General features: G+C 44.2%; 1 protein-coding gene and 2 long non-coding RNA genes across 3 annotated transcripts; all 3 read left to right on the top strand.

The window, feature by feature from the left end:
- The first annotated feature begins 13,589 nt into the window (after positions 1 to 13,589).
- Positions 13,590 to 14,517, top strand: LOC120991177. Its single transcript, XR_005776519.1, has 3 exons — positions 13,590 to 13,650; positions 14,027 to 14,151; positions 14,467 to 14,517. It is a non-coding gene; the product is annotated as an uncharacterized LOC120991177 (long non-coding RNA).
- Positions 14,518 to 19,139: 4,622 nt separating this feature from the next.
- On the top strand, positions 19,140 to 22,665 carry LOC120991160 (gastrula zinc finger protein XlCGF17.1-like). The gene is made up of 3 exons (XM_040420071.1): positions 19,140 to 19,192; positions 19,329 to 19,449; positions 21,072 to 22,665. The coding sequence occupies exons 2-3, from the start codon at positions 19,329 to 19,331 to the stop codon at positions 22,037 to 22,039; spliced, it is 1,089 nt and encodes a 362-aa protein (XP_040276005.1). The 5' UTR covers positions 19,140 to 19,192; the 3' UTR covers positions 22,040 to 22,665.
- A 13,704-nt stretch (positions 22,666 to 36,369) lies between these two features.
- Positions 36,370 to 45,742, top strand: LOC120991206. The gene is made up of 3 exons (XR_005776559.1): positions 36,370 to 36,505; positions 44,627 to 44,725; positions 45,630 to 45,742. It is a non-coding gene; the product is annotated as an uncharacterized LOC120991206 (long non-coding RNA).
- Positions 45,743 to 72,089: the final 26,347 nt, after the last annotated feature.

Genomic DNA, 72,089 nt, shown 5'->3' with positions numbered 1-72,089 from the left:
GCTACAGTGCAGTGATGATGTGTGAGAACGCGTCATCAGGGAAGCAGTTAAGTATTTGTGTTTATTTGTTCTTTCTTGTAGCTGGATAGAGCACTGGAGGCCACAAATCTGTGAGGGGGCACAAAAGTGGGCATAACTACAGTGAGGGGTACAAACTGGGCACACCTACTGTGAGGGGCACAAAGATGGGCATAACTACTGTGAGAAGCACAACGGTGGGCATAACTACTGTGAGGGGGCACAAAGATGGGCATAACTATAGTTAAAGGGCATAAAGGTGGGCATAACTACTGTGAAGGGGCACAAAGGTGGGCATAACTACTGTGAGGGGGCACAAAAGTTGGCATAACTACTGTGAAGGGTAACAAAGATGGGCATATCTACTTTGAAGTTGCATAACTATAGTGACTGGCACAAAGGTGGGAATAACTACTGTGAGGGGAGCACATTGTGGGCATTTATGCTGTAAAGGAGGCACAATGTGTGCATTAGTACTTTGAGGTAGCACTAAGGGGAAATGCCCTAGATGCAGGGGCGTACACAAAAATCATTGGGCCCCATAGCAAGAATCAGAATTGGGCCCGCTAACTCCACCCATTGCCCACCGCTGGCTCCTCCCCTGCCACATCCATTTGCTAATAAGTAAAGAAATACAATGTACGGTATAAATATCCTTTTGAAACCGTTACAGATAAATCTTTTTTTTATTTTTATTAGAGGGAACCGCATTTCACCGCCTTCACTCACAGGTGCCGCGATCAGCATTGATTGTGGCACCTGAGGGGTTAAATGATGGGGGCGGTGCACTATCCAGAGACAATACATCATATTTGACTGATATCAGCCGCTCCTCTTATAACGCTGCAGTGCTGATATAACCTCCGGAGACATTACATCACATGTGACTGATATCAGCAGCTCCTCTTATAACGCTCCAGTGCTGATATAACCTCCAGGGACATTACATCATACATAGGGGGATGAGGGCTTTGAAAATTTGAAATGCCACTGATGGGAGGGGGGGGGGGGGGCACTGGGAGACATAACTTCTTGCTCTGCATGAAGTATAGGTGAGATAGTCAGTGGTCAGAGGTCTGTGAGGGACACAAGATACAGTGCAGGGGCAGCAGCTTCATGACTCTAACTTCCCTCCCACAGTAACTTACCCCAGTGCTGCCGTGTAGGACCAGTGAGGGACGGAACTTTATACTGGAGGCACAGTGACACCGGAGGTCAGAGAGAGCAGAGTCTCCATATCTCCTGCTGCTGCCTCGGCTCCTCTCCCTCCTGCAAGGTACTGTGCTGTCCCTTTCACCAAAGTAAAACTAAATGCAGTCCAGCAGCAGAGAAGAGAGGGTGGTGGTAGATGGGAGCCGGCCCTTGCTTCCATGCACTCTGGGCCCCCTCCCTCCCACGGGCCCCATAGCAGCTGCATGGTCTGCCTATATGGAATCCTTCAAAAACTGAACTACTGATGTTTTCTCCATCTACTAACCTACCTAAAACTGATATCTCCATCTCAATGTGTGGCACTACCATAATGCCTGGGCAGCACGCCCTCTGTCTCGGTGTTATGTTTGACACTGATCTTTCCTTTACCATCTTTACTACTTTTTGCCAGCTTATACCACCAAAACATCTCTAGAATTCGCCCCTTTCTTAGTGTGGAAACAACAAAAACTCTCATTGTTGATCCATTCCCATCTCGATTACTGGATGCCTTTCCATAAAGCCTGAATTTGTGAAGTGTACAGCTTATAGTGGTCCAGATCCTTTCATCTCCTCTGTGGGGTGTACGGCTTATAGTGGTCCTGTGTACAGATCGTTCCATCTCCTCTGTGGAGTGTACGGCTTCAGGGGCGGACTGACCGGTCGGGCACTTCGGGCATGGTCCGAGGGCCCGGGCGGGATGGGGGCCCGCCGCAGAATAACATTATGTGTTAATGTTATCCCCCAGGGCTCCATTTGCGACTAGAGCCGCGCCGCAGCTCTGAATACAGCGGCGGGCACAGACAGAAGCTGAACTATCATGTTCGCTTCTTATCAGCAGCGCAGTGGAAGAGTCTCTCCCTCCCCCTGTGCTGCAGCCGCGGCCAATAAGAAGAGGGACAGGGGGAGGGGCTGTGGCCACTGCGCCACCAATGAAGATAACTGAGCTGTTAATACAAATACAGGAGGCGGGTGCCGGAATCAAATAGCGGCACCCGACCTCGATGACAGAGAGCTGCACCTGAGGGGTTAACTGCCGCTGATCGCAGCTCCCTGTCATAGAGGTCGGGTGCCGCTATTTGATTCCGGGACCCGCCTCCTGTATTTGTATTAACAGCTCAGTTATCTTCATTGGTGGCGCAGTGCGCCCCCCCCCAGTATAATAAACATTGAGTGCGCCCCCCCCAGTATAATAAACATTGAGTGCGGCGCCCCCCCCCAGTATAATAAACATTGAGTGCGGCGCCCCCCCCCCAGTATAATAAACATTGAGTGCGGCGCCCCCCCCCCAGTATAATAAACATTGAGTGCGGCCCCCCCCGTATAATAAACATTGGTGGCTCAGTTGGCAGTGCCAATGAGGGTTAAAATAAATAAATAAAAATTAACTCACCTCCTCCAATTGATCGCGCAGCTGCCGGTCTCCTGTTCTTTCTTCAGGACCTGTGGTGACGTCACTGAGCTCCATCACATGGTCCATTACCATGGTGATGGATCATGTGATGTATCATGTGATGAGCACAGTGAAGTCACCACAGGTCCTTTGACAGGCTGCTACGCGATCAATTGGAGGAGGTGAGTTAATTTTTATTTATTTATTTTAACCCTCATTGCCACTGCCCACCAATGTTTATTATAGGGGGGGGGGCTGCACTCAATGTTTATTATACTGGGGGGGGGGGCGCCGCACTCAATGTTTATTATACTGGGGGGGGGGGCGCCGCACTCAATGTTTTTATTTATTTTTTTAACCCTCATTGGCACTGCCCACCAATGTTTATATATTTATTATACTAGGGAGGGGGGCGCACTGCGCCACCAATGTTTATATGTTTATTATACTAGGGAGGGGGGGGCGCACTGCGCCACCAATGTTTATATGTTTATTATACTAGGGAGGGGGGGCGCACTGCGCCACCAATGTTTATATGTTTATTATACTAGGGAGTAGGGAGGGGGGGGCACACTGCGCCACCAATGTTTATTATGTTGGGGGGGGACGCACTGCGCCACCAATGTTTATATGTTTATTATACTAGGGAGGGGGGGGGCGCACTGCACCACCAATGTTTATATGTTTAATATACTAGGGAGGGGGGGCGCACTGCGCCACCAATGTTTATATGTTTATTATACTAGGGAGGGGGGGCGCACTGCGCCACCAATGTTTATATGTTTATTATACTAGGGAGGGGGGGCGCACTGCGCCACCAATGTTTATATGTTTATTATACTAGGGAGTAGGGAGGGGGGGCGCACTGCGCCACCAATGTTTATTATGTTGGGGGGGGACGCACTGCGCCACCAATGTTTATATGTTTATTATACTAGGGAGGGGGGCGCACTGCACCACCAATGTTTATATGTTTATTATACTAGGAAGGGGGCGCACTGCGCCACCAATGTTTATATGTTTATTATACTAGGGAGTAGGGAGGGGGGGCGCACTGCGCCACCAATGTTTATTATGTTGGGGGGGGACGCACTGCGCCACCAATGTTTATATGTTTATTATACTAGGGAGGGGGGGCGCACTGCGCCACCAATGTTTATATGTTTATTATACTAGGGAGGGGGGGCGCACTGCGCCACCAATGTTTATATGTTTATTATACTAGGGAGGGGGGGCGCACTGCGCCATCAATGTTTATTATGTTGGGGGGGGGACGCACTGCGCCACCAATGTTTATATGTTTATTATACTAGGGAGGGGGGGCGCACTGCGCCACCAATGTTTATATGTTTATTATACTAGGGAGGGGGGGCGCACTGCGCCACCAATGTTTATTATATTGACCTTCTACTACGCATTCTGCATTAAAGAATGCTATTATTTTCCCTTATAACCATGTTGTTATAAGGGAAAGTAATACAGTGAATAGACTTTCATCCTAGCAACCATGCGTGAAAATCGCACGGTTCAACCGGAAGGATGGATCCGGCATTCCGGTATTTTGAATGCCGGATACGGCACTAATACATTCCTATGGGGAAAAATGCTGAATCCGGCATTCAGGCAAATCTTCAGTTTTTTTCGCCGGAGATAAAACCGTAGAATGCTGCGGTTTTATCTTTTGCCTGATCAGTCAAAAAGACTGACCTGAAGACATCTTTTCCGGTATAGAGCCCCTGTGACGGAACTCTATGCCGGAAATGAAAAACGATAGTGTGAAAGTACCCTAAAATATTAAAGAGGACCTTTCACCTGTATAAACTATGGTAACTGAGTATGCTGCCATATAGAGCGGCGCCCGGGGATCTCACTGCACCTACTATTATCCCCGGGCGCCGCTCCGTTCTCCCGTTATAGGCTCTGGTACCTTTGCTTTTTAAGTTATAGTAGGCGGTGTCTTCCCTTGTCCTGTGGGCGTCTCCTTCTCCTAGGCTGCAGCGCTGGCCAATCTCAGCGCACAGCTCACAGCCTGAGAGGTTTTTTTCTCCCAGGCTCTGAGCTGTGCGCTGTGATTGGCCAGCGCTGCAGACTAGGAGAAGGAGACGCCCACAGGACAAGGGAAGACCCGCCTACTATAACTTAAGGAGCAAAGGTACCGGAGCCTATAACGGGAGAACGGAGCGGCGCCCGGGGATAATAGTAGGTGCAGTGAGATCCCCGGGCGCCGCTCTATATGGCAGCATACTCAGTTACCATAGTTTATACAGGTGAAAGGTCCTCTTTAAGTTTAAATCCCCCCTTTCCCAATTTTACATATAAAATATATAAACAATAAATAAACATATTACATAGCGCTGTGTCCGAAAAGTCCAAACTATTAAATTATTAAAAAATATCTCCTATGCGGTGAGCATTCGCCATTTTTAGTCACCTTGTCACCCCAAAAAATAGGATAGGACTGTTCTATTATGGGCCGAACGTTTCATAAAATGCAAAATGCACGAGGCTTTTTGTTGGTGTTTTTTTGCACGGTATTGAGTATCGCAATACTTTTTTATGGTGACGAAAGCGAATCAAAACTTTGGTATCGAAACAACCCTACGCCAATCTGATCGGCGTAGCGTTGTCACGATACCAAAATTGATTCAGTTTTGATTTGGCGACTAAAAATTTTATTTGGCTCCTAAATTTTTCAGTTCAGGAGCCAATGGCTACTAGGTATTTTTTTTAGTCTGGAGCACTGTGCCCAGCACCCCGATTCCGAATGTTATGCTGGCCTGGTAATGGCAGCGGGGCCCGGCGCAGTCACTGTATTCTATTACACCGGGCCCCGCTCACTGTAATACTAATTTTCATATGTGAACAACTTGAAATCCTCTGCGATCCTCTCCCTCTCTGTACTCACAAACTCAGTAGCAGGCCGGGCGGCAGCGCAACTCACTGACGTCACGCGCCTGCTCCTCCCACTTTATTCATAAAGTGGGAGGAGCAGGCGCGTGACGTCAGTGAGTTGCGCTGCCGCCCGGCCTGCTACTGAGTTTGTGAGTACAGAGAGCTCAGAGGGAGAGGATCGCAGAGGATTTCAATTGTTCACATATGAATATTAGTATTACAGTGAGCGGGGCCCGGTGTAATAGAATACAGTGACTGCACCGGGCCCTGCTGCCATTACAACACCAGATGCCGGCCCCCAGACCCTGTATTGGGGGTCATTCACTCACAGCGACACTGTTATGGGGGGATCTGTGGATGACACATATATAGAATAAGGTGCTATATATGTGTCACCCACAGATCCCCCCCACAACAGTGTCACCCACAGCGCCCCCACAACAGTGCCATCCACAGTGCCCCCACAACAGTGCCATCCACAGTGCCCCCACAACAGTTCCATCCGCAGAGCCCCCACAACAGTGCCATCCACAGAGCCCCCACAACAGTGCCATCCACAGAGCCCCCACAACAGTGCCATCCACAGAGCCCCCACAACAGTGCCATCCACAGTGCCCCCACAACAGTGCCATCCACAGAGCCCCCACAACAGTGCCATCCACAGAGCCCCCACAACAGTGCCATCCACAGTGCCCCCACAACAGTTCCATCCGCAGAGCCCCCACAACAGTGCCATCCGCAGAGCCCCCACAACAGTGCCATCCACAGAGCCCCCACAACAGTGCCATCCACAGAGCCCCCACAACAGTGCCATCCACAAAGCCCCCATAACAGTGCCATCCACAGAGCCCCCATAACAGTGCCATCCACAGAGCCCCCATAACACCTTTTGGTTCAAAATATTTTTTAATTTGGCTATTCCCCACCCCTCTTGTAATTGTTCCGCTACTTGTGGGCTGCGCGGTAATGAGTTCAGTCACTTCGGTGCGCAATCCCGTCCTGCAGCACGTGATCCCGCAAGACCCGCCGCTGTAGGTCACGGGTCTCGCGGGATCATGCGCCGCAGGATGGGATTGCGCACCGAAGTGACTAAACTCATGCCCATGTAGCCCGCAAGTAGCGGATCAGTGGAACAAGTACAAGGTGGGTGGGGGAATGATCTGTGGGGTTGCCCAGACGGCTAGGCTCTTCACAGTAGTTATTAACCCCTTTCAGCAGTCCCCCATTCACTGAAGGAGGGACTGCTGAAAGGGGTTAATAACTACTGTGAAGGGCCTCCCCCCCTTTCACAGTAGTTATGCCCAGATATGTGCCCCCTTCACAGTAGTTATGCCCACACTGCTTCTAACAGAGGCTCACTAATGGACGCTGAGATTAGATCACCCCATATGAGAGCATTGAATCAATGCTTTCCTATGGGGAAAAATCTGACCCTGGAGGTCATCATGCAGAGTGTGAGGACGTCCAGCGTCCGATACCAGACCAAAGGTCTGTTTTACTCCAGGAAGCCCTCAGGTGGCTGCCAGCGACTAGAGGCTGACTTATTGCTGGAACGTAAACAATGCAGTTTCTCTAGAACATTGCAGCTCGATTTGCAAAAGGGACACTGTACCCAGACCACTTCAATGAGCTGAAGTGGTCTGGGTGCCTTTTGTGTCGCTTTAACTTTGAAATCTTATTAAAGATTGTGTAGGGTGTGGCTGGAGGCGGGGCATGGAGGCGGGACAAGGGTGGGGCTTGCAGCAGAACATGGGTGGGGCCTGTAAGGGGGCCCTTGATTTATTTTGCCCGGGGGCCCTGAGGGTTCTCAGTCCGCCCCTGTACGGCTTATAGTGGTCCTATGGACAGATCCTTCTATCTCCTTGTGGAGATTACAGCTTATAGTGTCCTATGGGCAGATCCTTCCATCTCCTCTGTGGAGTGTACGGCTTATAGTGTCATATGGACAGATCCTTCCATCTCCTCTGTGGAGTGTACAGCTTATAGTTGTCCAGATCCCTCCATCTCCTTTGTAGGGTGTACAGCTTATAGTGTCCTATGCCCAGATCCCTCCATCTCCTTTGTGGAGTATACAGCTTATAGTTGTCCAGATCCCTCCATCTCCTTTGTGGAGTATACAGCTTATTGTGGTCCAGATCCCTCCATCTCCTTTGTAGGGTGTACAGCTTATAGTGTCCTATGGACAGATCCCTCCATCTCCTCTGTGGAGTGTACGGCTTATAGTGTCCTATATACAGATCCTTCCATCTTCTCTTCGGAGTGTACGGCTTATAGTGGTCCTAGGAACAGATCCTTTCATCTCCTCTGTGGAGTGTACGGCTTATAGTGTCCTATTGTAATGACCGGCGTCACGCACAGGGAGGAAAAAAGGGAAAGCCCTGCCCAAGGGAGAGGGAAAGGTGGTGACCCCTAACTCACCTTGCGGCTGGCACCTGACTGCCCTGACGTCCCTAGACGGGTTCCTCACCCGTGCGGCGATCACGTGCCTAAACCCTGGCTTTCCCTAAAATGAGCCCTAGATAGGGAACGGGCCGGTGGGATCGCTAGTCCGCACCACTATCGCTAAGAGGGAAACACCAGGGAGAGGACAGACAAAACAGACAAACACATACACCCAGGTGGGCGATCACAATAGACCACAAAGGTCCAACAGGGATCCGGAGGGTAGCGTACTGGACCAACTACCAGAGAATGCAGCAACACAGCTCCAGAAGGTCAGAATAGATGTCCAGGCAGGAAGTTCTATCTCTGGCAACCAGAGAAGTGTGAGAGGATTATAAGGAGGTTTGGGAGTGCTGGATAAGGAACAGCTGAGGAGAAGGAGCTACGGATCCCTGAGTGAGCCAAAAGGGTTTGCAAAGCAAACCCAGAAAGCTACCATAAGGAAAACAGCCCTATCTTAAATAGAGCGTGCAGCCAACCGCTGCGACTTCCTGACCCCGGGTATAACGGAGTCAGGCGTGGTTCTCGATACCCTCGTGACAGTACCCCCCTCTCTACGAGGGGCCTCCGGACACTCAGGACCAGGTCTCTCAGGATGAGAGGCATGAAAAACCCGAACTAGCCTGTCGGTGTTTACCTCAGACGCAGGAACCCACATTCTTTCCTTGGGACCGTAACCTCTCCAATGTACCAGATATTGAAGAGAGCGGCGAACCCGACGAGAATTAACAATTTTGGATATCTGAAATTCTAGATTACCATCCACGACAACAGGAGGGGGTGGCAGCGGTGACGGTTCTAGAGCTGGAACATATTTTTTGAGTAACGACTTATGAAAAACATTATGAATTTTAAAAGTCTGAGGTAACTCCAGGCGAAAAGCCACGGGGTTGATGATGGCCACAATTTTGTAAGGGCCAATAAACCCAGGACCCAGTTTCCTAGAGGGAACCTTCAATTTAATATTCTTAGTAGACAACTACACAGTCATTCACTCCTAGGTCCGGACCTGGCGACCGTCTCTTATCAGCCATGCATTTGTATTTACCTCCCATATTTTTCAAGTTAGCTTGCACCTTCTGCCATACCGATGAAAGAGATGACGAAAACCGTTCCTCTTCGGGAACCCCAGAAGACCCCCCCTCTTTGAAAGTACAGAATTGGGGATGAAAACCATATGCACCAAGAAATGGTGACTTGCCAGTGGATTCCTGACGATGATTATTTATGGCAAACTCAGCTAATGGTAAATATGATGACCACAACTCTTGGTTTTCAGACACAAAACATCTTAGATATGTCTCAAGGTTTTGGTTGGTACGCTCAGTCTGTCCATTCGACTGAGGATGGAAAGCTGAGGAAAAGGACAAGTGTACCCCCAAACGGGAACAAAAAGCTTTCCAAAATGTAGAAATAAACTGGGTACCCCGATCCGAAACAACATCGGAGGGGACCCTGTGAAGCTTCACGATTTCACTGACGAATACCTGAGCAAGAGTCTTAGCATTAGGTAGTGCGGGTAACGCAATGAAGTGTACCATTTTGCTAAACCTGTCCACTACTACCAAAATAACTGTTTTACCCGCAGACAAAGGTAAGTCAGTGATAAAATCCATTGACAGATGTGTCCACGGTCTATTGGGAATGACGGAGTGGTAATAGAGACCCTGCAGGACGTGTATGTGAAACTTTTGCGCGCGCACAGGTAGAACAAGAAGACACAAAATCCAATACATCCTGACGCAACCTTGGCCACCAAAAACGACGAGACAATAGCTCCAAGGTTGCTTTACTACCCGGGTGCCCAGCAAGTGCCGAACTATGATGTTCCTTTAATAATTCGAAACGTAGGTTCAACGGTACAAACAATTTCTCTGAGGGGCAAGAGACCGGGGCGTCCCCCTGGGCCTCTAACACCTTCCCCTCCAGAACAGAGTGTACCGCAGAAACAACCACTCCTCTTTGAAGAATGGGCACCGGATCACTCACATTCCCCCCTCCAGGGAAACAACGAGATAGTGCATCAGCCTTGGTGTTCTTTGCCCCAGGACGATAGGTAATCACAAAGTTAAACCTGGTAAAAAAAAGCGACCACCTAGCCTGTCTAGGGGTGAGACGCTTAGCTGATTCGAGGTACAGAAGATTTCGGTCATCCACTGACCGAAGAGCCTGGGAATCAGTAGGTAAAGAGAACGCCCAGGACTGTGGGTCCCCCTGCAGCAGGGAAATAACAACCCCCACCCGCTGATCTTCATTACCAGAGGAGTAAGGGCGCAGTTTAAAATATAACTTACAGGCCTCACGGAATGTCAAAAACTTGTCCCTTCCCCCAGAAAATCTGTCAGGGAGAGGGACCTTGGGTTCCACAACAACCTGGTTACCAGTAGCAAACGCTGGGCTTGCGGTCAGTTGCAATCGCTGCTGTTGCTGGAGGACCGACGCCTTCAATCCTGCCACCTCAGAAGACAGGCCATGAAATAGTTTGGACAGAGCAGCAATTTGATCCATACAGGATTCTAAGTAGGTAAATTTTTTTTTTTTTTTTTTTTACCTACACAAAATAAGGGCCAGAGATAATGTAATGACCGGCGTCACGCACAGGGAGGAAAAAAGGGAAAGCCCTGCCCAAGGGAGAGGGAAAGGTGGTGACCCCTAACTCACCTTGCGGCTGGCACCTGACTGCCCTGACGTCCCTAGACAGGTTCCTCACCCGTGCGGCGATCACGTGCCTAAACCCTGGCTTTCCCTAAAATGAGCCCTAGATAGGGAACGGGCCGGTGGGATCGCTAGTCCGCACCACTATCACTAAGAGGGAAACACCAGGGAGAGGACAGACAAAACAGACAAACACATACACCCAGGTGGGCGATCACAATAGACCACAAATGTCCAACAGGGATCCGGAGGGTAGCGTACTGGACCAACTACCAGAGAACGCAGCAACACAGCTCCAGAAGGTCAGAATAGATGTCCAGGCAGGAAATTCTATCTCTGGCAAACAGAGAAGTGTGAGAGAGGATTATAAGGAGGTTTGGGAGTGCTGGATAAGGAACAGCTGAGGAGAAGGAGCTACGGATCCCTGAGTGAGCCAAAAGGGTTTGCAAAGCAAACCCAGAAAGCTACCATAAGGAAAACAGCCCTATCTTAAATAGAGCGTGCAGCCAACCGCTGCGACTTCCTGACCCCGGGTATAACAGAGTCAGGCGTGGTTCTCGATACCCTCGTGACACCTATGGACAGATCCCCCCATCTCCTCTGTGGAGGGTACAGCTTGTAGTGTCCTATGGGCAGATCCTTCCATCTCCTCTGTGGAGTGTACGGCTTATAGTGGTCCTATGGACAGATCCTTCCATCTCCTCTGTGAAGTGTACGGCTTATAGTGTCCTATGGACAGATCCCTCCATCTCCTTTGTGAAGTGTACGGCTTATAGTGTCCTATGGACATATCCCTCCATCTCCTCTGTGGTGTGTACGGCTTATAGTGTCCTATGGACAGGTTCTTCCATCTCCTCTGTGGAGTGTGAGGCTTATAGTGTCCAATGGACGGATCCTTCCATCTCCTCTGTGGAGTGTGAGGCTTATAGTGTCCTATGGACGGATCCTTCCATCTCCTCTGTGGAGTATACAGCTTATAGTGTCCTATGGCAGATACTTCCATCTCCTCTTCGGAGGGTATGGCTTATAGTGGTCCAGATCCCTCCATCTCCTCTGTGGAGTGTACGGCTTATAGTGTCCTATGGACAGATCCTTCTATCTTCTCTGTGGAGGTTACAGCTTATAGTGTCCTATGGACAGATCCCTCCATCTCCTCTTCGGAGTGTACAGCTTATAGTGGTCCTATGGACAGATCCTTCCATCTCCTCTGTGTGGAGTGTATGGCTTATAGTGGTCCTATGGACAGATCCTTCCATCTGCTCTGTGAAGTGTACGGCTTATAGTGTCCTATGGACAGATCCTTCCATCTCCTCTGTGGAGTGTACAGCTTATAGTGTCCTATGGACAGATACTTCCATCTCCTCTTCGGAGGGTACGGCTTATAGTGGTCCTATGGACAGATCCTTCCATCTCCTTCTGCGGAGTATACAGCTATAGTGGTCCAGATCCCTCCATCTCCTCTGTGGAGTTTACGGCTTATAGTGTCCTATGGACGGATCCTTCCATCTCCTCTGTGGAGTATACAGCTTATAGTGTCCTATGGCAGATACTTCCATCTCCTCTTCAGAGGGTACGGCTTATAGTGGTCCAGATCCCTCCATCTCCTTTGTGGAGTGTACGGCTTATAGTGGTCCAGATCCTTCCATCTCCTCTGTGGAGTGTACAGCTTATAGTGTCCTATGGACAGATCCCTCCATCTCCTCTGTGGAGTGTACGGCTTATAGTGTCCTATGGACAGATCCTTTCATCTCCTCTGTGGGGTGTACGGCTTATAGTGGTCCTATGGACAGATCCTTCCATCTCCTCTGTGAAGTGTACGGCTTATAGTGGTCCTATGGGAAGATCCTTCCATCTCCTCTGTGGAGTGTACAGCTTATAGTGTCCTATGGACGGATCCTTCCATCTCCTCTGTGGAGTGTACGGCTTATAGTGTCCTATGGACAGATCCTTCCATCTCCTCTGTGGAGTGTACGGCTTATAGTGTCCTATGGACAGGTTCTTCCATCTCCTCTGTGGGGTGTACGGCTTATAGTGTCCTATGTACAGTTCCTTCCATCTCCTCTGTGGAGTGTACGGCTTATAGTGTCCTATGGACAGGTCCTTCCATCTCCTCTGTGGGGTGTACGGCTTATAGTGTCCTATGGACAGGTTCTTCCATCTCCTCTGTGGGGTGTACGGCTTATAGTGTCCTATGTACAGTTCCTTCCATCTCCTCTGTGGGGTGTACGGCTTATAGTGTCCTATGGACAGGTTCTTCCATCTCCTCTGTGGGGTGTACGGCTTATAGTGTCCTATGTACAGTTCCTTCCATCTCCTCTGTGGAGTGTACGGCTTATAGTGTCCTATGGACAGATCCCTCCATCTCCTCTGTGGAGTGTACGGCTTATAGTGTCCTATGGACAGGTCCTTCCATCTCCTCTGTGGGGTGTACAGCTTATAGTGGTCCTATGAGACTATTATTAAGGGCATTATTCTGGCGTTCCCCTGGAATTCACCTTTTATCTCCTATACAGGGATGTGGACTCTCCTTCTCCTCCGGATCTTACAGAACAGACACACATCCTACTAAATACAGAACCGAAACTGCAAAGAGAGGACAATGTAGTCAGAGAGCGAGCGAATCCTTATCTCTGACTATGAACCAGTGTATGAAGAAGCGCTGCAAATGGGAGACATTTCTATGAGAGGCCCATCCATCCCATCACTGAAGAGGAGCTCACACTATGAGACCTGCCCCCATAGAAGACACCGAGAAGATCCTTCTGGAAATAGTCACCGACTAGAGACCTGTCCTTCACTGCTCTACTGCCTTCTCCTCCTCACACAGGAGCTCCGCCCATCAGGTCACATGACCATCATCACAGCCCTGTCACCACCTCTTCTCCTCACCACTGCAGAGCCCCGCCCCGCCCGCCCCGCCCCGCCCCCTGCACGGATCACATGACGGTGACGTCACCGCAGGTCCTTCAGCTCTGGCAGTGCAGCAGATACTGGGCAGGTCCTGGTCGGTAGTCAGGGCTCTTGTTCTCTCTGGTATCAGCCATTCCTCCAGCCTGCAGGTAAGATGAGCTGTGAGGAGACAGTGTGGTGGAGAGCTCAGACATGTCACCTCTGGAGGTTCTCCTCCATTACACACAAGGGATCCTTCTCCGCTCCTCAGATTAGTATGATGGGGGAGGAGTAGTGGGGAGAGTGGGGGTTGTCATCCTTCAGTGCTGGATGAGAGAATCTGCTCCGTGTGTATGAGGTTTTCACCTCCAGGTGCTTAGATACACACTGCACTGACAGGAGCTTAGATACACCCGGAGCTCAGGGCTTTTCCTGTCAGTGCAGCTTTATGAGGGTCTGAGTTTTGCGGGATGAGTTGTACTTTTTCTCGGCCTCATTATCGGGGACATGGGACTCACTGATTAACCTTTATTCCTGTTTTTGGAGGCGTCATGAAGAAAACCAGCAATACGAGCCTTCTCCTGAATGAGCCACCAAGGATGGACAGGAAGGAGATCAGCAGAAGAATATTAGACCTCACCTTGGAGATCATCTCCCTGCTGAGCGGAGAGGTAAACTTTTCTAGATTTCTCTCCTCTTTATTGTATTCTGTAACAAGTCAGACATCGGGAAGGAGAATCCATCATAGGAAGTGATAGGAAGAGTCCAGGGTCCTGGAGAACGGCCTCCAGACCTTCCAAGTGATGGAGAACCTGAAGATCAGCCCCCAGTATGGTGAGTGATGTGTCATGTGACCAGTGACCAATAGTCATGTTGTAGGAGCCATGAGAAGGTAAGTAGGCACGTTGTACCCAGGAAGAAGAGGCCGGAGGAGAGCACATGGCCCCTGAAGGGTTTATTCCCTAAGTGTCTCTCTCCATCCACAGGAGTACACAATAGTGAAGAAGACATCGGGGGACTGTGTGACTCCCATCATCCATCTCCAGGAGTCAGGAGGGCGGAGCAGGACCCCTCACCCCATCACAGAGCCTCCCCCTCACCCCCTGATACATGAGCAGAAGATCCTAGAGCTCACCCACAAGATGATGGAGCTGCTGACTGGAGAGGTGACACTGCTGGGAATGCTGGGAAATTCTCCAGTAACAGCACTGGAGGGGTCTGGGTGATGACGGTGTCATTGTGTTGTCAGGTTCCTGTAAGGTGTCAGGACGTCACTGTCTATTTCTCCATGGAGGAGTGGGAGTATATAGAAGGGCACAAGGATCTGTACAAGGAGGCCATGATGGAGGAGCACCAGCCTCTTATATCACAAGGTAAGAGCCGTCATGTGCAGTGTATACACGTGTGTGCAGTGACATGTAATGGAGGAGCACCAGCCTCTTATATCACAAGGTAAGAGCCGTCATGTGCAGTGTATACACGTGTGTGCAGTGACATGTAATGGAGGAGCACCAGCCTCTTATATCACAGGGTAAGAGCCGTCATGTGCAGTGTATACACGTGTGTGCAGTGACATGTAATGGAGGAGCACCAGCCTCTTATATCACAAGGTAGGACCCGTCATGTGCAGTGTATACACGTGTGCGCAGTGACATGTAATGGAGGAGCACCAGCCTCTTCTATCACAAGGTAAGACCCGTCATGTGCAGTGTATACACGTGTGTGCAGTGACATGTAATGGAGGAGCACCAGCCTCTTATATCACAGGGTAAGAGCCGTCATGTGCAGTGTATACACGTGTGTGCAGTGACATGTAATGGAGGAGCACCACAAGTTAGACTCTTTACACATGACATTAGGTCCCTGCATTTGCCTTATTAGTCAGACATATTGTTGGGCTCCATTCACTTGAAGGATCTCAGGAGGCTTCCTGCTGAAGTAATTCTACTCCAGGAGCTGCTGGGGATGTCTGGGGGCAGATGCCCCTTTTTGATGCAGCAGATGATTGCTCTTCATCTCTTCCTTGGCCCAGTTACTAGGGAAGGAGGATCCATAGTCCGTCTCTCCTATTCCTAGATGACAGGTGGCTTCTTGTAATGTGCTAGGTCTTCACACATCTGTGGTTCATCCTCCATAGTGGATCAGGCTCTGAGGTAGTGAGTTGCCACAGTTTTGTGACTCCTTCATGGCGCTCACTCTCCGGCCTCAGACCTGCACTCACTCAGTGGCGCCACCTGTGTTTCCTTTGCACCAACACCTCCACGGCTTCACTCATTTAACAACATGTTGAGTAGAAAACTGGTGCACATTAGACCAGATATCTACTCCAGCTCCCTGGCATCCTCCGATTTCTTTGTCTGTCACACAGAACTCCTGAAGATGCTCCAGAATCATTACCTCTTGTGAGGAATATGTGGAGTTATGATTTAATTCCTGTCATTTGCTCAGGGTGAGGGTTAGTTGGGCAGAGGAAACCAGTCTCCACAGGTGGCCCTGCTTCAAAGCCTGACCACCTGTTTACATTTTTGTAATTCTGTAGACCCAATTCTGTGGACATCATGCATGGAACCAGGAGTTCATAAATTCTGAAATGACCGTACATCGCATAAATCCCCTGTTGACTTCTTTGCGACCCCGGGACCGAGACAGACGTTCTCCCGGTTCGTTTGCTTGTGGGACGCAGGGAAGGGGAGATACGGAGAACTCCTAGTAGGAACCAAATAACAGCACCATGTTTGGTCTCCAGCTGGTCCATTAGTGCCAGAACCATCTCCCTATGACCTTCCAGTGAGGGGCTATGATCCATAATCGGTTTGTGAATTTTTGGCTACCGGGACCAGGGAGGGGGAGTGGAATCCTCCCAGGGAAAGGGAGTGGCGTGACCGACTAAGGGTTAAAGTGCCCATTCAAGGCATAGGCCATTGTCTTTCTCTGAAGGGGGTCATGTTATGTAATGTGTTTGGAGGGACCTTTATACGGTAACAGACTTTCATTTGCTGATTGTACCACCATCTGTATTTGCACATCTGACCATTGTATATATCTGTGTGTATATAGTGTTGTGTCTAGTGCGCCCTTAAAGGCAATTAAATATATAAATTAACCTTGCGCTGTTCTGTATCTCGGTCATGAATCCCCACGTCCGTATTTTGGCATAACGTTATATGCTACCCGGGTTGGTTTCTGACCCAATATAATACCGTTAACAGACCGGGCTTATATCTAACAAGGAACTGGTGGCAGTCTACCGGGCGGGAAGGGCTCTGTGTCACTGGGGCAGTGGAAGGGCTCTCTCAGCCTGTCAGGGTTATTAGTGAGTAGTGGGCCAAGACGTGCGTTGCAGCATGGGCCACCCTCACTTACTCCCCATGTGGACAGGAGCTGTCTGTGTAAAGTGTGTGAAGCTGACCTTAACGCAATCACAGGGAGGGCGTAACCTCACGTAACCAGTTACAAAACCGTACCACGTGATCCTGACGTAGAGTGATGTGAGGCAGGGCTGCAAAGTACGGTATCGTCACACCTCTTAATAATATGGGCGCATCACACACCAGTGTGGTTCACTACTTAGACTGGTGTAAGATACACCCCCCCTACTCTGTCTATAACACACCTCAGCCAATGGCACCAACACAGCCTTCCAGGAATACTGTACAGTCGTGGCCAAAAGTTTTGAGAATGACACAAATATTAGTTTTCACAAAGTTTGCTGCTAAACTGCTTTTAGATCTTTGTTTCAGTTGTTTCTGTGATGTAGTGAAATATAATTACACGCACTTCATACGTTTCAAAGGCTTTTATCGACAATTACAGGACATTTATGCAAAGAGTCAGTATTTGCAGTGTTGGCCCTTCTTTTTCAGGACCTCTGCAATCCGACTGGGCATGCTCTCAATCAACTTCTGGGCCAATTCCTGACTGATAGCAACCCATTCTTTCATAATCACTTCTTGGAGTTTGTCAGAATTAGTGGGTTTTTGTTTGTCCACCCGCCTCTTGAGGATTGACCACAAGTTCTCAATGGGATTAAGATCTGGGGAGTTTCCAGGCCATGGACCCAAAATGTCAACGCTTTGGTCCCCGAGCCACTTAGTTATCACTTTTGCCTTATGGCACGGTGCTCCATCGTGCTGGAAAATGCATTGTTCTTCACCAAACTGTTGTTGGATTGTTGGAAGAAGTTGCTGTTGGAGGGTGTTTTGGTGCCATTCTTTATTCATGGCTGTGTTTTTGGGCAAAATTGTGAGTGAGTCCACTCCCTTGGATGAGAAGCAACCCCACACATGAATGGTCTCAGGATGCTTTACTGTTGGCATGACACAGGACTGATGGTAGCGCTCACCATTTCTTCTCCGGACAAGCCTTTTTCCAGATGCCCCAAACAATCGGAAAGAGGCTTCATCGGAGAATATGACTTTGCCACAGTCCTCAGCAGTCCATTCACCAAACTTTCTGCAGAAGATCAATCTGTCCCTGATGTTTTTTTTGGAGAGAAGTGGCTTCTTTGCTGCCCTTCTTGACACCAGGCGATCTTCCAAAAGTCTTTGCCTCACTGTGCGTGCAGATGCGCTCACACCTGCCTGCTGCCATTCCTGAGCAAGCTCTGCACTGGTGGCACTCCGATCCCGCAGCTGAATCCTCTTTAGGAGACGATTCTGGCGCTTGCTGGACTTTCTTTGACGCCCTGAAGCCTTCTTAACAAGAATTGAACCTCTTTCCTTGAAGTTCTTGATGATCCGATAAATTGTCGATTGAGGTGCAATCTTAGTAGCCACAATATCCTTACCTGTGAAGCCATTTTTATGCAACGCAATGATGGCTGCACGCGTTTCTTTGCAGGTCACCATGGTTAACAATGGAAGAACAATGATTTCAAGCATCACCCTCCTTTTAACATGTCAATTCTGCCATTTTAACCCAATCAGCCTGACATAATGATCTCCAGCCTTGTGCTCGTCAACATTCTCACCTGAGTTAACAAGACGATTACTGAAATGATCTCAGCAGGTCCTTAAATGACAGCAATGAAATGCAGTGGAAAGGTTTTTGGGGGATTTTCATGGCAAATAAGGACTATGCAATTCATCTCATCACTCTTCATAACATTCTGGAGTATATGCAAATTGCTATTATAAAAACTTAAGCAGCAACTTTTCCAATTTCCAATATTTATGTAATTCTCAAAACTTTTGGCCACGACTGTATGGTCAGTTATGTGCTGCTACGTTCCAAATGATGTGACTCCTTACCCTGCACAACCACCCACACAGTAAAGAAACATTATGGCGTACAGGATATAACAAAAGGTGTAATAGACAGAACAGAAGGTGGACTGATTCAAGCTGAGCAGACGACGGAGGGCAATGGGTAAAATGAATCCCATAGTAACAGTGTCTCTCATGGACTCTCAGAAAATATCCAGTAAATGTCATGAGAATTTTTTTCCCCATTCACCATAATAGCTCCTTAGGAGAAAAAAATTGTCTTTGCAGGAAAAGGAGACTTGGAGGGGGATATAGATGTATAGTTTTCTCCAACACCTCGGTGCTTGATGGAGACGAGTATAGACAGATCTACAGGAGGCCATGTATTCAGTCACTGTGTGCTTGTGTCTCCACAGATGGATCCAGGAGGAGAAATCCACCAGAGAGATGTCCCCGTCCTCTGTATTCCCAGGACTGTCCAGAGGAGAAGGTCCCAGAGAACCCTCAGGTAGATGTAGCTGAGCCCTATACACATCTATATAGGGGGGTCCTGCAGTCATAGAGGGGTCATAGATTGTGGGGGTCTCTTATGTGGATCTGTTAGATTTCCCACCTGTCTGCTGTATTGTACTGAATTGTTACAGATGACAAATCAGGGGGAAGATCTGACATATATTAAAGTGGAGGTTGAAGAAGAGAGGATGATGGACGATCCCCCGTGTAAGAGTGAGGTGGAGGAGGACATTTCCGGAGATGTCACCACAGGTATGGAATCATGAATGGAGAAAGTGACTTCAGATTCTGTCCTTGGTGCCTTCAGGGCAGGAGGAGAATCTGATCACCGGCTGCTGCTCTTTGATTGGAGATGTCCTCATCACATCATGAAGTGTTCCCCTCTCTGATCAGATTCTTCTCTGATCCCGGCTGTTCCTGCAGGACATGACGGTCAGTCACATCCACACACCCACTGGGGATTATGCAGGCAAGGCTTTTTTGTCTGTGCTGTCATGTACGCCATTGTGCAGGAATTACATGCCGCCAGTGACTTACATGTACCTCGTTGTGTAGGAATGGGTTAAACATCATTTTGAGATGTTAAAAGAGATATTAAACAATAATCTGTGATTTTTCTTCTTAATAGATAAAGGGGTTTTGCAGACTGAGACTTTGGGAGCAGGGGAGGAGGTACACTAAAAAGTGGTTGTAGGTGGGCATTATGGTATGGATTTTCTAGTGAATCCATCAGCTTCATCGGGTCTAAGAGATCTGTGTAATAATGAATGCAGGTTGGGTGGAGGAATGTTCAGTATATTGGGAAGACTAGATGGGCCAAATGGTTCTTATCTGCCGACACATTCTATGTTTCTATGTGGTGACGGATCTATAAATTATAGTTTATCCAGCAGTCCGTTATTAGTCCGTTAATCATCATAATAATGGTTACTTTGCTACTAGACAAGTATTTTTCTGTCTTTTCTTTGCTCTAGTGACCATTTTTTTGGTGACAGGTACTTTGATGTTGGTATGTCCCCTGAGGAGCCTGAAATCAACTAGGCGAAACGTGTAGGGACTGTGAAGGACATCTTTTAGGACACTTTTTCTATTTTTTTGTGTATCACTATTTTTTCTTTATTATACGGTATTGGGTGGTTCTTGTCACCCCATCTGGGGCACTATATCTGGTTATTATTTTTGGTACTTATATTAGTCCAGGTCCATATTTAGGGCCACCATTCCACATAGTTGGAATACTTCCCCGTGTAAGGGTTATCTTAGGGCCATTAGGAGGCACGAGACACAGGATCGCCCCTATCGGGGCGGCTATTCCGTTTGCAGGCAGGGCTGCAGAGATAGGGCCAGTATCAGGGACATCACCCTTATCCAATGTTCATGAGACGTCTGCCTACCCTCCTACAATTATAAGCCATTGGAATAGTCATTTTGCATTAGCTTTTGATTTTCTTTTTTATTTCTTTTCTTTTCATTGTTCTAAGGGTGTATTGGCTTTTATTATTGAATTATTAAAGGTTACGTTTTAGCATAGTGGTCTTCCTGTGGGGTCTATAAATTAGCCTGTATTAATGTCATGAGCACTTGGCATATTAAGGCCAGATGTGTTGGCAGAAGGCAGGCTTGATCGCCATACATGGTCAGGTCTTTAAAAATGTTAAGCCAAGTTTGTGTAAGATCAGTAGTTGCCTAATTTAGACCAGAATACTGAACTTTGTCAGAGTACTATACAAACCTTTTATAAGGCTGGATTCACACATTCATATGGCTTTTACTTCTCCTTCCTGCTGAATCAACTTTCAGCCTAATAGGAATGTTATAATTTTTCTCCTCTGTAGTTTGAAAAAGAAAAAAAAAATTTTTTTTTATCTTCACAGAAAATCCTGAGGAAAACTTCACGTTATCACTGAATTATAAAGTGGAAGATGAAGCTATCATACAGCACTCTTCTGGAGAAAATATTATTACCCTTAATGTACATCCAGGACTTCACAGTACAGATCTGTCATATAATCCTCCTAAACATGGGGAAACTTCTCCTGACCAATCACAGATTGTTACTGCAAATACAGGTCAGATATGGGGTAAAAGATTTCACTATGTTAAAGAGTTCACAAAGAGATCAATTCTTTCTACAAACAGAAGAATTCGCACAGTGAAGAAGGCATACTCTTGTTCAGTATGTGGGAAGTGCTTTACATGTAAATCACATCTCGTCATACATGAGAGGATCCACACAGGGGAGAAACCATATCCATGTCCAGAATGTGGGAAATGTTTTAAAAAAAAACAAGATCTCGTTACACATGAGAGAAGGCACACAGGCGAGAAGCCGTATTCATGTTCAGAATGTGGGAAATGTTATACACAAATGTCAAGTCTCATTATACATGAGAGAAGTCACACAGGAGAGAAGCCGTTTTCATGTTCAGAATGTGATAAATGTTTCAAACAAAAGGCACATCTCGTTGCACATCTGACAAGTCACACAGGAGAAAGGCCGTATTCATGTTCACAATGTGGGAAATGTTATAAAAAAAAATCACATCTTGTTACGCATGCGAGAATTCACACAGGAGAGAAACCGCATTCATGTTCAGAATGTGGGAAATGTTTTGTTGCTAAATCAAATCTTGTTAGACATAAGAGAACTCACACAGGAGAGAAACCATACTCCTGTTCAGAATGTGGGAAATGTTTTTTTGTTAAAGCAAGTCTTGTTGCACATGTGAAAAGTCACACAAAAGAGAAGCCATATTCATGTTCTGAATTTGAAAAATGTTTTGCACAGAATTCAGTGCTTTTTACACATCAGAGAAATCACACAGAAGAGAAGCCATATTAATGCTCAGAATTTTGGAAATGTTTTACAGAAAAATAACATTGTGTTAGGCATGAGATTCACAGAGAAGAGTAACCCTATTCATGTTTAGAATGTGGGAAGTGCTTTACAGATAAGTCTTGTTAAACTTGAGTAAAGTCACACAGGAGGGAAGCCAAATTCATGTTCAGAATGTGGAAAATCTGATCTTGTTACATATGAGAGATGTCACACATGAAGGAAGTGGAGATAAGTGAATTTCTTGAAATTTGTTTTACGTTCAATTCATATGAATTGGTCAGCAGATTTGTTTTGGATACCCAAATCTAAAATTGCTCTGACAAGTTGTAAATTACATTTTGGGTGTCTCTTAGGACTGTATGCAACTACTTTTGAAGCTTTTTAATGCCAAGACAACATTAGTTATCTTAAATTGACAGTGACACATATAGCTATGGGTAAACGGATGGTATCAGGTGGTAGTAGACATCCTGTTAAATAAAACAGCTTAGTTATGCTTTTTAAAATAAATTGTCCAAAAATGATCCCTTTTGGGGTAAGGTGTCTGACAGCGTCTATGCATGCACAGTGGTGTTAAAAGAAGCAATGGCTTGTTTTCAACATGCGTTCTAAAATTTCCCTTTTTTGGGAACAGCAGCAGTATAGTGTGGAACCTGATGGACAAGGCAGGAGATGTGCAGGTGTGTATGGGTAGTAGTAAAGGCACCAGTACCTTATTATTTTAGTCAAATCATCACGCAAACATACAAAGTACTGCAACGCAGTGCAGTCGTGAGGCAGTACTCAATAAATAACCCATTCCACATACATAGCATGGCAGCACAAGCTGGCCTACACTATACATCACAGTGCATACCACAACAAAGCAACAGACAGTGATACGGGGAGGGAGGGGAAATCACATGCCCGAAGCTTTATTGAAGGACAGAGGGAGGAAGAAGAGGGGTTTAATACTCTTCTTCATTGAGGAAATCCTGGCAGTCCAAAATGTTGTAGTCCCTGAGCAGGCTGTGTATGAGCCTGTGGCAGTCCAGGATGGACATGTTCTCCATCCTGAGAATAAGGCAATGCCTGACAAGCCATATAGAGTCCTAAAACAGTTTATAAGATGCCAGACCTCCTGGATAGCTCCAACAGTATGAATCCCAGGTAATAGTCCATACACTGAGGTGTGTTGCAGGCTGTTCCTGGATGCAGGCTTTGAGTTCATGTTCCAGTGCATCCAACAGGCCCTGTGCAAAGGGTCACTCCCAAAACAGGTGGTAAGTAGAGTTAAGCGAACAAATGTGGAAGGGAAATGACTTAAAATAACATAAAATACGTAAAAATAAAAAATAATAATCTTGATCTAGGAGGACCAGGTCCATATGGAGAAGGAGGTTGAGGAGGCGGTGGTTGTGGTGGTGTAGGTGGAAGTGGAGGAGGAGGAGGTAGCCTACACTGCTTTTTGGTTTTAATTTATATTTTTTAATTAGGGTACACCCCAAAACATTGGGAAATATAACCCTTCAGTCGTGATAAACACACGTTCAGACAATACAGCGGCTGCAGGGCAGGCCAGCACCTCCAAGGCGTAAAGGGCAAGCTCAGGCCATGTGCCCAATTTGGAGACCCAGAAGTTGCAGGGGTTGACCCCTGTCAGTTAGTTTGTGTAGGCGTGTGCACACTTACTGCCCCACCCACCATGTTGCACGTCCCCGTGATGTTCACGATCCAATTTAATATCTGCTCTATTAACTTTTGATGTTCTTTTATGCGCCTACCATGGTGATTACGGGTGGCGGGAAATCAGGGTTCCAGACCGGAGAGGGAGCTTGAGAAAAAGAGACCAAATTTAAGGGAGATAAATTAATTTAAAAAATTGGGGATCAAGAATAAATGTGGGAAAAGTTATTGAGGCGCAAATGTGGGACAAATTACAGAAGCCCAAATGTGGGCCAAAAGAGTCAAGCGGAATTGTGGGAAAAGCTATTGAGGCGCAAAAAGAGTTTAGCGGAAATGTGGGACAAAGTATTGAAGCTTAAATGTGGTACAACTTGTTTAAGTTTAAACATTGAATCAAAGGAGGTGGCGCGCATCAATTAAAGAAGCATTTCAGAAATTTTCTTCCCTGTCCCCTATGCAGAGCAGGGGTTTATTCATGTCTAAAATTGTATAATGTCAACCCAAGAATGTAACAGAAAAATTACAGAAATTAATTAACCTGTCTACTTGGTAGAGCATGGGTCTATGACCGAAAACAATTGTTTATTGTCACCCAAAAATGTAAAATATAAATTATTGAAATTTATTAAGCTGTCAACTAGGTAGAGGAGGGGTATATTACTCCCAAAAATTGGTGAATTTGATCATAAAATGTAACTGACAAATGTTATAATATTTTTTTTTACCGGTCTAATTTCACACCAAAAAATTGCTGAATTTCACCAGAAAATGTAACTTTTTTTTTTTTGTTTACCGGCCTACTAGGTATAGCAGTGGTACATCACACCCAAAAATTAGTGAATTTCCCCATAAAATGAAAGAGACCAATTTTTTTATTGTTTAACCTGTCTACTAGGTATAGCAGTGGTACTATACACCCAAAAATTTTTGAATTTCAACTGCAAATGTAACTCACAAATATATTTTTTCTGTTAACCGGCCTACTGGGTATAGCAGTGGTACTATACACCCAAAAATTGGTGAATTCCACCAGAAAATGTAAATGACAAAGTAGTGAAATGATATAAAATAAAACACGTACAAAAAAAAAAATGGATTTATGAGGTGGAGTTCCATATGGAGTAGGAGTTTGAGGAGGCGGTGGACGTAGCGGAGTAAATGGAAGCGGCAGTGGAGGAGGACGAGATAGCCAACACAGGTTTTTGGTTTTAATTTAATTTTGTAAAATTAAGGTACACTCCAAAAGAGTTTGAAATATCCAAAATACAAACATGAGCAATTGCGCTGCAGTATAACAATGGCTGCTTAGTGCCGATCTACATGTCTATTCTGCACAAGGTACGGACAAGTCCTGAGGGATCCATTCTTGGTTCATTTTAATAAACGTGAGCTTGTCCACATTGGCTGTGGACAGGCAGCTGTGCTTGTCTGTAATGACGCCCCCTGTCGTGCTAAACACACGTTCAGATAAATACACTGGCTGCCGGGCAGGCCAGCACCTCTAAGGCGTAAAGGGCAAGCTCAGGCCATGTGCCCAATTTGGAGACCCAGAAGTTGAAGGGGGCAGACCCGTCATTCAGTACGTGTAGGCGTGTGCACACATACTGCTCCACCATGTTGGTGAAATGCTGCTGCTAAGACGTTCCATATCAACTGGTGGTGCTGGTTGTTGTCGCGTGCTGACAAAGCTTTTCCACATGTCGGCCATGCTAACCCTGCTTTCTGAGGTGCTGGAGGTGCCCCATCTGCATTGGGGACCTCTGCCTTCGCCTTGTGCTTCCACTGTGCCCCCGCTGTCAGGTGGGAATGCCACCAGCAGCACGTCTACCAGCGTGCACTTGTACTCGCGCATCTTACGATCACGCTCCAGTGAGGGAATTAAGGACGGTACGTTGTCCTTGTAACGGGCATCCAGCAGCGTGGCCACCCAGTAATCAGCACAAGTTAGAATGTGGGCAACTCGGCGGTCGTTGCGGAGACACTGCAGCATGTAATCGCTCATGTGTGCCAGGCTGCCCAGAGGCGATGAAAAGCTGTCCTCTGTGGGAGGTGTATTGTCTGTGTCCTCTGTGTCCCCCCCATCCACGCAGCAGTGATGGCCATGAGCTGGTCTGGGTGCCACCCTGCTGTGAACATGGTTCCTCCATCTCCTCATCCTCCAGAACTGTAACCTGGCTGGACAATTGTGTACCTTGGGTTTGTGGGTGCAGGAACCCACCCTCGGAGCCACTTGGGAATGACTGGCCGGAAACCCTACGAAATGATCCCTCTTCCTCCTCCTGTGCCACATCCTCTTCCATCATCGCCAGGAGCGTTTTTTCAAGGAGGCATAGAAGTGGGATAGTAACGCTGAGAACGGCGTTATCAGCACTGGCCATGTTGGCTGAGTACTCGAAACGGCACAACAAGGAACACAGGTCTTGCATGGAGGCCCAGTCATTGGTGGTGAAGTGGAGCTGTTCCGCCGAGCGACTCACCCGTGCGTGCTGCAGCTGAAACTCCACTATCGCCTGCTGCTGCTCGCACAGTCTGGCCAGCATGTGCAAGGTGGAGTTCCAACTTGTGGGCATGTCGCATATAAGGCGGTGAGCAGGAAGGCCGAAGTTACGCTGCAGCGCTGACAGGCGAGCAGCAGCAAGGTGAGAACGCCTAAAGCGTGCAGAGACGTCCCGCACTTTATGCAGCAGCTCTGACATGTCGGGGTAATTTTTAAGGAATCTCTGCACCACCAAATTCAGCACATGCGCCAGGCAAGGGATGTGTGTCAAACCGGCTAGTCCCAGAGCTGCTACAAGATTTCGCCCATTATCGCACACCACCAGGCCGGGCTTGAGGCTGACTGGCACAAACCACTCATCGGTCTGTTGTTCAAGGCCCGTCCACAGCTCCTGCGCGGTGTGTGGTTTGTCCCCCAAACAGATAAGTTTTAAAACTGCCTGCTGTCGTTTACCCCTGGCTGTGCTGAAGTTGGTGGTGAAGGTGTTACGCTGACCGGATGAGGAGCTGGTAGAAGATGAGGAAGCAGAGTAGGAGGAGGAAGCAACAGGAGGCAAACTGAAGCGCCCTGCAATCCTCGGTGGTGGAAGGACATGCGCCAAACTGCTATCCGCCTCAGGCCCAGCCGCCACTGCATTTACCCAGTGTGCTGTTGTGGAGATATAACGGCCCTGACCATGCTTACTGGTCCACGTATCCGTAGTCAGGTGCACCTTGCCACAGATGCCGCTGCGCAGTGCACACCTGATTTTGTCCCCTACTTGGTTGTGCAGGGAAGGGATGGCACGACGTACTGTGGGACAGCCACCGCCATAAGGCCTTTAAAACTATCCGTCTCCACCAGACGGAATGACAGCATTTCAAATGCCAGTAATTTAGAAATGCTGGCATTCAGGGCTAGGGATCGCGGGTGGGTAGGGGGGTACTTCCTCTTCCTCTCCAGCGTTTGGGATATGGAGAGCTGAACGCTTGCGTGGGACATTGTGGAGATGCTTGGTGACCCAGGTGTTGGTGTTGCTGGCAGATCCTCTGTTTGTGGGGTGCCAGGTGGCACTGTCACTCAAGAGGTGGATGAAGAGGTCGCGGCTGCAGCAGAAGAGGAAGCAGGAGGAGCCATAGACCTTTCTTGGTTTTTGAGGTGTCTACTCCACTGCAGCTCGTGCTTTGCACTTAAATGCCTGGTCATGCAGGTTGTGCTCAGGTTGAAAACGTTTATGCCTCGCTTCAGGCTCTGATTGCACAGTGTGCAAACCACTCTTGTCTTGTCGTCAGCACATTTTCTGAAGAACTGCCACTGCCTATGTCCAGGGATGGTATTTAATCCTGTTGCTGGACTTGGGTGGGGCTCCCAGTCTGGGGAAGGAGACAGTCTTTGGGAAACACAGTCCTGCTGGAGGCTCTGGAAGAGTGGTCTCAGCTGGGCTGGCTGAGGGGCCACAGGGCTAGGTGCTAGCCGGATTGTTGGGGGATGCCGTGATGCTTGGGCGCAAGTGGTCACAAGGCCGGAGACGGGAGGACTACTGGGCCACACTCCCCCATAAAGGCACTGGACTTTAGCCCGTGTGTGAACAGTGCTCTGTTCAGCCAGGAGGCTGATGGACATTGGGCTGGGAAAGCCGCGTGTGTGACCGGTCCTTTAGGTGAGTCAGGTTATTATATGTTTAGTTAGAGCCCAGCCAAGCAGGCTGTTTATTTTGTATCATTTATTTTTGGTTTTCTGAGGTGCCAAATAAAGCGATGTTTGGACCTGAAACTTGGTGTCTGAAGAAGATACTTGTGTGAATGGAGAAGAGCTAACCCCCCACAATATACAGTACAGACCAAAAGTTTGGACACACCTTCTCATTCAAAGAGTTTTCTTTATTTTCATGACTTTGAAAATTGTAGATTCACACTGAAGGCATCAACACTATGAATTAACACATGTGGAATTATATACATAACAAACAAGTGTGAAACAACTGAAAATATGTCATATTCTAGGTTCTTCAAAGTAGCCACCTTTTGCTTTGATTACTGCTTTGCACTCTCTTGGCATTCTCTTGATGAGCTTCAAGAGGTAGACCCCTGAAATGGTTTTCACTTCACAGGTGTGCCCTGTCAGGTTTTAATAAGTGGGATTTCTTGCCTTATAAATGGGGTTGGGACCATCAGTGGCGTTGAGGGGAAGTCAGGTGGATACACAGCTGATAGTCCTACTGAATAGACTGTTAGAATTTGTATTATGGCAAGAAAAAAGCAGCTAAGTAAAGAAAAACGAGTGGCCATCATTACTTTAAGAAATTAATGTCAGTCAGTCAGCCGAAAAATTGGGAAAACTTTGAAAGTAAGGGCTATTTGACCATGAAGGAGAGTGATGGGGTGCTGCGCCAGATGACCTGGCCTCCACAGTCACCGGACCTGAACCCAATCGAGATGGTTTGGGGTGAGCTGGACTGCAGAGTGAAGGCAAAAGGGCCAACAAGTGCTAAGCATCTCTGGGAACTCCTTCAAGACTGTTAGAAGACCATTTCAGGGGACTACCTCTTGAAGCTCATCAAGAGAATGCCAAGAGTGTGCAAATCAGTAATCAAAGCAAAAGGTGGCTACTTTGAAGAACCTAGAATATGACATATTTTCAGTTGTTTCACACTTGTTTGTTATGTATATAATTCCACATGTGTTAATTCATAGTTTTGATGCCTTCATAGTCATGAAAATAAAGAAAACTCTTTGAATGAGAAGGTGTGTCCAGGGTTGTGATTTGGGGTGATTTTAAGATTGTGGATGTCCTCAGGTGTCCCCCAGTTTTGGGGGGGCTAGGGGAACCCCACTGTTCTGGAAGTGTTCTGCATGCTAAAAACTGCTCAGGTTTTGTCTGTGGGGGCTTAATGGTTTTTCTCATGGTCTCTGCATGTTTCAGTGTAAGTGAAGGTAGATTTTAGCCCTCAACCTCTGATGCAGCACAGGTGGGGTTCAATGCATGTCAATGGAAGGTTTAACCATGGACGTTTCTATGATGTTTCTATGTGTTACTATATGACTTTGGTAGTCATAGCTGATACAGTGCTGTTTCTCCCACACACATGCCAGAGGGTGGGGTGAAGTGTAGGTAAAGGGCGGGTTTAGCCCATAATAACCTGTGATGCACCACAAGTGAATGCAAGGTTTAACCCAGGCTGCTTCTAAGGTGCCCCCATGTGTTCCTTGATGACTTTAGAATTCAGAGCTGACACAGTGCTGTTTCTGGAACATAGCAGGGAGAGTTTGGCTGAGTTCACACGGGCGTTGCGGGAAAAGGTGCAGGTACGTTGCGGGAACATGTGTGATTTTTCCGCGCGAGCGCAAAACATTGTAATGCGTTTTGCACGCGCGTGAGAAAAATCGGCATGTTTGGTACCCAAACCCGAACTACTTCACAGAAGTTCGGGCTTGGGATCGGTGTTCTGTAGATTGTATTATTTTCCCTTATAACATGGTTATAAGGGATAATAATAGCATTCTGAATACAGAATGCATAGTACAATAGCGCTGGAGGGGTTAAAAAAATAAAAATAAAATTTAACTCGCCTTAATCCACTTGATCGCGCAGCCGGCTTCTCTTCTGTCTTCATCTTAGCTGTGTGCAGGAAAAGGACCTGTGGTGACGTCACTCCGGTCATCACATGGTCCGTCACATGATCTTTTACCATGGTGATGGATCATGTGATGACCGGAGTGACGTCACCACAGGTCCTTTCCTGCACACAGCAAAGATGAAGACAGAAGAGATGACGGCTGCGCGATCAAGTGGATTAAGGTGAGTTAAATTATTTTTATTTTTTTTAACCCCTCCAGCGCTGTTTTACTATGCATTCTGTATTCAGAATGCTATTATTTTCCCTTATAACCATGTTCGTCTCCTAGCAACCGTGCGTTAAAAAATCGCACCGCATCCGCACTTGCTTGTGATTTTCACGCAGCCCCATTCACTTCTATGGGGCCTGCGTTGCGTGGAAAACGCACAATATAGAGCATGCTGCGATTTTCACGCAACGCACAAGTGATGAGTGAAAATCACAGCTCGTGTGCCCAGCCCCATAGAAATGAATGGGTCAGGATTCAGTGCGGGTGCAATGCGTTCACCTCACGCATCGCACCCGCGCGGAATACTCGCCCGTGTGAACTCAGCCTTTATCCCATATCATCTGATGCAGCACAGGTAGGATTGAATGTTTTAGCCCAGGATGTTTCTATGGTGTCCACATGTGTTCCTGTATCACAGGGCTGCCCAAAAGTAGATCTCCGTCTGTTGCAAAACTACAAGTCCCAGCATCCCTTGCAAACAAGATTGCAAAAATCCTCAGACTGACCTTATATGCTCAGTCTAGCAGAGGATGCTGGGAATTGTGGTGGTGCAACAGCTGGAGATCTACTATTTGTGTACCCCTGCTGTATGAGGTAAAATCATTACAAGCCTTTATTGAGTAGTCTCAGGTGTGTAACCAAGAAAAGAGAGACTATTGGGATCAGAGTGGCTGAGTCTAACTGCATTAGAAAGGCATGAGACACTGGCCCACTAGCTACAATTTTATGAGGGAGGTGAAGTAATTTTTAGAGGCCACATAATGTTTACAGGGGGATCTGTGTCTTGTCTTTCACCTTGGTTCTCAAGGCTTCTCCTTTCCATTCGCCTGTGGAACGTTTGTCAGTAGTGATGAGCGGCAGGGGCAATATTCGAATTTGCGATATTTCGCCAATATTTGGGCAAATATTCGCCATACATTCGAGAATTCGTGAATTAGTGATCTCCAGGCATTGTTTTCTTGATTGTGAAAAATTCACAAAAATTCGCATAAACAATTTCTCAAATTTTTGGTATAAAAAAAAATGTAATATTCGCGATTACGAATATATTTTGCTATATTCTAATTATTCGCAAATTCTCGGATGTGCCGATATTCGCAATTAAAATTCTCAATTTGAATATTCGTGATCAACACTATTTGTCAGTTACCTAGAACAATAGGCCGTGCTGAGGAAGGTGGGAAACTTTGGGCGGTGGCTGTCGGAGCCCAACACACAAACTGCAGGGCAGCAAAGTTTTTGCCCAACACACATAAAATAACCATTAGCACATTTTAACACAGTACAGCAACATTTATTTTGTATTGATGGTAAACAAACAGGCCCTGATTTAACAAAGTCTTTTGTCTAAATTAGGCCAAAATAACTAGGTGATCCAGCAAACCTGAACAGGATCTCTAAAGTTCTGCCATTAATTAGCATAAAACCTGTCCAGGTTTGCAGGATCACCTAGTGATTTTGGAATGATTGTAGGCCAAAAATTTTGATAAATCAGGGCCAAAGTGTTTCTAATTGTTTACAATAGGCTTGTGCATCAAAGATGCGATGTAAGTAGTGGATCAGCACACATTAGCGCACCACTGGGCGACACAAGCTGAATTATTTTACTCACTAAGGATTGGGTATTTTTGCATCCTCTATTTGTGTCACGGTCATATTGGTGTTTGACCGTGACGCGGTTGCCGTGCAGATTGATTGCCAGGGGCAACGTGTAGTTTGTGGTTTGCACGTGCACTTCCCCCTTTAAGGTGTGCCTCACTGCTGTTTTGTCAGCAAGGGGTTAATCTTCTGGCTAGTGAGGATTAAGGTGTTTCCTGGGTGTGGCCGCAAGCCTGATATAAACCTGTGGCTTGCTGTCTGGGGGCAGTGGTTCTACTGCCTTTGTTGGACTAGGACCTTGCTCCTAGTTCTTTGTCATCCGAGGGCCATCCTAGTTGTCATCCCGGTGTCGCCTTCCCTTCCTTTCCTTTCCTTATTTGTTTGGCGTGGGTTATGTTCAGGGTGTTTGTATGTCTAGTTTGGTGTTACATGTCTGGTGGTGTTTGGTGTCCAGCATGTTTGCTAGACATTCCCCTGTCTTGCGTTGTATCCTCCGAAAGGGGGACCCATTGGTTTCCCGGAGGGGTGAACCAGAAGTCTAGGATGTGCAGTTGCTGGAGTGCTGGTCCCTGTGTGTCTGTATGAACTGCATCCTTATGGTGTTGGGTGGCAGTGCGTTTGTATGGGTTCCAGTTTTCTACGGTGTCTTCTTCTTTGGTTCCTTCCAGCAGCTGCGGCAGGTAAGTGACCAGGTTTACTGTTGTTCTTGGTTCAGTTGTCTCTGGCCACAGGTTACGTACCTGTCATTATACTTGGTGTCTTTTTTTTTTTTTTTTTTTTAAGCTTGGCCGGTGGAGACTCCTGTTTGTCCGTGTTTTGGAGGAACAGGTCATCTTTACCCTGCTCCTAGTCCAGGGATTTCTTGAGGGTTAGTAGGGCCCCCAGGTTCCCGAGTATGAGCCCTCCTACCATCTGGGTTGGCTCATACGGTTAGGAGTCAGGGCCAGAATTAGGGATATTGTAGGAGGTGACCTGCTCCCTTAATTCTCCTCCGGGCCTTGTTGCCTCCTCATTGTAAGGTGGGGAGTTTCCCCCACTCCCCACTGTGACAATTTGTACAGCACCTGACAATAGGCAGTGAAATGTTTGCTCTGCCAGCGTAAGTGTGACATTTTTCTAAGCAGGTGGGGGAGGGGTACATCCACCTGCCTTTATAAATACACACACCTGAAATACTACTTACATTGAGTAGTCCCCCAGAAAGAGCATAGGCCCTGATTTATCAAAGGTGAATGGCCTAAATTTTGTCCAAATGACTCGGTGATCCAGCAAACCTGAAAAGGATTTCTAAAGTTGTGCCATTAATTAGCACACAGCTCTTTACAAAACCTGTCCAGGTTTGCTGGATCACCTAGTCATTTCGACTAAATTTGGTCCTACCAGCTTTAGTAAATCTAGGCCTAATTTTAAAAAATAAATAAAATACATGTAGAAAAAAAAAGACAAGAACACAAACACTTGTGTTTGAACATTTAGCATTTTAAATAAAGCTACCACAAGATCGGACACATTCATGGTGGAGGAGGGTATTTTATGCACACTATCCCATTTTGGCAATCTTAATATCTATTTATCTTGAAAGTTTGTTTTAAATAACATTTTAGAAAAAATATATACAATTATTTTACACTATTAAAAAAAAAGCTAAGAAAATTGTCAAGTGCAACATGTATTTGAACACAGTCCATCTTAAAAATAAAGGGGGGGGGGGGGAAGAGTCATTCATCTATCCACAAGAGGTCTGCGTCTTCCCCTGTGAAAGATTTTCTCGTGACACCAGAGTCAAATAACCGTTCATGTCCCGCATGGATGTCTCTTAAAGCAGTAAAAAGTATGTAGGGGTTTGGGTCCCCCTCAAAGTATTTGATGATCGGCTTTACGTTCGGATTTTTTCTCGAGGTATGCTTTGTCAAAACACATCTGTAATTGTTTCTTCCTCTCTGTGTCTTCTATTACTAGCACGGTTACTGATTTTTAGAGTTGTGTTCTGTTTTTTCTTTTTCAGCAACACCAGTTCAGAAACTGCTATTGCTCAAGAGCCAAAACAATGCACTTGCCAGATTGTGGAAAAGAGGTAATATATTCCACAATAGAGCTATCATAGATTATCATCACCATTACTTAAAATGAATTTATATTTTGTTTTTCAGAAACCCTGTGCCAGCCCCAGTGGAGCAAGTAAACCAACAGCTTCAGAAGAAACAGTCTGAAGTCTGAAAATGCTTCTCTCTCAGAAATGGAGGACCAACCATTACAGAATAAGGATGAGTTGTGTTGGTATGTATATGTTACAGTATTTGTCTGATGGGAGCTGGATTGGATCTAATGGATTCACTGGTGGATAACTTTTCATGTGGCTTATCCCTCTACTAATGAACATGTGCATTGTACTGCCTTAGATGCAGTTTGTATGTATCACACATCACTGCTGCTGCTGCCGTCATCATCTTCAACATCGGATGAAGAAGAAATGACTACCAAATCAGTGGTAGATACTGATGTCGAGGAATGTCCACCTGCTCCAAAGAGACAGAAAACTTCTAAACACCTGAACTTGTAAGTGCATATATTTATTATCTGAGTGACCTCTTTTGACTATAATGTTAGATACCATTACTTAATTATTACATATTTTTGTCTTAGAAACAGCAAGAATGTCCTACTGCGGCATAAAAATGGATACCGCTGGGATGTACAGAAAATATTCAGCAGATACCCCTGTCCTTGCTGCATTTCAATATTACCTTCAAAAGAAGTCAGGAGGCAATTCTAAGCAGGAGGTAAGATTCACACGTGGTTGTTGCTGCTTTTGAAAAGCTAAATACTAATCTGTTCTTTTTCTAATTTTACATTGGGAATGTAAGAAGATTTCTCTTTTTCATGGACTCCACCAAACCTTCTTTGAATTTTGTTTTTAACATTGAGAAAGCCCACACATTTTTTTCAAACGCTACAGTCCCTGGGGAACAGCTAGGCCACAGTTTTTGACTATCTGAAGCATGTGAAGAGGTTTATAAAGTACAACGAGCAAGCCACCAATTTGGTTCATGAAAATAAAAAACTTTACAAGGCATGTGACATTTTTATAAAGATGACATGATTTGCAATCAAGAATCATCAAGGGCATTTCAAAAGAGACTATGGTGAAAAAGTAAGCGATCATAAATTTTACTGTCCTATTCTATAAGATATTGAGCAATCGTGTTCATTTTTTGTACCTTTTATTTCCAGGTTTGACTTTATGACAGCAGAACAGAAAGACAGAGACAAGTGCTGTGAATTGCTTGAAGTGGCAAGGCCAGCATTCCTGGAAGCACTAGAAAAGGTTAAGAAGATGAATTGCATCGATGAGAGAGATGGCGTCACTGTTTTATATTACCTGGAAAGCCTTGTGATCCTTAAACATGTACAGAGACCAGGGGTGGTTAAAAATTTTACAGTGAGTATCATTATTTTACTAGCTAATGTTTTTGCATTGTAATTGTTGCTTCTGTCTATGTTATAATACTATCCCTCTTATCTAATTTTCGTACAGGTGGAAGAGTGGTCTCGCAGAGTAAGTCATGTTCGGGATTACGACGGGGTGCCCGAGTGCTCCGTAGTCATTGGGATCATAAACCACAGAACGGCAGCCCAGCAGATAGCCTCATTGGTTTTGAGCAGTGAGGAAGAAAAGGTAAGTCTTAAAAGTGCAGCTGATACTGTACACCTTCCATATGTCAGCAATGAAGAAACGGTTGCTAACACTTGTTTGTTTTCTCTTTCAGTGGTTTGACATTTACTTTAGCAAAGTTAGGCCTGCTTTTCTTCAGGATAAGGAAGATCCAAAGTTTTTTTTCATCTCCTCTACAGGTGTGCCAATCTACAATGTTTCAAATGATGTCGCTCGCTTCCATCATAGGTAAGTGATGATTATATTATAGCCTGGGGGGAACAGGCTGTTGATGGGCTATATTGAAATAAGTTATTAGTTTGTTGTTAACTATACATTTTCTGACATTTTCAAACATTTTCCAAAAATATATTACTCCTTAGGTTTGGATTGCAACCTGTTACAAGCCAAGAAGCACAGCGTATAACAGAAACCTTTTGTGGCCCCTCAGCTTAAAAATGATGGAGAAAGAAGATTACTGGCTCATTCTAACCCTGTAGCTGAAAGGACCTATCGAGAGAAGACTGTTGGCCATATAGTGGAAGCGGCAGACATGTTACGACGTTTCACATGCAGCTCTCAGCCTTCCACTCAGGGGCGTAACTACCATAGCAGCAGACCATGCGACTGCTATGGGGCCCAGGGCAGGAGGGGGCCCAGTTGGGATTATCCTCTTTTCTACTGGGGGTGAAAACTTGGTCAGGACTTTTAGCAAATGAGGCAGTGGAAAAAGGGCCCAAGGGTCATTAAAAAAGGGTTTAGGCAGAAACTCTTTTGTCCTGTGTGAGGGGCCTGGTTTGATCCTTGCTATGGGGCCCTTACTTCTCTATGTACGCCACTGCTTCCACTTCTAGTTAAATTAGGCTTTAAATGCATTTCATGTTTCACAAATTGACATTAATGTAAATACATGTGCAACTCTTGGTAATATCTAACATTTAAATTCTTTCATTAACAGGCAAAAAGACATCACTCCAGAAGTTGAAAATAAAAATAAAAAAGTGCAGTCTTTTCAAAGTCACAAGGAAAAGAAGACACAAAAAAAAAGAAACTATTCCAAAAAAGACAATGAAGGATATGTTTAAAAAATTCATAGATGTCTTTTTCAGTTACCCTTTGGGCGGATGCTCCAAGCCAAGATCATTGCCAGGCCTATTTTCCTTTCGAAGGGCGATATATGTATGATCAGGGGAGGAAGGCACAGAATAAATTACGTGTGGATCATATTGTGGGTAAGAGTTTGGGGTTTTATTTATTACTGATCGTGTAATTTGTTTTCCATTTCATCACTATGACGGCCACACAGGAGGTTGACTTCTGTAGGGGCAGGAACAGAGAAGAGGTTAAATTGCCCCCTCCCACCTCCACTCCCCAGTGTTCCTGTCCATACTGAGGCCAGGGGCGGAGAATAGTCTCCCTGCGCGTCAGAGAGATGAAGAGGAAGGTATCCTTTTTTCTTTTTTTTTTTCTTTTTTACTTTAGCTCCAGGAGGTCCGAGGACTGTCTCCTGGTCTTTCTTACCTTAGCTCCAGCGGGAGCTCCCCAGTCCGCCGGCGGCCGCATGCTTATGCTGGGCTGGGGGTATTGGGAGGACTCGTTCTGGTTCATCCGGAGCCTGCTCCCGGGCCGCATGGTTCCTCCTCTCCCCCGGTGGGGCGGGCAGTGCAGCGGCCGGGGTGCGTGCACGCCGATGTCGATGAGTAATGACGTCACTTCCGGGTCCCGGTCACGTGACCAACCCGGAAGTCTTCATGGACGGGAGGCAGAGCAGTATAAGAAGCAGGCAAGCCACGGCAGATGCCGGTCTGAGTAAGTACCAGATATCCACTGGCACCCCCAGCATGTCGGGTCCTGAGCTGCAGGTTTCTATGGAGCCTGATGCCCTATACTGCCTCCCGTATGTTCCCCTGGTGGGACCCCTATTTACTTAACCACCTCAGCCCCCTTAGCTTAAACCCCCTAATGACCAGGCCACTTTTTACACTTCTGACCTACACTACTTTAACCGTTTATTGCTCGGTCATGCAACTTACCACCCAAATGAATTTTACCTCCTTTTCTTCTCACTAATAAAGCTTTCATTTGGTGGTATTTCATTGCTGCTGACATTTTTACTTTTTTTGTTATTAATCAAAATTTAACAATTTTTTTGCAAAAAAATGACATTTTTCACTTTCAGTTGTAAAATTTTGCAAAAAAAACGACATCCATATATAAATTTTTCTCTAAATTTATTGTTCTACATGTCTTTGATAAAAAAAAAATGGTTTGGGTAAAAGTTATAGCGTTTACAAACTATGGTACAAAAATGTGAATTTTCGCTTTTTGAAGCAGCTCTGACTTTCTGAGCACCTGTCATGTTTCCTGAGGTTCTACAATGGCCAGACAGTACAAACACCCCACAAATGACCCCATTTCGGAAAGTAGACACCCTAAGGTATTCGCTGATGGGCATAGTGAGTTCATCGAACTTTTTATTTTTTGTCACAAGTTAGCGGAAAATGATGATTTTTTTATTTTATTTTTTTTTTCCTTACAAAGTCTCATATTCCACTAACTTGTGACAAAAAATAAAAACTTCTATGAACTCACTATGCCCATCAGCGAATACCTTGGGGTGTCTTCTTTCCAAAATGGGGTCACTTGTGGGGTAGTTATACTGCCCTGGCATTCTAGGGGCCCTAATGTGTGGTAAGTAGTTTGAAATCTAAATCTGTAAAAAATGGCCGGTGAAATCCGAAAGGTGCTCTTTGGAATGTGGGCCCCTTTGCCCACCTAGGCTGCAAAAAAGTGTCACACATGTGGTATCGCCGTACTCAGGAGAAGTTGGGCAATGTGTTTTGGGGTGTCATTTTACATATACCCATGCTGGGTGAGAGAAATATCTTGGCAAAAGACAACTTTTCCCATTTTTTTATACAAAGTTGGCATCTGACCAAGATATTTATCTCACTTAGCATGGGTATATGTAAAATGACACTGCAAAACACATTGCCCAACTTCTCCTGAGTACGTAGATACCACATGTGTGACACTTTTTTGCAGCCTAGGTGGGCAAAGGGACCCACATTCCAAAGAGCACCTTTCGGATTTCACCGGCCATTTTTTACAGATTTTGATTTCAAACTACTTACCACACATTTGGGCCCCTAGAATGCCAGGGCAGTATAACTACCCCACAAGTGACCCCATTTTGGAAAGAAGACACCCCAAGGTATTCCGTGAGGGGCATGGCGAGTTCCTAGAATTTTTTATTTTTTGTCACAAGTTAGCTGAAAATGATGATTTTTTTTTTTTGTTTTTTTTTTTTACAAAGTCTCATATTCCACTAACTTGTGACAAAAAATTAAAACTTCCATGAACTTACTATGCCCATCAGCGAATACCTTGGGGTGTGTTCTTTCCAAAATGGGGTTACTTGAGGGGTAGTTATACTGCCCTGGGATTCTAGGGGCCCTAATGTGTGGTAAGTAGTTTAAAATCAATATCTGTAAAAAATGGCCGGTGAAATCCGAAAGGTGCTCTTTGGAATGTGGGCCCCTTTGCCCACCTAGGCTGCAAAAAAGTGTCACACATCTGGTATCCCCGTACTCAGGAGAAGTTGGGGATTGTGTTTTGGGGTGTCATTTTACATATACCCATGCTGGGTGAGATAAATATCTCGGTCAAATGCCAACTTTGTATAAAAAAAAATGGGAAAAGTTGTCTTTTGCCAAGATATTTCTCTCACCCAGCATGGGTATATGTAAAAAGACACCCCAAAACACATTGCCCAACTTCTCCTGAGTACGGGGATACCAGATGTGTGACACTTTTTTGCAGCCTAGGTGGGCAAAGGGGCCCACATTCCAAAGAGCACCTTTCGGATTTCACCGGCCATTTTTTTTACAGATTTTGATTTCAAACCACTTCTCACGCATTCGGCCCCTAAAATGCCAGGGCAGTATAACTACCCCACAAATGACACCATTTTGGAAAGAAACCACCCCAAGGTATTTCGTGATGGGCATAGTGAGTTCATGGAAGTTTTTATTTTTTGTCACAAGCTAGTGGAATATGAGACTTTGTAAGGAAAAAAAATAAATAAATAAAAATCATAATTTTCCGCTAACTTGTGACAAAAAATATAAAATTCTAGGAACTCGCCATGCCCCTCACTTAATACCTTGGGGTGTCTTCTTTCCAAAATGGGGTCACTTGTGGGGTAGTTATACTGCCCTGGCATTCTAGGGGCCCTAATGTGTGGTAAGTAGGCAAATGACCTGTGAAATCCGAAAAGGGCTCTTTGGAATGTGGGCCCCTTTGCCCACCTAGGCTGCAAAAAAGTGTCACACATGTGGTATCGTCTTTTTACATATACTCATGCTGGGTGAGAGAAATATCTCGGCAAAAGACAACTTTTCCCATTTTTTATACAAAGTTGGCATTTGACCAAGATATTTATCTCACCCAGCATGGGTATATGTAAAATGACACCCCAAAACACATTGCCCAACTTCTCCTGAGTACGGCGATACCAGATGTGTGACACTTTTTTGCAGCCTAGATGCGCAAAGGGGTCCACATTCCTTTTATGAGGGCATTTTTAGACATTTGGATCCCAGACTTCTTCTCACGCTTTAGGGCCCCTAGAATGCCAGGGAAGTATAAATACCCCACATGTGACCCCCATTTTGGAAAGAAGACACCCCAAGGTATTCAATGAGGGGCATGGCGAGTTCATAGAATTTTTTTTTTTTTGGCACAAGTTAGCGGAAATTGAAAGTCTCCCTTTCCGCTAACTTGGGACAAAAATTTCAATCTTTCATGGACTCAATATGCCCCTCACGGAATACCTTGGGGTGTCTTCTTTCCAAAATGGGGTCACATGTGGGGTATTTATACTGCCCTGGCATTCTAGGGGCCCTAAAGCGTGAGAAGAAGTCTGGAATATAAATGTCTAAAAATTTTTACGCATTTGGATTCCGTGAGGGGTATGGTGAGTTCATGTGAGATTTTATTTTTTGACACAAGTTAGTGGAATATGAGACTTTGTAAGAAAAAAAATAATAATTTCCGCTAACTTGGGCCAAAAAAATGTCTGAATGGAGCCTTACAGCGGGGTGATCAATGACAGGGGGCTGATCAGGGAGTCTATATGGGGTGATCACCCCCCTGTCATTGATCACCCCCCTATAAGGCTCCATTCAGATGTCCGTATGTGTTTTGCGGATCCGATCCATGTATCAGTGGATCCGTAAAAATCATACGGACATCTGAATGCAGCCTTACAGGGGGGTGATCAATGACAGGGGGTGATCAATGACAGGGGGTTGATCAGGGAGTCTATATGGGGTAATCACCCCCCTGTAAGGCTCCATTCAGATGTCCGTATGTGTTTTGCGGATCCGATCCATGTATCAGTGGATCCGTAAAAATCATACGGACATCTGAATGCAGCCTTACAGGGGGGTGATCAATGACAGGGGGGTGATCAGGGAGTCTATATGGGGTGATCACCCCCCTGTAAGGCTCCATTCAGATGTCCGTATGTGTTTTGCGGATCCAATCCATGTATCAGTGGATCCGTAAAAATCATACGGACATCTGAATGCAGCCTTACAGGGGGGTGATCAATGACAGGGGGGTGATCAGGGAGTCTATATGGGGTGATCAGGGGTTCATAAGGGGTTAATAAGTGACAGGGGGGGTGTAGTGTAGTGTAGTGTAGTGGTGTTTGGTGCTACTTTACTGAGCTACCTGTGTCCTCTGGTGGTCGATCCAAACAAAAGGGATTACCAGAGGACCAGGTAGCAGGTATATTAGACGCTGTTATCAAAACAGCGTCTAATATACCTGTTAGGGGTTAAAAAAAATCACATCTCCAGCCTGCCAGCGAATGATCGCCGCTGGCAGGCTGGAGATCCACTCGCTTACCTTCCGTTCCTGTGAGCGCGCGCGCCAGTGTGCGCGCGTTCACAGGAAATCTCGCGTCTCGCGAGATGACGCACGGATGCGTCCAGGAGGAATGAATCAACCACCTTCCGGACGCATCCGTGCGTTAGGCGGTCCGGAGGTGGTTAAACTGTTAAACTTCTTGGTAAATCCTCATGTCTTTCCCTGACGGCTCTACTCCATCTTTATTTTTCATATCCCCAGGTTAAGGAGGCACAGAAAAAGATTAAAAAGCCTTCCCGTTGTTTAACTTGCTCAAAAAAATTACCTGAGGGATATGCAAAAAAGTTATGCAAGGACTGTATTTCGGACGTAATCCACCAAAAACAGCCTTCGCTTATGGAAAGAATCCGTTCGGTGGTTCAGGAGGAGCTGAGAGCTGCCAGGTCCGGGGTACCCGATCCCGAACCTCAACCCCTTAAACGGCCAAGGATAAAAGATATTTCTTCTTCATGGAGGTTGAGGCTTCCTTCTCCAGACTGTGGGAAGAGGACGCCTCGCTTTCCGAAGGAGAAATTTCGGAGAGTGATAGGAAATTCTATTTCTCTGCTATGGAGATGCACAACCTATTAAAAGCGGTTCGTGCCACCATGGGGATTGAGGAGGCCCCTAAGACTCATTCCATCCAGGATGAAATGTTTGCGGGGCTGAGAGTGAAAAGGGCAATGGTATTTCCCATTAATAAGAACATCAGAGACATGGTGTTGGAGGAATGGTCTGAACCAGAGAAGATTGGGAATATCCAAAGAATTCAAAAACCGTTTCGTTTTTGACCCATCTCAGTCAAAACTGTTTGATGAAACTCCAAGTGGCAAAAGTAAATAAAAAGACCGCTTTGCCATTTGAGGATGTTCTTGTGGCTGAATGAACTGGAGAATCATTTAAGGAACAGAAATTCTAGGGAAGAAATCCGTCAGTCCTTACCACTACTGAAATCTGCTACAGGGTTTTTAGCTGACGCGTCGGCTGAATCCATTAGATTCAGCGCCAGGGATGCGAGCTTATCTAATGCTGCTCGTAGAGCGCTATGAATGAAGTCCTGATCAGGGGACAAAGCCTCCAAGATGAAGCTCTGCTCAATCCCCTTCTCAGGGGAATACGTGTTTGGCCCTGTCTTAGACAAAATCCTAGAGAAAGCTGCGGATAAAAAGAAGGGCTTCCCAGAAGATAGACCCTATAGAAGGAACCAGTCCTTTCGTCCTTATGCCAGCCAGAACAGGTCCTATAAGGGCAAGAGCAAATCAGGCCGCTGGGCCTACCCTAAAGGTTTCTTTTTCAAACCCCAGATTAAGTCTGACGACAAGCAATGATGCCATTGTTGGGGGGAGGCTGAGAAATTTCCTCGGCCCCTGGGAGAAGATAACAAAAAATCCCTGGGCTCTGGAAATCATTAGGTCAGGATACAAAATAGAGTTCACTTCCATCCCCCCAACAAAATTCGTCATCACAAATGTAGGCTCCAGAAATTCCAGGCAAAACATTCTGTCGGGTGTCTAGGAACTAGTGGAAAAAGAAGCGGTAGTTCCAGTCCCAGTTTCCCAATTAAAACAGGGATACTATTCGACTCTGTTTCTAGTAAGAAGGATCATTTCGCACTTAGTACCTTCTTTGACACCAGTCTCGCTGATCATAGGTGGATTAAGCGGTTTATCAGAGCAACAATCAGGCTAAGGCCCTCCTTAAGATCTCGTACGCCTACCTGGGACCTAAACCTAGTCCTTAACGTACTTATGCATCCTCCTTTTGAACCCTTGGAAGACTGCACAATAAAAATACTCTCCTTCAAGACCGCATTTCTCATAGCCATTACTTCAGCCAGGAGGCTGGGAGAGATACAAGCACTCTCCATAAGAGAACCTTATCTCACTATCTCTGATGACAAAATCATCTTAAAACTAGATCCAGGATTTATGCCTAAGGTAGTCTCCAACTATCACAGAATTCAGGAAATCATCCTCCCATCCTTTTGCGACAAAACAAAAAACCAGAGGGAAAGTGACTTCCATACTCTTGACGTCAGACGCACTGTACTGAGATACCTGGAAGCCACAAAAGACTTTAGAAAATCTGACAGTCTTTTCATCCAGTTTGCAGGAAAGAATAGGGGATTGAAGGTCTCTAGGTCCTCCATTGCCCGATGTATTAACGATACCATCTCTCTCTCCTACAAGCTTCAGAACCTGGATCCACCAGCAAACGTTCGGGCCCATTCCACTAGAGCAGTTTCCACCACCTTTGCAGAAAGAGCAGGAGCTTCGCTAGATGACATATGCAGGGCGGCCACCTGGTCAAGCATACACACTTTTGTCAGACATTACCGCTTAGACTTATCCTATGGACGCAAGGTCCTTCAAGCGGTTGCCCCCCCCCCAATGTATAATTTTATAATTCTCCTGTGTTTCCATGAAATCACCATGACGGCCCATATTTCCCTTCCCTTTTTTTTATTTTATTGGTATGAAGTAATACCTTGTGTCTCCCTTTCGGGGTATGATGTAATACCTTGAATTATTTTGCTTATGATTCTGGCACTCAGTAATCTTTGAAACACTGGGGAGTGGAGGTGGGAGGGGGCAATTTAACCTCTTCTCTGTCCCTGCCCCTACAGAGGTCATGGGTCAACCTCCTGTGTGGCCGTCATGGTGATTTCATGGAAACAAAATTACCGGTAAGTCTAATTCCTTTTTTTTTTTTTGTGAAGTCAATTTAAGAATTTTCTGTATGGATGTTTAAAGAAAGATAAATGACATGTTTCTCCCTTTTCTAACACTAGGATTATGTTTGAAATCTGGATGCAGCCAAGAAGACAGTGTAAATGCCTTCATTCGTTCGATGGGATGGAAGAATTAACAGGTACATTTTTGCTGTGTCACCAATAACACTGCCCCTAAAATGTTTGTTTTCTGGGGGAAGGGGGGGGGTGTTTGATAGGGGAAAATTATAATTTATGTTTATAAGTTAGGATCGGTTTAGCAGCTAGCTAAATAATTATTAACACTATTTTTATTTATAAAGTGCCATTGGTGCATGTTGCTATTAAATTTTTTAGCTGGCACTTAGGCTCAGTTCAGACCTGAGCGTTTTACAGCGCGTTCCTACGCGCTGTAAAACGCTCAACAAGGAGAAACCAATGCTTCCCTATGGGAATGGTTCTCACCTGGGCGTTTTACAGCGCGTACGATCGTGCTGTAAAACGCCCGACGCTCAAGCAAGTACAGGAGCGTTTTTTTGGGCGCTTGTCGCGCGTTCCCGTACATAGACTTTCGGGAACGCGCGACACTGTGTGTACGCTTGTCTCTGTATGCGCGATTGTAAACGCCCGTACAATCGTGCATACAGAGCGCTCCTTTCAGAACGCTCAGGTCTGAACTGAGCCTTACTAATTTTAGCTAGGCACTGATACTGGCTGTCTGGCATAGGTGTGAAACTGCTGAGCAGTGTCTCCGGGCAGGATTAGCATACCGGTTTCACACCTTCACCATCTGAGCCCAATAAACATCTTGACATCCAATCAGAATGTGAGACTGGAAATCTACTGGTCCAGGATAGAATAAAAAAGGCCCAAATAACTAATTTTGTCATAACCAACTCACTCACTGAACTTGCAAGCTGCTGAAGTTCCTTCTCTAGGAATCCTAGGACTTTGCCATATTTTGCTATTTCTATATATTTGATCCATTTTGTAGTTTGATATTTGCTACTTTTAGGTTATCATTTTGATATTTGCTATTTTTCATCATTTTGATATTTGCTGCTCTAAGTTTATCATTTTGGTAGTTTATTTTTGCAATATTTTGATTTTTCATTAAATTGAACCAATGGAGACATCCTGCCAAGTGTAAGTACAGTGTATGCTTTTGACATCATCTTGGGTGTCTTTTAGAATAACATTTGCCTTTTATTTAATTGGGGCACAAAGCTCTACCTTTTAGGTAATATATAATGGTTTGCATGTTTTCTTCTATGATTTCTTTTATAACTTTTTCTTCTTTAGGCAGAATCGGGTGGCTCTGGTTTGCCCAGTTTGTTTTAAAGTTGACAAAAATTTGTCTACACACCTGCGCAGAACATGCATGAAGTTGGAATCAGCTGCAGAGGTTAAGCAAGCTCTTAAGAACGCTCGAAGACGTCTGTGGAAGATTGCAGAGAAAGCCACAGTGTTTGATTATGACACCATTGAGAAACTCAATTCTCCTGAGGATTTTCGTACTTTCTTGGAAAGCAAAGGCTTCATAATCAAGAATAAACCTCGCATGGCAAGGTATACACATTGCATTTTCACAAGTCTTTTTTAATAATGTCTTTCAATGTTGTATTTAGATTCACATTGCATTAGGTCATTTCACAATAATTGTAACCTGTCTATCCAACTTTAATAATGCCACACTTGTAATATTTTAACTTATACGATTTTTTTTTCAGGACTTCTAGAATCCAACCAGAGGTTGCAGAAGATGCAGGAATATGCAAGACAGCATTCCATGACATTGCCGGACCTCTACAAGAACAGATGCCTATAACAGTAGAATTATCTGAAGCTGATGAATCTGATGGGATTGATGAGGAAGAGCCTACACAGATGGAGGAAGAGCAAGAGGAGTCAGAACTTATTGAGAAAGAAGAAGAATCTGAACATTTTGAAGAAGACAACATAGGTGAAGATCAACAATTGAACAGGTAATATATTTAATTACTTCTGATTTTTACAACTAACCTTTGATTTTTGCAACTGACCTTTGCTTTCTATATTATAACATATTTTCTTTTTCTTTTTCTTTTTACTAAATAGGACTCTGACAACATTTTTAAACAAAAATTTGTTTTTGCAAACAGTCGGTTGCTGCTGTGTATAGGGTTCCCACCCCGGGTAGTATATTTACAAAGATCACAGCAGATAAGTAGGATATTCTTTCTGTTTCTCTTTTTATTTTTTTGTTTCAAAAATAAAGTATAGTAACATACGGCATTACGTGTGTAAACGTTTTCGGCTATGCAAAGCCTTCCTCAGACACTGAAAGATTACAAAAAATGACAATCAAGCCCTATGTAGATACTATATTAGGTAACAGCATATAGTTCTAGCAAATAATATATAAATAATATAAATAAATAATATACGAAAATAGAATATGAAAATAATACAAATGATAGTAATAATGATATAATATAATACAAGATAGATACAGTGGCTGACTATACGATCTAGTAAAACAAGCTTGTCCGGATCTCGAGGTCATCTCTGGTCAGAAGTCACTTTTCTATATGAAGTGGACACTGCGTCGGCCTATACCATGTTGTTGAAACGTCATATCAACTTGAAAAAATGCATTTAAGGAAGAAAACAACATTGCTTACCGGTAATCGTTTTTCTCGATACCCATGACGGCACCCTGTGCGACTCAGGACCTCCCATCAGGACAGGAAACCTGAGAAGATAAAAAGGACACACCTCCACACAACACCAGTAGAAGAAATAAATTGTTCTCCGGAGAGAAGTGACAAAGGGTTAAAAACCCCCTTTTTTTTTTTTTTTTTTTTTAATCTATATTACGTCATATAGACCTGGCAAAAAGCCATCAACAAATATATATATATCTGCTTGGGAAGGGAAATATCGGGTGCCGTCATGGGTATCGAGAAAAACGATTACCGGTAAGCAATGTTGTTTTCCCCTCACCCATGACGGCACCCTGTGCGAGATAAACTATAAGTAGAACCTAGGGGGGGGCCACAGCCTGAAGGACTTTCTCTCCAAAGGAAGCATCAGAATGGAGCTGTAATCTGAAATGTTTAAGAAAAGTATGCGGGGAGCTCCAGGTAGCCGCCCTGCAAATCTGGGCTAACGATACATCAGCTTTCTCAGCCCACGAAGTAGACACCGCCCTCGTAGAATGGGCCCCAAAACCTGAAGGGGGAAGGAGACCCAGGGAAATATAAGCTCTAGCTATGGCCTTCTTCACCCATCTAGCAATAACCCCTCGGGATGCTTTTTTCCCCCTATTTCCTCCTAAAAACTGAATCAGGAGGTTCTCGTCCTTTCTCCAAGGAGCCGTAACATCTAAGTAGACTAACAAGCATCTCTTGACATCCAAGCAATGAAACTTTTCCTCCAAGCTATTGGAGGGGTTAGGAAAAAAGGAAGGCAACACAATGTCTTGGCTCCTATGAAAATCGGAGACAACCTTGGGAAGAAAAGAAGGCAAGGGCCTAATAACTATCTGGTCATCCTGGATGATCGTATAGGGCGGAAATGCCGAGAAGGCCTGGATCTCCGATATCCTCCTAGCCGAGGTAATAGCCAGGAGGAAAGCCATCTTAATGGATAAGATGTCAATGGGAACCTCTAGTAAGGGTTCAAAGGGTCTATCGGTTAGGGCCGTCAAGACCCTATTTAGGTCCCAAGGAGGGGAAAGAGGTCTAACGGAAGGACAGATTCTGGCAGCGGCAGAAAGGAAACGCTTGACCCACGGGTGGTTTGCTAATTGGAAGTCAAAAAAGTAGCTCAAGGCCGACACCTGAACTTTTAAGGTGGAGGCCTTGAGCCCTTTGTCTAACCCTGCTTGTAGAAAGTCCAAAACCTTAGGGATTTCAGGAGGACTAAATGGATCAGGGCTAGAACCCAAAAAGGAAGAAAAGACATTCCACACCCTATTATACTTCCTAGCTGTTGACGCTTTTTTGCTACCTAGAAGGGTGGAAACAACTTTGCTAGAAAGCCCTCTCTTCAACCAGATGTCCCTGTCAATCTCCATACTGCCAACTGAAGAATCCCCGGATTGGGATGCCATACAGGCCCCTGGGAGAGTAGATCCTCCCTCGGAGGGATCACCCAGGGAGGGCCCCTGGCTAGACTTAAGAGGGTGGGGTACCAGATTCTCTTGGGCCACTTTGGGGCTATCATGATTATGGTGGCTCCCTCCGTCCGTACTTTTTTCAGAACCTGCGGGATTAGGGAAATAGGTGGGAAGGCATAGCCGAGTTCCTGGCTCCAATCCTGAGCCAGACTGTCTACCGCTGTAGGATTCTCTGTGTAATCTAGGGAGAAGAACCTCTTTGTCTTCCTGTTCTTCCGGGTGGCAAAGAGATCTATAGTTGGGGTCCCAAACATTGTTACAATCTGGGAAAAAACTTCCTCGTTCAGACTCCACTCTGCCTGCCTGAGTTCTACTCGACTTAGAAAATCGGCCACCGTGTTCTCTTTCCCTTTCAAGTGTATTGCGGATAAGACCAGGTTCCTGTCTTCCGCTATTTTGAAAATTTCCTGGCAGAGGAAGATTAGGGATGGTACTTTTGTCCCGCCTTGATGATTTATATAGGCCACTGTTGTTGAATTGTCCGAGTAAAATACCAACTTTCTGTTGGAGACCTCTGGAACTGCCACCTTTAGTACTCTTTCTACCGCCTTGAGCTCCTTGTAATTTGACGTGCAGACCCGGGTTTTTAAATCCCATCTTCCCTGCCAGTATTTTCCTTCTGAATGAGCTCCCCAGCCCCACGGACTGGCGTCTGTCGTTATCAGCATGGGTTCTATGAAGGACCAAGGCATTCCTATCGAGAGGTTCTTCTCGGACGTCCACCACAGAAGGGAGTACCTTGCTCTGGAGGAAAGATGAAATTTTCTCTCTAGTGTTTGTGGAAGACCATTCCAAATCTTCAAGATATCTGACTGTAACGGTCTCGTGTGGATCTGAGCGAATGGTACGGCTGGAATTGTAGCCGTCAGGTGCCCCAGTACTGCCATCGCTTCCCTGATGGAACATTGGAAGGACCGGAAAAGGAACCAAACATGCTCTATTGTCGAGGACACTTTCTTCTGAGGGAGGAATGTCTTCTGAGCCGTAGAATCTAGCTGCATTCCTAAAAAGGTGCAAACTTGAGAAGGGGTTAGACAAGATTTTTCTTGATTCATTTTCCACCCCAGATCCTTCAACAGAGAGCACACCAGGGCGAGCTCTGCTTGTAACTGCTCCCTTGTTTGGGCTATGAACAAAAAGTCGTCCAGATATGGTACTACTACTATCCCAGATGATCGAAGGAATGCCACCATCTCCGACACGACCTTGGTGAAAATTCTCGGGGCTTGAGAGACCCCAAACGGCAGTGCCCTGTATTGTAGGTGCAGAAGTTGGCCCCGTACTTGGACAGCCGTCCTTAAATACTTTTGGGAGGAAGAGTGAATTGGGACGTGATAATAGGCATCCTCTAGGTCTATACTTGCCATCCAGCAACCCTGGTATAACAGGTCTAAAGTTGTCTTTATAGTTTCCATCCGGAATTTTTTGTATCTCAGGAATTTGTTTAGACGCTTTAGGTTCAGAATCATACGAAAGGAACCATTGGGTTTCTTTATTAAAAAGAGTGGGGAGTAAAACCCCCTGCCCTCCTCCCTCCCCGGGACCTGGCAAACCACTCCTTTGTCCAACAATAACTGAACCTCTCTCTCCAGAACTGTGGATTTTAGAGGATCCTTTGGAGTTGGAGTGTGGGTGAAAAAGACTTGGGGATAGGAGCGGAACTCCAACCTGAATCCCTCCGCTATCCCCCCCAAAACCCACTTGTTTTGGGTGACGTTCGCCCAAGCCGGGAGAAAGGCAGAGAGTCTCCCCCCAACCTGGAGTCTGGCGTCATTGCTTGTCTTTTGGTTTGTTATCCTGGGATTTAAACAGGAAACCGCTAGTTTTTCTTGGAAATCTATCCCTTTCCTTCCTATCATAGGGCTTACCCCTCTGTTTTCTAAAGCCCTGCTGGGGTTTACGAAAAAAGGGGGGTTTTTGAGGGACAGGAAACCCTTTTTTCTTGTCAGATGCCTTCTCCAAGATGTCATCCAGGGAGGATCCAAACAATCTATCACCCTCACACGGAAGGGCACACAGCCTGGCCTTAGACCCCTGGTCACCCTTCCATGACCTAAGCCAAATGGCTCTTCTAGCCGCATTTGTCATAGCTGAGGACTTGGCAGCAAAGCGCATAACATCCGTAGAAGCATCCGTTAAAAAATCTGCCGCTTTAGCAAAGGTGGGAAGAGAAGCTAAGATTTCCTCCCTGGGCTTTTTTTCCCTCAGATGTTTCTCTAGCTGTTCAATCCACAATCTTAAGGACCGGGATACCCAAGTGGCTGCCACTGCGGGTCTAAGACAAGTAGCGGAAGTTTCCCATGCCCGTTTAAGGTATATATCTGCTTTCTTATCTAATGGGTCCGACAGGCAACCCAGATCATCAAAGGGGAGGGCAGATCTCTTAGCTATCTTAGCGACTGGAGCATCTACCGTAGGAGCCCTATCCCAGCTGGAGGAAACTTTCTCTTCATAAGGATATTTCCTTTTCACCGAGGAGGGTAAGAAAAACTTTCTATCAGGATTCTTCCATTCTCTATTGATGATCGCTTGCATGTTATCATGAATAGGGAAGACCCGATGTTTTTTAGGGCCTAATGCCTGAAAGGCCTGGTCCGCAACTGATCTGGTCTGCTTAACTTCTTCTAATTGCATGGTTGCTCTGACCGCTTTTAATAACGGCTGCGTGTCCTCTGGGGAAAAGAAGGATCTCCCTGAATAATCTTCATCCGAGGAGTCCGAATCACTAGACAATAGTTGTCCGGATTCTCCGCCATCTTCGGAAGAGTCCAACTCAATACTGTCGTACTCTGTATCCTTTCCTGGTTTATCTGGGGACCTGGCACGGCTCTTACTGAATGCTTTAAAGGACGCCTTAATAATAGATTTCATGGATTTAGTAAGGGTCTGGGATTGCTCTGCTACCAGATTATCTATACACGCTGAGCATAACGCCTTCTGATAAGATGCAGATAGGGGCACTTTACACTCCGCACATTCCTTGTGTCTTGTCTTAGAAGATGATTTTTTAGGTGGTTTAGGGATCTAAAAACAATCATAAGAAACACCATATTAGAATAAAAAGGAACGCTCTCACCCTGAAGCTTTTCCTTTTTTCCCCATCCTCAGACCGGTACCGGACTTGCAGGCCTCAAGGGTTCCTGGGGTTCAGCGCGTCCTTCTGTAGGCTCCGACATGATTGCCCAGGATCGCTACGTGGCACATCCAAATTGTGCCCCAGCTGGCTGCCTGAACCTGCCGCCGTATTTGTATTTTAAAGGACGCGCTCCGGCCTCTACTTCCGGGTCCTGCACGGGCTAAGCCCCGCCCCCCCCGACGTCATCTCCAGGAGACGGCCCCGCGCATGCGCATAAGCGCACGGACGCGCGGGCGCCATCTTGGAACTGGGCAGAGCGAGGAAGAGCATGGGGAGCCGCCTGGACACGGCCACAGCGGCTCCCCGCAGGGCCGGAGAGAGGGCAAGCGCAGGCAGACTTATGGGGAGCGGCTTCCGGCACGGCCACAGAACTACCGCTCCCCAGGGATAGGACTTCCCACGGCACTCAGCCACAGACCTTCCCCAGCTCCGGTGTCTTGGAGGTACGTCTTCAGCAGTGCTGCTTCTCAGGATCTCCCATCCGGAGGACAGGAAACCTGAACTGGTGTTGTGTGGAGGTGTGTCCTTTTTATCTTCTCAGGTTTCCTGTCCTGATGGGAGGTCCTGAGTCGCACAGGGTGCCGTCATGGGTGAGGGGAAATGTCCAGTTCCAAATCCCAAAATTTAGCTCTAATACATATTTTGCTCCTAATGGAATATCGCTGTATTAACTGAGGTTACGTAACACCATAGTGACCCCTATAATCTGACTTCATTTCAACATAATGTATATAACACATATCTCTCTCTCCTAAGAATCTAAGAGACCTAACTGCATTGTTAGGGAGCATAAAAGAACGTCAAGACACATGAGAAAACATAGAAAAAAACATAGAAAGACATAGAAAACCAGGGCCTTCCATCCTTACCTGTGCCGCAGTGTGATGTGGATATGATGGTGAAGAGAGGGTAATGGTTGTGCCGATGGAAACGGAGCTATGCTCCAAATACACCAAAGCTGGGTGTCATAGGTGGTCACAATCTTGACTTTTTATATTAAGGCACAGAATCGCGCCCAAATCAGTGGGCGGAATCTATTCTAACCATGTGGAGCAGCGTGCGTTCCACCCGCCGGAAGTGTATCGGCCGGTGGAACGCATCCGGACCGGAAGTTGCGTTCCAAAGGCAGGAAGTGCCCGGCCATGGAATACAGTGCAAATAGGCGATACAGGGCTCTACTGAGGACAGAACAACACATTGGACTACAAATACAAGGGCTGAAATGAAGGCCGGACTGTACAAGCGCCAATCTTTAAATGCACCGCTACTGAAGGGGTTCACATCTTATCTTCAAGAGACCCTGGGTGTCATGAGGTACCAACAGGAGGTAATGCATTTTGAGTTCCTTCAATGAACAATGTTTTAGTGTTTGTTTATCAATTGTCACAATAGGTTAACCCATAGTTCTGGGCTCTCAATGTTGAAACTGTTATTTTGTACAATATAAAATGTGTGGCAAAAGTTGCTGTTACAGCCCTTATAATTCATCAATAAGATATCTGAACTTTTTTTATATATTTTTTTAGGTTGAAGATGTGGCCAGATTCTTGCATTTTATGAATCCAAGGCGTGTGAACATGTCATTTGTGAAGAACATCGAAAGGGTCAATCAGTTTTTTGCAAAGCTGAAGGGCATTCTCAAGAGCCAGATGATGTTCAACTATCTCAAGCACATCAGACGATTTGTGAATTTCCAGATGAAGTCCACCAACTTGCGTGTGAGAAAACCTTTTTAAAGCCTGCAGTTTCTTTTTGAAAGTGACGGAGGACGTACAAAAAAAGGTTGAGCAAAGGAATATCCTGTGAGGTTGTCAGGAAAAGGTATCATTGCATAACTTTTCAATTCTATTTAGTTTTAACACTCTGCTTTGCCGGAACTATAAGAGCTAATTCCTTTTTATCTTTTCTATTTGTAGGTACACATCACTGATAAAAAACTTTGACATCACCAGAAGACTGCCGCAGACTTTTACGTGAGGCATTCTTGTAAGCCATTCAAGAGGCAAGAACAAAACGTACAGTGGGTGAGGGAAAAAAGTTGCTCATCCTGTACTACCTGGAAGCATTGCTGGTTCTCAAACATCTGCGGAGACCAGGGGTAGTACAAAATATGACAGTAAGTAAAAATGTCCAAATAGACTGTTGTGATGTAGATGATTATTTATGTGTTCTAATTTTACCATATATCTGTTAGGTCTCTGAATGGACAGATCGCTTACATTACAACTACACCTGGGAGAACAACCGAGTCTAACCGTTGTTGCAGTAGAGACGCACAAAACTGCAACCCAGCAAGTTGCCACATTTGCATTAACAGCAGAAGAAGAACAGGTAAAATTATTTATATATGTATATTCATATGTAACCTTAAGGTATTTGAACTAACGCTAGTATTTTCTGCTTAGTGGTTCAAGGTTTATTATGAGAAGATCAGGCCAGCACTTCTCCAGAAGAAATCTTCTTCTTTCATCAACAGGGCAAAAAATTTACAATGTTTCTAATGATTTGAGGCGGCTACACAAGAGGTAAGTTGTCAATGGAAAACATGCACATGTTGAATGTTACTTATGAATCTTGCATTTTAAATGTACTAAAATTCTTACTTTCTACAATTTCAGGTTTGATCTTCCAAATGTTTCAAGCCAGGTGGCTCATCGGGTTTGTGAAACGTGGACTGTGGCTCAATATTCAGACTCTGAGAGGTACCTGTTTGCAAAGTACCTTGCTCATACCAGCACAACAGCAGACAGGGGCTACAGAGAGAAGACTCTAAACGACATCTGCCATGCCTCCATATTGGTTTCACAGATTGGAGCAAGAAAAGATATGGAAAATCAACCAAGTACCTCAAGGTAATACATAGTTTGGATCTAATTTATGTTTCTTTCATGCCTTTCAGTTATTCCTCTTAACCTTTCTCGCATTCTCTGTTTCTCTCCTTGCCACTGGCAAATAATCTAATAATAATATTAATATATATTTTTTTTTTACAAAGAAGTGCGACATCATCTCAAGTAGGACTGTCATCAAAATATGAACACAAGGCTGTGTAAGTTGCTAAATCTCTTACTTCTAGTCTTTTTTTTACACTATCCACTTTTTAGGAATTATCTCATCTATGTATCTTACCCATTAATGTTTTTTTACTAATTTCCCCTTCTCTGTTCCATTTTGTTTTTTTTTATAGTACCCAGTCAACAAACCCAAGAGAAGAAGCATTTCAGAAATTTACTGAGAAGTTCCCACTGGACTTAGACTCACTTGGGCCAGCCCCAAAAGCAGCCATGGCTGTGTCTAAAGCACACGGACAATACTTCAGTGACAGATGAAGAAAGACGCAGAACAAAATGCGAACAGACTATATAGCAGGGGAAAGATTTATGGATATTTAATTGTATATTTACCATGTGTATTTCTATTTTTACAGTTGCTTATTACATACTACTTAAGAAAAAAATACTTTTAACTATCATAATGGCTAATATATTTCCCTCTCCTTTCTAATACTAGGTCACTTCAAAAAAGGAAAACCAAAATAAGTGGAGGTTGAGTCCAAGAGAAAGTACTGGAACAATTACAGCACTCTTCTAAAACATAAGAACTTCATCAATATTGTATCGATTGGTACAAAAAAACTTTTTTAAAGTACAAGTATAAAAATGCATCAGTATTTATTACTTCCCCTTTCAAGAATGTCTACTGCTGAAGAGGTTGATCAAGTCCATAGATGGAAGCAAAAACTAATCATCAATGATCAGTCCATGATGTTTTTCAACTAAGCACGTTTTATTCTTTCCATGTATCAGGTTGTAGAAAACCATTGAACAGAGGAAAAGGCAATATTTAGGTCATAAAAAAAAAAATCTACAAATAGGTGAGGAAGAATATTTTAGCTAATAATAGACTAAAAATTTTGCTTCAGTTTGAGTGTTTTTCTTAAATAAATAAATTTGAATTTTTTTTATAAAAAAAGTTGTGTTCTCATTATTTTAGCATTATATATGTATGTAAACTTAGCTTCAACTCATAGAAGATAATGGTAATGTAAAATAGACCAAATTTGAGCCAGTATAGATTCATTTCCTAAGGTCCAATTGATATAAATTGACTTTCATGGAGGAGGGTCACTTTGTGAAAATCTACACCTGGAAAGTGGATTCAAAGCCGGGTAGCAAAGGCCAACTTTGACCCGCTGCCATTCCCGGAGGGAAGGTGCCTCAGACTAGCTCTAGGGCTCCTCTTGTAGCCCTCCTTTACAAGCCCTGAAAGTTTGGGCTTCCTAGCCTCAAAGGGGGCCGCTGGAGGTGACTTTCATGGAAGAGGATCACTTTGTTAAAATCTACACAGAGAAGGTGGATCCATTGACATCAATGTAAAAATAGCCCCGGTTCTGATGTAAATTACTCACGGTCCAAATAGACTAGAGAAACAATATTTCTCCAGCATGAAGGTCCAGGCATATCATACACTATAAGTTTTAGAACTTTTGGACCATTGGCTGGGGAGATATGAATGCTCAAGCAAGGCCTATCAGTCCATATCTTTTAAAAGGGAAGTAGTGAGAAGGTCTTAGTCTGTCCCATTTATGGAACGGCTACTACCTTCTCACTTTTAGCTAAAAATACAAGATTCTCACTGAAATATGGCAGGTAAAAATAGAGATATCTGCTCAATATTTTCACACAATGCAGAACCAACCTAGGTCTCTACCCAATTGTAGTTTCATAGCATTTGGACTTTGAGTTAAGAATATGTACTGGGTCAAAGTTGGGCTATTTTACATGGTCGTCTATGGGCTTCTTTTTCCATTGACATCAATGTAAAAATAGCCCCGGTTCTGATGTAAATTACTCACGGTCCAAATGGACTAAAGAAACAATATTTCTCCAGCATGAAGGTCCAGTCCAGCCTATCATACACCATAAGTTTTAGAACTCCTGAGGAGGTTGATCTTAGTTTCATGTGTCCAAAGAATGTAATTCAAGAAGTGTGCTGGTTTTTTAAGATTTTTTTTTTTTTTTTTTAGCAAAATCCAATCTTAGCCTTCTTATTCTTGAGGCTGATGCGTGGCTTGCACCGTGCAGTGAACCCTCTGTACTTACTTTCATGCAGTCTTCTCTTTATGGTAGATTTGGATATTGATACGCCTATATCCTGGAGAGTGTTGTTCACTTGGTTGGCTGTTGTGAAGGGGTTTCTCTTCACCATGGTAATTATTCTGCGATCATCCACCACTGTTGTCTTCCGTGGGCGTCCAGGTCTTTTTGCATTGTTGAGGTCACTCACCAGTCCTTTCTTTCTCAGGATGTACCAAACTGTAGATTTTGCCACTCCTAATAGTGTAGCAATTTCTCAGATGGGTTTTTTCTGTTTTTCGCAGATGAAGGATGGCTTGTTTCACCTGCATGCAGAGCTCCTTTGACTGCATGTTTACTTCTCAGCAAAATCTTCAAAGTGCAAGCACCACACCTCAAATCAACTCCAGGCCTTTTATGTGCTTAAAGAGGTTGTCCGGTCCCAAAATCAAAATTCTTTTGTGCACCTAACACCCCTCACCATACATGCATATGCCCCCAATACCTGTTTTTCATGTCTGAGCTTTCCTTCCCCTCTAGTAGACATCAGACTATCCTGGCAGATCTGTTTACTTTCTCCCCTTTCTTGTTTTGTTGAATACATAACTTTATTGATACACAGGCCTGGCTGCACTGCACAGTGATGAGTCACAGGCTGGACCCGCCCCCCACACTGCTCTGTCTGCAGCAGCCACACAATCTATAACTCCTGTGTCCATCTTTCTACACCTAGACATGAATCTACTTCTCACCCAATGTCTAAATCCCATCACTGACCGTCCACAGGCTCTTCCCTCACCATCTCCAGAGTGTAATAAACACATCATATCCAAACACATCTGTATCTAATCCTATCCTGTGTGATACAGCCTGCTGAGCTGTGTATCTAATCTCATCACTGACCGTCCACGGGCTCTTCCCTCACCATCTCCAGAGTGTAATAAACAGCTGGAATCGGCAAGCACATCCAAACACATCTGTATCTAATCCTAACATGTATGTGTGCCTGATACACAGCCTGTATCAGAACTTCCTGCTGAAGTATGTATCTAATCCCATCTTCAATGATACTTCCTGCTGAGCTGTGTATCTAATTCCATTTTGTAGGATACAGCCTGCTAAGCTGTGTATCTAATTCCTTATGCACACTACCGTATTCAATTTGCGGTCTGCGAGACGCAGATCCGCAAAATAAGTATACTGTCCGTGTGCAACCCGCATTTTTTATATTTTTTTGCAGTCCCATTGATTTCTATGGATTTCAGGTCTGCATTATGAGGACCAGAATAGGACATGTTCTTTTTTTCTTTTTTTTTCAGAACTGACATAAGGATGTGGAAAACACATAGACTTCATCAGTGTGCGTTCAACATCCGTATATCAGTACAGCAAAAGATAGAACATGTCTTATTCTGGTCCTCATAATGCAGATCTAAAACCCATAGAACTCAATGGCTCTAGAAAAAAAATGCACATCTCACACAGGCAGTATCCTTATTTAGCAGATCTGCTACTTGGAGAAAGCAAAACGGACACGGTCCTGGGCATGAGGCCAAAGCCTAGCTTTTTTGGTCCTGACTGCTGAAGGGTTCATCTTGGGCCATCATGTGTGATACACGTGAGCTAAGACCATGATCAGCCTGGGAAACACGGTCCGCGTGTCGCCACATCTCCTAGGTCGACCGCACTCTCCTGACCGAACTGACGATATGACAGTAATGTATGATACAGCCAGTCTCTTATCTGGTCGGGGAGCTGAGGTTGGCCTGGAAATTGTGGCTGAGACATGGATTCCTGGGCCGATCAAAGTAGTTTGCATGATCCCAATCACTCATACTGAGCTGCCATAACAGTTATATCCACAGTGCCCCCATAACAGTTATATCCACAGTGCCCCCATAACAGTTATATCCACAGTGCCCCCATAACAGTTATATCCACAGTGCCCCCATAACAGTTATATCCACAGTGCCCCCATAACAGTTATATCCACAGTGCCCCCATAACAGTTATATCCACAGTGCCCCCATAACAGTCACGTCCACAGATTCCACATAAGTGTCATCCACAGTGTCCCCATAACAGTGCCATCCACAGATCCACCATAACAGTGACATCCACAGATCCCCCCATAACAGTGACATCCACAGATCCCACATAACAGTGACATCCACAGTGATCCCATAATAGTGAAGTCCACAGTGCACCCGTAACAATGATATCTAGAGTGCCCTATAACAATGACATTCACAGTGCCCCATGTGCCATCCACAATGCCCCGAGTGACATCCACAGTGCCCCAGTGACATCCAGTGCCCCCATGTGCCATCCACAAGTGGGCAGACTAGATGAACCAAATGGTTCTTATCTGCCGACACATTCTATGTTTTTATGTGCCATCCACAGTGCCATCTACATTGCCCCAATGTGCCATCCACAGTGCCCCAGTAACATCCAGTGCCCCAAGTGCCATCTACATTGCCCCAATGTGCCATCCACAGTGCCCCAGTAACATCCAGTGCCCCAAGTGCCATCTACATTGCCCCAATGTGCCATCCACAGTGCCCCAGTAACATCCAGTGCCCCCATGTGCCATAAACAGTGCTCCCATTGCCATCCACAGTGCCCCCACGTGACATCCACAGTGCCCCAGTGACATCCAGTGCCTCCATGTGCCATCTACATTGCCCCAATGTGCCATCCACAGTGCCCCAGTAACATCCAGTGCCCCCATGTGCCATAAACAGTGCTCCCATTGCCATCCACAGTGCCCCCACGTGACATCCACAGTGCCCCAGTGACATCCAGTGCCTCCATGTGCCATAAACAGTGCTTCCATTGCCATCCACAGTGCCCCCCAATGTGCCAGTCAGTGCCCCCAGTGAGATCCACAATATAGCGATCAGCCACTGTGGATGAGTGCTATGCTGTCACTCCTGCACAGCGCTTACATCGCGCTGTGCAGGAGTCAGTACAGGCTTCATATAGAAGCCTGTACACTGCAGAGAGCAGCCGGCAATCCTGCGCATGCGCACTAGCATTCAGCTTAGTGCGCTTGCGTGTGAGTGAGGACGGCCGGCTGGAGCTTTCTTGAGCAGGAGGCGGTGACGTCATTCATGACGATCCGTCTCCTGCTCAAGAAAGGAAGAGAAGAAGACTGAGACTCATCTGAAGACCAGAAAGCCAGACAGGAGCAGTCACGTGACAGGGTGGTGGATCTTGGAACGGACTGCGCTGTAGAAGGTAAGTACTAGACCAACATTCTTCCCTCCACAGGTTAGTATTATGCCCAAATTTTAGGTTTAGCTCGGAGAAACCCTTTAATTGAGAATGAAATAATGAAGGAATTTGAGAATAATGATATATAAGGAGGGCACTCTGACATCTGGCAGGAAAAATGGTATTACGATGAATTTATGATCAAAGGATTTTATTCTCATCCACTAATTTAGTTATAGGGATATAAGCTGAGTACATCAAAAGAAAAACCCCTAAAAACACAAAAAACACTAATAAAAACCTAATAAAAATCCCAAGATAAATAAAACAAATTAAAATGAGTATATGTAATCAGCAATAATCTGTATAGATGTTACTATGCTGTTCCAAAAGCAAAAATACATCAAAATCCAATTGGAATAGATGTCCTTTATACTCTCTTTAGTTGCACCTGTATTGTGGCACCATAATCGCTGAATAGATCTCCACGTAGTTTGCAGAGGCTAGGCAATCATGAATGTAAGTAGCCTTAGGCTACTTTCACACTTGCGGCAGAGGATTCCAGCAGTCAAAACGGATGCAAACTGATGGCATTTGTCAGACGGATCAGGATCCCGATCCGTCTGACAAATGCATTGAAATGCCGGATCCGTCTCTCCGGTGTCATCCAGGAAAAAACGGATCCGGCATTTATTTTCTTTTCCATTTTTTGCGGTCTGAGCATGCGCAGTCCGCAAAAACTGATCCGTTTTGCCGGAACACTTGGGGCCGCATCTGGCATTAATGCATTTCAAAATTTCGAACTGAAGACATCCTGATGCATCCTGAACGGATTACTCTCCATTCAGAATGCATGGGGATATGCCTGATCAGTTGTTTTCCGGTATATTGTAGAGCCCCTAGGACGGAACTCAATGCCGGAAAAGAATAACTCAATAGCCTTATTCACAGAACTCTGTATTATAGTTGTAACAATATTGCAGTCACCACTGTAGATAGTACTGCTGTTTAAGTGAGTGGTTACATTACTAGTGTTGATCACGAATATTCGAATTTCGAATTTTTATCGCGAATATAGGCACTTCGAAAATTCGCAAATATTTTGAATATAGTTATATATATTCGTAATTTCGAATATTCGATTTTTTTTTTTTTTTTATCAGTACACATGATCCCTCCCTGCTTCTAGCTTGTGGGCCAATAAGAAGGCTGCAATATACTTGACTTTAGGAGTAGTAGTGTTTGCGAATTTTGCTCTATATTCATTTTTTTTGAATATTCGCTACATTGCTATATATTCTGGTTTTAGAATATTACGAATATTCGAAAAAACGAAGTTATAGCAATATAGAGAATATTCTAAAAAAATCGAATATAGAGCAATTTAGCTAATATAGTGCTATAATCTTCTTTGTCTAATAGTTGTAAGTTGAAAAATTCGCAATAAAAAATTCTAATTCCGAAAATTCGCATATTGCACAATGATTACCTTTCCGATTTTTCAAGTAAAAAAAGAATTGCGAATTTTCAAATTTTCGACGAATATTCTACAAAATATTCGCGAAATATCGCGAATTCGAATATGACCCCTGCCGCTCATCACTATACATTACCAGTCTATGCAGTCTCGGAGCGCATATGCGGGGTGGATGTTACCTTAGTGAAGAGCCTTGTAATACCTCCAATCGGCGTCCCATGTTTTATAGAGGTGAAGATTAGACCAGCGGTGAAGGTCTGGATATCGAGGAACGCTCCTCCTTACTGCAGGTGGATGAATGGCGTATATCCCAAACTTCTCAGCATATGGGTATCGCTTTTTCCATATGTACTGTTACTTGCTTAGAACACCAAACGCGTTTCGGAGATACATGCTCATTCATCAGTGGTAAACAGAACATGAAAAAATCCATCCTTTTAAAGTGACCTCAAATTGCCAGAGGAGTTGTTTATCGCAATGGTAGAAATAAATATATGGAGTGAGTTTGTCTCACTTATATTACCAAGGTGCCTCATATATTCATAATCAAGAAAAAATATATAATATATATATATATACACTATAACTATCCTTACATAACACACGTTAATAGATTCAATATCATCTTGTAGTTAATGTATTGTATAGAAAAAACGCATATGCGTTTTAGGTGCGCTTTTCCTATACGCTCTCAATACATTCTTCCTGTGTCCATGTATATAATCACTCTCAATTTATATAAGCTATATGTACTGATTACACCACATTTACCTTTACTATATTAGACATGAATATTGATTTGTATATGTTATTTTCCATCTATATTTGTGCATCACCCTAGCGTCATCGTTTTCATCTGTGTACATGATGAATAGAGGGACAGGGATATGGGGGATAATTGTAAATTAACCACTTCACATCCAGACCATTTACTCCATTCCTGACCGAGTTTAATTTTGCAAATCTGGTGTTTCACTTTATGCGGTAATAACTTTGGAACGCTTTTACTTATCCAAGCCATTATGAGATTGTTTTATCGTGACACATTGTACTTGATGACAGTGGTAAATTTGAGTCGATATATTTCACCTTTATTTATAAAATAATCCAACGTTTACAAAAAAAAATAAAAAATGTGCAATTTTCAAAATTTCTATTTTTATGCTTTTAAAACAGAAAATAATACCTTATAAAATATTTATTACTTAACGTTCCCCATATGTCTACTTTATGTTGGCATCATTTTGTAAATGTCATTTTTTTTTTTTTAGGACGTTAGAAGGCTTAGAATTTTAGAAGCAATTTTTAAAATTTTTAAGAAGATTTCCAAAACCCACTTTTTAAGGACCAGTTCAGGTCGGAAGTCACTTTGTGGAGCTCACATAGTGGAAACCCCCCATAAATGACCCCATTGTAGAAACTAGACCCCTCAAGTTACTCAAAACTGATTTTACAAACTTTGTTTTCCCTTTAGGTGTTCCACAAGAATTAAAGGAAAATGGAGATGACATTTCTAAATTTCACTTTTTTGGCAGATTTTCCATTTTAATAACATTTTTTCTTTAACACATCGAGGGTTAACCGCCAAACAAAACTCAATATTTATCACCTTGATTCTGCAGTTTACAGAAACACCCCACATGTGATTGAAAACTGATGTAAGGGCACACGGCAGGGCGCAGAAGAAAGGGAGTGCCGTATGGTTTTTGGAAGGCAGATTTTGCTGGACTGGTTTTTAGATGCCATGTCCCATTTAAAGCCTCCCTGATGGACCCCTACAGTAGAAACTCCCAAAAAGTGACCCCATTTTGGAAACTAGGGGATAAGGTTCCAGTTTTATTGGTACTATTTTGGGGTACATATGATTTTTAATTGCTCTATATTAAGTTTTTTGAGATGCAAGGTTCTCATTTATCCAGGTCATGGTATATCTGTAAAGAATAAATCAAGGCAACTGGACTTACTGTAGATTTCTTGAAAACGTTTCACTCGTTCTTCAAATGAGCTTTCTCAATTCTGAGTGACCGTACAAGGTATAATTACCAGATGTTGATTCAGTTACATATTTATTCCCAGAAAATTCTTGTACGGTCACTCAGAATTGAGAAATCTCGTTGGAAGAACGAGTGAAACATTTTCAAGAAATCTACAGTACGTCCAGTTGCCTTGATTCATTCTTTACAGATACAAAAAGATGGCTGTTTTGGCACTGTTTTTATTTTTTACAACATTTATCTGACAGGGTAGATCATGTGCTATTTTTATAGAGCAGGTTGTTACGGCACACGGTGTTATCAAATATGTCTACTTTCTTTGTTTCAGTTTTACACTGTTAGGGCAAAACCCCCACCTCTATGATTGTCGGGATTACAAATTTAAGTTTTATGAGCGCTCAGAGAGTTGACACAGACACTTGTTGAATCAACTACTCTACTTTATTCCATAAAAACATACATTTTATAACAGTAGACATAACAGATAAATCTGGCACACCACCAAATGGGGTGGAAAGTGAAACTAATGATTTGATTGGTTATTCATAAAAGGTAATACTTCCACATCATACTAATAAAATTATACTAATTAAAAAGATTCTGCTGAATCTCATCTCAAAGTTAGTATTCGTTAGCAAACTAACGAGGAGTATAACTCTCTCTTGTATGTCAGACTCTGATAAGGAAGCGAGGTGGCTACTACCTTGGCCTTGCAGCTAAGAATATTTGATTTATATACACAGAGACTTCCTACGTCCTGCCATCTGGTTCATAAATTTTTCCACATATGTACAAGATGGAGAACATGTTCATACAAGTCTTGGGTCTTCATTTTCTGAACGCCATTTTTTTTTCTTTCTGCCAATCGTCTTGTGCAGGGTCTAGTTTTTTGCAGAGTTGACGTTTTTATTGGCACCATGTTTGGATACATAGGATTTTTTGATCATTCATTATTACACTTTATGAGGCAAGGTGACCAAAAAGTTGGTTGTTTTAGCACAGGTTTTATTTATGTATTTTTACAGCATTCACCTGAGGGGTTAGGTCATGTGTCATTTTTATAGAGCAGATCGTTACGGACGTGGAAACACCTAATATGTATACTTTTTTATTTTTATTTAAGTTTTACACAATAATAGCATTTTTGAAACAAAAAAAATGATGTTTTAGTGTCTCCATAGTCTGAGAGCCATAGTTTTTTTATTTTTTGACCGATTGTCTTAGTTAGAATCTTATTTTTTGCAGGATGAGGTGATGGTTTGAATGACACTATTTTGGGGGGAATACGCCTTTTTAATCACTTGGTGTTGCACTTTATGTGATGTCAGGTGGCAAAAAATGGCTTTTTTGGCACTTTTTTTTTTACGGTGTTCACGTGAAGGGTTAGGTGATGTGATATTTTTATAGAGCTGGTTGTTACGGGCACGGCGATACCGAATATGTCTACTTTTGTTTTATTTATTCCACTTTAACATAATAATAGCATTTTTGAAACAAAAAATTATGTTTTAATGTCTTCATGTTCTGAGAGCTATAATGTTTTTTTACTTTTTGAGCGATTTTCTTATGTAGGGGCTCATTTTTTGCGGGATGAGGTGACTGTTTTATTGGGACCATTTTGTGGGACATACGCCTTTTTGATCACTTGGTGTTGCACTTTTTGTGATGTAAGGTGACAAAAATTGCTTTTTTGACACAGTTTTTATTTTTTATTTTTATGGTGTTTATCGGACGGTGTGGATCATGTGATATATTTATATAGCAGGTCTTTACAGACGCGGCAATACCAAATAGGTCTATTTTATTTTAAAAAATCTATTTAAAAAAAAAATAATTATTACTTAATTGGGGAATTTTTTATTACATGCTCCTTTTTTTTAAAACACTAATTTTAAAATTTTTTTTATTTTACACTTTGCATCGCCCATAAGGTCATACAAGACCTCTGGGGGATATTTAACTTCACATTTTTTTTTTTTTCGTTATTGATTTCTCCTGTAACAGGCTGACATAGTAGCCCCAGTTACAGGGGAAATACACCCCCCATAGAGGCTGTACAGCAGAATACAACGCTGTACAGTCTCAGTGCAGGGATGATCGAGGTCTGTAGAAGACCCGACAGCTCCTGCACTCTCCCGGCCCCCGCGGTCACATGATCACCGGCCAGGACAGGAAGCGCCTAGTGCTTCCTGATCTGTATACACAGTGCTCGTTGAGCACTGTGTATACAGTGATCTAGAAGGTAGGGACACTTGGGAACTGTCCCTGCCTTCCCTCTGGGTTGCCCCGCTGTCACTGACAGCGGGCCCCCCGCTCGGCAGCTGCATGATTAGCGTGCAGCTGCCATCTCTGAATGGACGTTCCAGAACGTAATGTAATGTTCTGCCGTGCCAACCATTTTTTCCAGTATCAGGAAACAGCTTGAAAAATGAGGCTATAGTGACCCACGTCTGTATTTCGCACACATAACTCGAATATTACATTGGTGATTTTTCACGATCAAGAAAATAATCTCAAATTCGTGAATTTATTACGAATATTCTACCAAATATTCGCAAAATATCGCAGATTCGAATATTGCCCACTGCTCATCCCTAGTGATTGCAATATTGTTACAACTATAATACAGAGTTCTGTGAATATCGCTACTTACATTCATGATTGCCTAGCCTCTGCAAACTATGTAGAGATTTATTCAGTGATTATGGTGCCAGAATACAGGTGCAACTAAAGAGAGTATAAAGGACATCTATTCCGATTGAATTTTGATGTATTTTTGCTTTTGGGACAGCACAATAACCTCTATACAGATTGTTGCTGATTATTTAACTGCACTTATATTATCACCTACACTATTTTACACTTTGCATCGCCCATAAGGTCATACAAGACCTCTGGGGGATATTTAACTTCACATTTTTTTTTTTTCGTTATTGATTTCTCCTGTAACAGGCTGACATAGTAGCCCCAGTTACAGGGGAAATACACCCCCCATAGAGGCTGTACAGCAGAATACAACGCTGTACAGTCTCAGTGCAGGGATGATTGTTGCTGATTATTTAACTGCACTTATATTATCACCTACACTGTGGATCCAATCAATTATATATGGACATGGTTTTATTAACAATGTGATATAATGTATTGAGTGGGATATGCATAGCCGCCTATCCAAATATACATCGCCACTGGGTGGGGCGGAAATACATATACTCATTTAAATTAATTTTATTTACCTTGGGATTTTTATTTGGTTTTTATTAGTGTTTTTAGGGGTTTTTCTTTTGATGTACTGAAGTGCCCTCCTTATATATCATTATTCTCAAATTCCTTCATTATTTTATTCTCAATTAAGCACATAAAAGGCCTGGAGTTTATTTGAGGTGTGGTGTTTGCATTTTGAAAATTTTGCTGAGAAGTAAACATGCGGTCAAAGGAGCTCTCCATGCAGGTGAAACAAGCCATCCTTCATCTGCGAAAACAGAAAAATAACATCTGAGAAATTGCTACACTATTAGGAGAGGCAAAATATATAGTTTGGTACATCCTGAGAAAGAAAGAAAGGACTGGTGACCTCAACAAAGTAAAAATACCTGGACGGCCACGGAAGACAACAGTGGTGGATGATCGCAGAATAATTACCATGGTGAAGAGAAACCCCTTCACAACAGCCGACCAAGTGAACAACACTCTCCAGGATAAAGACGTATCAATATCCAAGCCTACCATAAAGAGATGAAAGTAAATACAGAGGGTTCACTGCACGGTGCAAGCCACTCATCAGCCTCAGGAATAGGAAGACTAGATTGGACTTTGCTAAAAAACCATCTTAAAAACCATCACACTTCTGGAAGAACATATCTTTATCTCTTCCCTATCAAGCTGCACAGTTGTTTGCTGACAATGAAAATTAAGATCCCATATCTCGGAAAATACAGATGGATTATTCTTACATTTTGCTTTTTTTTTATTGGTCAGAATATTTGTGACCACATTTTTAAATATAATCACAAATGATTTTATTGAATTTATACAAAACTGATACAAAAGGGAAAAAATAATAACACATAAAACACAGCTACGTTTTTTCCATATTATACCCGATTTTACTATTATACTACATATTTCTGTTTAACAGAGAACAGAATGCCAGAATGCATATGCATTATTTGTATATTTCTTGTATTTTTTAAGTTATATGTGATATTTATATACACCTGGATTCTTACCATGGTTTAGCACATGCCTAATGAATACTCGGATTCCACCTGGACTCTAATGGATGTTTCTTTATAAAGCCAAGGTTTTTGTATATGAGTTACCACTGAGGAAGAAGACTGCGGTCTTCGAAACGCGTCTGGTGATCTACACAAAGCCTTGGCGATTTTAAGAAATTCTCTATCTTAATATCTCTTCAATTGTGGCAACCAATTTGAAAGACTGAGTTGCAAAGATCGAGCCGTACCATCTGAGCACTGCTGCATCTGACAAGGAGTAACACAACCTGCTTTAGGACCAGGAGATTGCCTCCTGATCACGTGGGACGCCACGAGGGACGCGCTCCCAACCTGACCGGCACAGACCGGCAAAGATTTAAGCAATGGATTCCTGCATTTAATGTACTATTATATCAGTTGCATCTAAGTCTATTGTAAATACGTATAAGTATTTTCTGGCTGGGATTGACCACTCTAGCCGTACAGCGATATCCCATATAGAATATAAGAGGTCTTTAAATATTGCATCCATTAACCATTTGTTTTTATAATTCAAGATATATGTGAGATTATAGGCATATGTCATTCTAACAAAAGTATTTGTATAAATTTTATTTTTAATTGTTTATAGGAGGATTTAAATAAACAGTTTTATATAGCAAATAGTCTTGTGTTTAATCCATGTACCAGCCCATTTATTTTTTATCCTTTAGCTATATTTTTCTTGACTCTGAGTTTGTCTAAAGGTGTGTGCACCCATCCCTTGCCTGGGTGAAGTTGAGCCACTAGACCTTTATTTTTCTGTATTCTTTGGACAGATGAAACCAAGATCAAACTCTACCAGAATGATGGAAAGAAAAAAGTATGGCGAAGGCACGGTACAGCTCATGATCCAAAGCATACCGCATCATCTGTAAAACACGGCGGAGGCAGTGTGATGGCCTGGGCATTCATGGCTGCCAGTGGCCCCGGGGCCCTAGTGTTTATTGATGATATGACACAGGACAGAAGCAGACGGATGAGTTCTGGGGTTTTCAGAGACATATTGTGTCCGCAAATCCAGCCAAACTGATTGGTCGGTGTTTCATAATACAGATGGACAATGACCCAAAACATAAAGCCAAAGCAACCCAGGAGTTTATTAAAGCAAAGAAGTGGAATATTCTTGAATGGCCGAGTCAGTCACCGGATCTGAACCCAATAGAGCATTTCACTTGTTAAAGACTAAACTTCAGACAGAAAGGCCACAAACAAACAGCAACGGAAAACCGCGACAGTAAAGGCCTGGCCGAGAATTAAAAAGGAGGAAACACAGCGTCTGGTCATGTCCATGAGCTCAAAACTTCAGGCAGTCATTGCCAACAACGGGTTTTCAACCAAGTGTTAGAAATTAACATTTTATTTACAACTAGACATTAAGCCCGTTACAATAATGGGCACTAGAACAGTAGAGCATAAACATTAGTAAGAACAGTCTATATTAAATGGCAAGGGAACTTGACCACACTGACTGGTGGCTGAAACTGGAGGCTGTGGCTGCGACTGCTGGCACTGACTGATGGTTGAGATGGCTGCCACTAACTGGTGGCTGACACTGGTGGCACTGTGACTGGTGGCTGTACGACTGGCACTGACTGCTGGTGCTGAGACTGCTAGTAGCGAATGGTGGGTCAGACTGCTGACAGGGGCTCCTCTCTATATGGCTGATATTGCTGTGACTGACGAACAGAAATGTCGGCTGGGACTGACGAACAGAAATGACACCTGGGACTAACAGAAATCATGGCGTTCCGACCTGCTTGCCTGGGCGCAGGTGTAGGCGGTGCAGGCGGCATGTGGAGCGCCATGCCCTGATTAGTGGGCGCGCTGGTGTGAGCGGTGCGGGGGGTGTGTTATTATTAGGGTTATTCCTGCAGTATAGAAATCTTTTGCTAGAGGTAGTTGTGCATTGTGTGTGTGTGTGTATATATATATATATATATATATATAAAAATGATAAAAGTTCAGGGCAGCACACCTAGTAGAAAGCGCTGGGTGCCAGCGGTGTCGACACTCAATCCAAAGTGTCAAATAGCCAGAAGAATAAACACACCGCAGCACATCCGTCTGGTGAAAAAATGGTGGGATCCTTTATTCACCCAAGCAGCGACGTTTCGGACCGCATGCTGGGACCATTTTCAAGCAAATTGTGTTTATTCTTATATATATATATATATTACTCTTTTTATGAGGCAAGGTAACAAAAAAAATGGCTGTTCTGGCACAGTTTTTATAATTAGTTTTTTTACAATGTTCACCTGACAGAGCAGATAATGTGATATTTTTATAGAGCAGGTCGTAACTATGCGGTGATACCTAATAAGTCTATTCTTTTTATTTTATTTTGGATTTACACAATAAATATTTTCAAAGCCATATTTTTTTTTTTTTTTGGGCGATTTTCTTAGGTAGGGTCTCATTTTTTGCTGGAAGAGATAATGGTTTGATTGGTACCATTTTGGGGCACATATGAATTTTTGTTCGCTTGGTATTACACTTTTTGTGATATAAGGTGATAAAAAATGTTTTTTTTGGCACATTTTTAATTTTTTATTTTTTACGGCAATCACCAGACGGGTTGGATCACCTACAATTTTTATAGATAAAGTTGTTACGGACACAGCGATGCCTAATATGTGCATTTTTTTAATTTTAGTTTACACAGTAAAAGCATTTAAAAAAAAAAATCATGGTTTTGTGTTTCCATTTTCTGAAAGCCATTTATTTTTTTTCTTTTGGTGATTGTCTTAGGTAGCGTCTCATTTTTTGCAGGATGAGATGACGGTTTTATTGGTACCATTATGGGGCACATATGACTTTTTGGTTGCTTGGTATTACACGGTTTGTGAAGTAAGGTGATAAAAAATTTTGTTTTTTGGCACATCTTTTTTTTAAATGGTGTTCACCAGATGGGTTGGATCACATGCTATTTTTTTTTTTTTTCCAAAGACAATTTTTATTTTCATTTAAAGGATATAACATAAAATACAAAAATACAGAGAACAAAGCAAAGCATGCCTGTTACATATCATTTTTCATAAAGCATACATTAATGCCTGGTTAGGCAGTAGAGATACGCAACAAATTGACCCCAAGAGACAAGTACCTCCTAAGGTGTTTCCCCCACCCCCTCCAACCAAAAACCTAAATCCCCTCCCCCCCCCATCCTCCCAACCCCAAATCAAAACCAATTAACTTTATTTTCTTTTTGTCCTGCCAGAACAATTGCCAAGCCTCTTGACAGACAAGGGCCAAAGATATCATGTCGACATAGGGGCAAATTCTCAAACGATCAAAATAAAAATATCATTGTGCCAAGCGACCTAGCGTCCCTTTCAATTGCTCCTCTAAATACCACTTTGTTAATGCAAAAGGTTTCATAATATTATCAATCTCGGAATCAGTGAAGAACTGGATTAGGAAACCTCTCCATTTCTTAAGAAACTTGCCTCCCTTCCCTTCCTTATGTCTTATTACATCTCCTCGCTCCAGAGCTAACAGTTCTTTAAGACCAGCTAGAATGTCATCCCTAGAAGGGACCAGAGGCTGGAGCCAGCGTTGCAAAATGCTCCTCTTGGCTACCATGCAAAGTGCATGGAAGAGGGTAGGCAGTCTACGCTCCACAAGGACCCCATCCTTTAGTTCCTCCCAATAATGAAACAAAAAGATCATCGGGCTTAACGGGACCTTCAGGTTCCAACTATCCTTTGAGATCTGGGCTACCTGGGACCACAGGCTTTGAATTTGAGGGCAGGACCATAAACCATATAGATCGGTGTGCATCACCTTACACTTTGGACAACTAGTGATCCTGTCCGGTCTGTTAGGCGCCGTCGGGAGGTTGAAAGCATATATGGCATTGTGCATTATCCTGAACTGTGTGTCCCTCCAAGTTTCATTTATGACCGAGTTCCTCAACGCCCACCATCCTTTTAAGATCTTGTCTCCTGCCTCACCATCCTCTAAGATATGCGCCCATGTGCGAAAAGCCAGTTGTGGCAGACCGTCTCCCATTATCTCTCGAAGTTGGGAATATAAGAGAGAAATGGATTGTGGGCCAGTGCCCTTCAGTACTATCTTATCAAACTCATTTTTAATTCTTTCCTTAGTGACATCTTTCAACCTCTCTGTGAGAAATTTGCTGACTTGAGTGTATTGAATAGTTTGAAAGGGATTCAGGTGGAAGATGTCCCTAACTTCCTGGCACGACAACCATCTATTCTCGTCTTATGCAACAAATGCTGGGCCGTTAATATTCCCTTCTGCTTCCATTCCTTAAATAAGGCATTACTCCTACCCTGCTCAAATTCCGGATGTCCCCACAGGGGCAAAAATTTTGAAACCCTCTGGCAGAGTCGCAAATTCTTCCTAATGCTACGCCATGCTGCCCAAGTGTGACGGAAGATTATCGAATTACGCAAGTGCATGGGGAGGGCTCTCAAAGCCGTGTGTAACAAGGTGCAAGGATCCCAAGGTGCACAAAGATCCTTTTCTAGGTCATAGTCAGAATGAAAACTCGTGTGACGTAGCCAGTCTATAATATGCCTAAGAAGACACGCATGATTATACGTTCTAACATCAGGCATATTCAGACCTCCTTTAATTTTAAGGGCCATCAGCTTCCTCAGGCCTATTCTTGGTCTCCTACCCTTCCATATAAAACATGTCACCTCGCCTTGGAATCTATCGACATCCACATGTTTGATCATCAAGGGCAGTGTTTGGAGAGGATAAAGAAGCCTGGAAAAGCTGATCATTTTAACCAAATGAATTCTGCCTAGTAAGGGCAAGGGTAAATTTTGCCATTTACGCAACTCTGAGGTCACCTTGTTTAGTAGAGGGGTGTAGTTCAGACCATATAAGGATTCCGC

This window comes from Bufo bufo, chromosome 2 (assembly GCF_905171765.1).
Source record: "Bufo bufo chromosome 2, aBufBuf1.1, whole genome shotgun sequence".
Lineage (NCBI taxonomy): Eukaryota > Metazoa > Chordata > Amphibia > Anura > Bufonidae > Bufo > Bufo bufo.
This window is presented reverse-complemented; position numbering and strand designations above follow the sequence as displayed.

Bases quoted from the DNA above. Each gene is read 5' to 3' on its own strand.
- LOC120991160 (XM_040420071.1), top strand. From the start codon at position 19,329: ATGACAAATCAGGGGGAAGATCTGACATATATTAAAGTGGAGGTTGAA. The intron at 19,450-21,071 runs GTATGGAATCAT...TTATCTTCACAG, and splicing joins TTCCGGAGATGTCACCACAG to AAAATCCTGAGGAAAACTTC.